The sequence below is a fragment of the Cryptomeria japonica genome, chromosome 10 (genome assembly GCF_030272615.1).
Source record: "Cryptomeria japonica chromosome 10, Sugi_1.0, whole genome shotgun sequence".
Lineage (NCBI taxonomy): Eukaryota > Viridiplantae > Streptophyta > Pinopsida > Cupressales > Cupressaceae > Cryptomeria > Cryptomeria japonica.
In genome coordinates, this window is record NC_081414.1 from 481847812 (window position 1) to 481919900 (window position 72089).

Here is a 72089-nt window from a genome sequence, read left to right on the forward strand (position 1 = left end):
AAGATGAAAGCAATTTTTTTTTATCTTTCCTTGGAACCCAACTTATGGATGGATATGTTTTTCTATAGGATTCCCAAGGATAAAATCTTCATTGTTTGAATAAGTGGGTTGAAGCTGGAGCATGTGAGAGTTAAGGTTTTCCAAATTTTTTCCATTGTGAAGATTGTGGATGCTTTTTTGGTGTCTAGCTTGTAAACCATTTCATACTTGTTATATAATTCATTGTTACATGACAAATTGAATATTTTTGTGCTACCATTATGCTACTAAAGTAATTCCAAGTTCTAAAGACTCCTAAAGAGTATAAGCTTTGATAAATTGTATTTTAATCCATTTTACTGAATAATACAATTGAGCTAGGTGTTTTGGAGTGTGGATTTTTTCCCAAAAGTATTTTCCCAAGTAAATTATTATGTTATGGTTTGCTGATTTTAATTGTTTAAATCTAAAAAAGCAGTCACTAGTGAGGAAGGACCTCAAAGAGATCAATCTAGACTGGAAAGCAAGAGTAAACACAATGGAAACACAAATATATGATGGAGGTAATGCATAATAGATTGTTTTATTCTATGAAAATTGATTACATCCAACTGGTAGCAACCAGATTACAACATACCGACTCACAAGCTTGGTAGAACATACAAAATAGGTCACAATCGGAACCTTGAATCTTAATATCTATCTTCTACGCACAATCTAGCTACTTGGTTCTTCTGCCAGGCCTATGAGTTGGTATGTTGTAATTTGATTGCTACCGGTTGGATGTAATAAATTTTCATGGAATAAAGCAATCTGTTCTGCATTGCCTCCATCATATCTTTGTGTTTCTGTTGTGTTTACTCTTTCTGATTGGCCTGGATTGATCTCTTTAAGGTCCCTCCTCACCGATGACTTCTTCAAGTCTAATGCAGGAGCATCCTTGGTTCATAGTGATCTTGCATCAACCAAAAACATTTTCCTTTATGTTTGCTTTCTGTTTGCATATTCAATTTTTCTTTCTATGTGTCGCGGTTTTGGCTCACCGGATCCTATGGAGTTGGATTCTACTTGAAGACTTGATCATATTTCTTGTTTCCAGACCGCATTGCATTTGGATCATTTTCTGACAAGATATCACTATCGGTTTCCTTGATAGTTTCCTGTTACCGGTTAACAGTTCTTGTTATCGATTGCTTGGACCTATTTTGGTGATCTATCAAAACCCCTTTTGAAGCTTGCGGAGCCTTGGGTGTTGATTCCGATGTTCCTTGGCATGTGGTCGACCTTTTCCCATGATCTACGTTTCATCCTTTGGATATTTCAGAAGAATCTCTTGGTAGAGGCCGACCTTGTTTATTTTACACGTTAGGTCTCGTTCTTCGGGTTTTGATCCCTTTTTGGGCTGACTGGATCCTTTGGATAGATATATATAATTATAATTGCACATTAGAATGTAATAAAAAGAAGAATCAAGTAGCTAGATTGTGCGTAGAAGATAGATCTCACGATTTAAGGTCTCAGTTCTGACTTATTCTATATGTTCTGTCAGGCCTGTGAGTCGGTATGCTATAATCCAATTGCTACCGATTGGATGTAATCAATTTTCATGGAATAAAATAATCTGTTTTGCATTGCCTCCATCATATCTTTTTGTTTCTATTGTGTTTACTCTTTCTCATCGGTCCGGATTGATCTCTTTGAGGTCCCTCCTCACCGATGATTGCTTCAATAACCTAGTGATTAAGGCTTCATATTCAACAATTTTGTTAGTACAGGAAAAGTTCAGCCTGCAAGATTTAGGAATGGTATCACCCCAGGGTGTGAAGAGAAATATAGAAACTCCAACACCATGTTGAGTGTGAGATCCACAAAATATAATTTTCATTGTGTTGTGCACATGGTGAAGAGGGATTCATCTAGAAAATATGTTAGGATGGATGATTTGTGAGGATTGGGACATCTACAAACTGGTTTGCTATAATTTATCCTTGTATGGCCTTTCGATCAACATATTCAATGTCCAATTCACTTAATATCATCACCCATTTATCTAGGTGTCTGGTGAGAGCCACCTTCTTTAGAAGGTACTTCAGAGAATCTATCTTTACAATGAGCATTGTTTTATGACTGAACATGTAATGTCTTAGTTTTTGTGAGGCAAACACAACTTCTATACATGTTCATTCAATATATGTATAATGTAGCTCATATCTAACTAGTGTCTGATTAATGTAGTACATCACTCTTTCTTTTCCTTTTGTATCATGTTGATCTAGCAATGCACCTAAGGATGATGTTGTTGCTGAAATATATAAAATAAAAGGATTCCCATGGATAGGAGGCATTAGGACTAGTTGAGATAACAAGTAATATTTTAGTTCTTGAAAGGATTTCTAGCATAATTCGGTCCACCTAAAAGGGACTCCCTTATTTAATAGGTGCTAAAAAATGTGACATTTATCAGTCAGATGAGCTATGAATGTTCTGATAGATTGGAGTTTACCTATTAGACTATGGAGCTGACTATATTTCAACAATTACTTTAACCTTCACCATAGATACCTCAATTTCTCTTTTCATGACTATGAATCCTAGAAGCTTCTCAGAAGTGACTCAAAAGACACATTCCTTTGGGTTCAATCTAACCTTGTATTACTCTAACCTATCAAAAATATTAGCCGATACATCCATATGAGCATCCCTTGTTGATTTGGTGAGCAATTGATCCACATAATATTCAATTTATTTGTGCATCATATCATGAAATATCATTGTCATTGCTCGTTGGTAAGTTTCTCTTACATTTTTAAGATCGAAGGACATCATGTTCCAACAATAATTTTCCCAAGCACAAGTGAAAGTTATCTTGTGTTAGTCTTCAGGGGCTATCTTTTTCTAGATTGTATCCAAAAAAATCATCCATTAATGATAACATTTGATACCCAACTATAAGATCAACGACCATGTCAATGTTTGGGAGTGGGAAATCATCATTAGGGAATGCTTTATTCAGGTCTCTAAAGTTTATGCAGATTCTAATGCTTCCATTCAACTTACAACCAAGTACCAAGGTAGAGATCCATTCATAGTCTATTGTTCTAATGAGCCCCATATCAAGTAACTTTTTAAGCTCCACTTTGTCTAGTAAGGCAATGTGAGGATGCATTTTGTGTAGCTTTTGTTTGACAAGTTTTTCTCTAGGAGATAGAGGTTATAGCATCGTAAATTGTACACCTTTATTAGTGTGTCCAATTTCACACACTCCTAGAACCTATTTTAGTATTTCCCTTTCCTCTATGCATTATAGGATGGACTTGGGCATTTACTTAGTAATTTAACTAAACCTAAGTCCTCTCTCATCAACTCACATTTCATAAAATTCGGCCCTTGATCCTAAGTGAGCCCCTTCTTTAATTATTTCATCCTAATTTAATCTTAATCTTACCTTAATCTTAACATTCAAAGCACATCCCGCATATCTATACATTATAGTTTAAGAAACAAAGCTTGAATTGGCATTAGAGCCATGTTATCTCTCATTCCCTAAAAGTTGGAAAAATATTGTTGGGACCAAGGCGTCCTACCACCATGGTCCCACACTTTTTTTCTCAAATTTCGAAAGGATAATTTGGTGGTCTTATCTAATTCAAATCCTACTCCATGTGAAAATATATCAAATATAAGCTAGCCTAAAGGTGAATGCAATTATGAAATCCCTATATAAGGCATCACTCTCAATTCATTTCCATCATCTTATCTTATACTAACTTTATCATCCAATTCAAGAGCAAGTCTTCTTTCTCAAGAGTGGATCTAATTCAAGGTGAAACAAAATACATCAAAGCATCTTCATATTATGTTTCAATTATGATTTCATGATGTATTTAATGTGAATTATCATGTTATTGTAGCAACACATGGAGGACTTATCCTAAGAACATTGCATCACCTATTGCAGGCATAATCACTTACTTTTTTCAAATCTATCCTTGCCCTCAAAAGGAAAGATTTACCAATTCAATTCAATTTCAACTTCTATTTCAATCAGGATTAATTCCAAGCCTGAGTTTTGAACTAAGGTAAACCCCTATCCATAACCCCCTTTCTTTCTTCTTGTGTGCAGCTACATGTACTCAACAGAGCCAAAATACTTTGAACAACATCAGGAGCCCAATACAATCTTGTTCCCTGAATTTGGACCTACTTTTCAAGGACAAGGGTGATAGGGCACCCCTATCCTAGGACTAGGATGTTGGAGCACCCTATTCCTCAAGATTATACACCAATTTTCAAGGGTGGACTCTAGATAGGCTCAAGTTCCATATTTTATGATAGTAGCTCATACTCAGAAGACCAAGGCGTTTTCATGCCCTAGTCATACTAGATTAGCATTATATTTAAGTCACAGGTACACAGTTTAATTTCATGCTTAGTTTTATGTCTATTACAACATTTTTGGTTATCTATCAGTCATTTACAACAACTTAATTGTTTTCTTTCTTCATACCTTAGCCATAGTTCTGCATTACTTCAACATAACTCCACAGTTCGTACATTTTACATAGCAGCGAAAGAATAGAAACCCTATAAGTGTTATTTGTCTCTCTTTCACAAGAGTTTGTCAAGTAAGATCACTCCTCTAGGTGATTTTGTATTCCAATGTTGGTATGAAAGTGGATCTTGGTCTAATGTTCTACCCGGATCTATTTTTTTACTATACATTTTGGTGAACTTGACATATCTTATGCTTATTTCTGATTTGCATATAGTTTATGCACTCATAGTTACATTCATTCCATAGTTTCATTTAAAAGAAAAATACAAAAAGATCTTTTTTTATGCATTTTGTGTGTTTACATGTTTTATTACATTAGATCATTTCATTGCAATAGTTAGCATTTCTTTTCAGAAATGTTGGACTACTCTTTACAAGGCTTTCATGCATTTTATAATCCATTTTCTTATGATGACTATCCTTTTTAAGAAGTGTGCATAGTAGAGAAGAACTTGAGTAGGCTCTTGATGGTTTCCTTTATCCTAAGCCCTCATCTTCTAGACCATCCTTTTGCCAAATTTTAATCAACATAATGTGTATTCCATTTAGTAGTGATGACCCTAATATGTTGGATGAAACTCTTGATGACTTCACCCTTACCTCTAAATCTCCACAACCTCACAAGGATATTATCATACATGACAATCTAATTTATGAAACTTTACCTTCTATCAATCCTATTTATGAAGAAGCTTTTGTGATAAAATAAGTTGATGTGTTTGATAATCCTCTTTGTCAAGCTTTACCTTATAGAGATGAGGCCCTAATGAACCATGATAATTCCTTTCCTAAATATTTTATTTTTCATGAGGATAATTTGGTGCAAGAAGATATTATTAACACTTCTCTTACAACTCTTCATCTTAAGGATGAGGTTTTAAAAATTGATTTTTATCTTTCTCCTAAAATGTGTCCCTCCCATAAGGATATGTTAGAGGAAGAGGATGATATCATAAACACCTTCCTTAATGTTACTCTACCTTTCATACATGGTACCTCTCCTCTAGAAGAAGTGTTGAGGGACATTTCTAATCCTTCTCCCTGAGTATGTCCTACCCATAAAGATACCTTAGAGTAAGAAGATGAAGTTAGTAGCACCTTCCTTGATGCTCTCCCTCCTAAAGGGGAATCCTTGGAGAACAAAGAGCTTAACCAGTTCAATATAATTCATGTTTCTAGTTATGATAATTCTACATCAAGACACCTCCCAATATCCTAAAAGATGCAAAATACATATGTGAAAGAGGTGACATGGAAAGGCAACTAGAACAAAAATATAATTCTGAAATAAATCACACATTTAATGCTTGTGTCAAATAGAAAGATCTCAATGTTCTTCTCACTTCCATTCCTTTTAAACTTCACCTTCATACAATAAGTTGATTCAATAAGCCTTACAAGATGTAGTTACTCATCCTTCTTCTAGACCGCATGATATTACATTCTCACAAGACGAATTTCCTTCTACAAAGGTTAAAAATAGAGATGATCCCCTTATGATTGCTCCTCACATTTATGAACAACACATAAGAGGTACTTTAATTTATAATGGGTTGACACTTAGCATTTATGGTGTTGACTTATTTGATAAGATAAATTGGAATTATTCTTCTATTCAACATGATCCTCTTTGCGTTCATGGCTTTGATAATGTTCCTAGAGAGTCACTTGGTTTAGTCATATTACCTATAAAAGTAGGACCCATGAATTTACCTACTCGTATTCATGTCATGCCCAGCCATATTAATTATAACCTTTTTCTAGGTAGACTATGGATTCATGCTATGAAAGCAATCCCTGCTACTCTTCATCGCACAATCAAATTAATATATAACAATGAACTTCACATAACAAGGTTGATACTAATCCTTATGATTTTCATTCATGATAAAGTAAGATGCATTTCTCCCTTTAATACTATGATTCCTTCAACAAAACAATCTCTTATAAATGATGCTTCCTTAGCAAGGAGTTGGGGTACATTATAATTTACACCTTCCTTCAAAGAGTATAATATCCCTCAATCTACGAATGAAGCTTCAAAGGAGACTTGTGCGTCATTTATTCAATCTTATTCTAAATAAATTTCCACCTCTCCTTCCAACAAATTTCTTGATGAGGATGGGGCTCTTTTGACTTTTACACTAAGAGTGAACCCTCTCCTCTAGACATTTCAACACATATCTAATTTTACACATTGTTACTATGGAAATAGTTTAGTGTGTGTACAAAAAAGATTTGACGGTCATGAGAAATCTACATCACATTTTTCCAAAGAAGGTCTAGGTTTCCAAAGTCCTCCTTTGTCAGCATCTCCACCCCCATTATCTAATACATATATGTCTTCTTACAACTTCTCATTTCAACAAGAGAGTATTTTGTATGAGCTTCTTAAAGATGACTTTATTACTCCCCCTTTAAAAAATCAAAGAAATAATCATAAGAAAAATAAACACAATCCTTATTTTTATTAATATCATCAAATCCATCTTATTCCTTTCACATAACATTTAAGTTCCTGTTATGTTGCTCATCACTATGTGGCATTGCTAGCTTATTTATTGAGGGCTATTTTCATTCATGGTGGTATAATTTAAGGTGGAATCATACTTAGGCAACAACATAATAGCATTGTTATTCCTATCTCCATGCTTTGGGGTCAAGAATAGACTTTCAATCATTGTTTATTTCTAAGGATTCACTTTTCCTTTGTTGAGTTGCATATTTTCATAATTTGATGTCATTTATTGCATATAATTATCCTTCATGTGAGTACATTCCACTTTTTCATAAAAATTGCAAAAGGTGTGTATTCTTAGTCCTCTTCTCCTTTCCAAGATGTCATATTTATTAAGAATCTTCTCTACTCTTGGAGAGGTATATTTATGCAAATATCTCTTCCTCCTTTGTCAATAATGCATCCCTTAAAGGGATCCCTCTACATTTATTGAAATATCTCTTTTATAATTATCTTTTTCTTCCTTAAATAAATGAAGCCTATCTAGGCATCTTTCTTCCTATTTCGCAATGCATGCATTTTTTCTTAATGGATATCTCCTTGGTGATGAAGGTTTGTATCCTTGTTTCTCTCTTCCTTAAGACATAAACATAGTGTAATGTTGACATCTTAAGCTAGGTCATACATCACACCCTCTTCATTCCATATATTTAATTCAAGTTGTCGATATCCTTGCATATTGCCTTGCTTGGTTTTCCTTACTGCATATATTATATAGGGTGTATATTCTCAAAACTAGACCTAACTCTTATATGAGATGCTTCATTTTCAAAAGTAGGATTAGTCCTTTTGTATGTCTTATATAAATTGTTGCACACTCAAAACCATACCAAAGTCTCAAGCAAGATGCTTAACTACTAATACTAGATGACATTTTAGAAACATGAGTGGAACTAACATAACACAACTTGCTAGAATATTCCAACTCTTCCTTCCTGTTGTGCCTCCACAATCACACCCCATCTCTCACTTCAATAAATGGGGACCCCCTTCCTTTTTCTTTTGTGGTTTCCTTTGTTCTTTCCTTTTTGCTTCCCCTTGTTTTTTCTTTTTGTTTCCTTCTTGTTTTTTTTTCCTTTCTCTTTTTTGCTTTTTCAGGGATTGATGGTCGGGATTTCCTTTCCCTTTATCCCTTTTCAGGGATTGGGGGAGGTTTGGTCCCTGACACCCCCCCCCCTTTTTTGTTGCCTTCCTATTTTTTTTCAAGGATTGGGGATGTCTCTTTCCCCAACCCTTAATGCCCTTTTTGAGGATCTTTGATCCCCAACCCTCGATGGGCCCCACCTTTGTACTAGCATTAAATGTCTCCCTTGGTCATATAAGTGGGTGTTTTACCTTACTTTTTCTCACCAGTTCTTTTATATCTTAGCTTCCCCCTAGGAATGTTGTTCTCTCCTATGCGTGATTTCATGTTTGTGCAAAGGGATTATGTGGTGAATTTGGTGTTGCCCTTTTGAGTCCTATATGTTTGAGGTAGGTCTATCTCATTTTGCTTTTGTTTCTCTTCCTTGCATTATTTTTTGTTTTGTGATTCTCTTTGTCCTCTATTTTCCTTTTATTTCTCCCCCTCTTTTTCAGTTTTCATGATTTGTTTTATTTTTATGTTATGCCCTTCACTTTAGGGTTTCGAATTTTTGCCTATTGGCCTTCCTCTTTGTTGTGTACCACTTCAAAACCTAGTTTAGGATTATCAAAAGTCGATCCCTGAACTAGGGTTTCTTTTTTTTTTTCCTTGTTTTTTTTTTGTTTTCTATTTGTTGGTCCCTTTTTGGGGATCTAGGATCCTCAATCCCCCAATATCACTATAGAGATCGTGGGGATTGATTTTTCCTAACCTATGACATGCCTCCCCCTTTAGTATTTAGAGATTAAGGATTTTTTTTTCCATCCTTGACCCCTAATACCTTTGGGAATGGGATTAGGGATGGAAATATCCTCAACCCCCACCAATTTGTGTCAATTCTTTGGGGATCAAGGATTCCAAAATCCCCAACCCCTAATCTTCAGTAGAACTCTACTTTGCGTAGTGAGGATAATAAGTTTTTTTTGCATTAGTTCGTTTAGTAATTTGTGTTCTTAATTTTAATAATAAGACACCTAATACCACTTTTTTGGTGCAAATTCACAAATGTCTGGATTGAGGGTAGTCATCATGAAGTACAAATTTGACTCCTACCTTTCACTTATGAAGATACATTATTCATTCAAAGATATCACTGACATTGACATCAGTAAGGTAGACTTGAATGAATTCCTACAGAGGATGGCCAAGCTAGATGGGAGAACCACTTGAGACACTTCTTTGGTGTACTCAAGAATTGTTCAAGCAGAAGGATTCCCAATGGTTCTGCAATCTCCAGACCTTATAATGGCTTGCACTTACAAGTATGAACTGGATGAAAAGAAGGGTCTATATCCCACTTGATAACATGATCCTGGATATCTCTCTTGATGCCATTGAAGATGTCTTCCACATCCGCAAGTATGATTCATATGCACATGTCATATTTACTCACAAAGAGTGGTACTACTAGGAAGAGAGAGATCCTATGGGTTATATCAATGATAATTCAATGGAAAAGACCAAGAAACCTAGCCAACTAGAATAGATAAAGATCTTTCATAGGGCTTATTTCCACATGGATGTCAAGGACTACATCACCCTCCTCAGCAAGGTGGCAGGGTTATCGAATGCAAAATAATTTTGCCTCTAGATGTTGTTTCTTATCAAAACTATCTTGGAAATAAAGGAATACATTGATTTGGGTAAGATGATAAGTGACACTATGGATGAGCAGCTCAAGCAAGTTGAGATAGACCCAAAATTTTACAAGACCTCATATGTGGTTTACTTACTTGCAACCTAGGTCACCTACCCCAGGATAAGAAGAGAAAGTTATCTCCTGAATACTCCTATATATCACCATTATCCTTAGCTGCAACTAGATAGGAGTAGGAAGGATCATCACATTGTCAATGATTTGTTCATATTGCAGTCATCAGGTCAATTGAGGGAGACTTCAGCAAGATATTATCCCCTGAAGTTGACTAGGAGATCCAATGATTTGGCAGTTATTTCACCTAGTTTTGAACACTCACATATATAAGGGTTGTTGGCCTCACTATGCCTCCTTACAAACTGCCCAAATATCCTTTTGATCGACTAATTGTGTTAGAAATTTGCAGAAAAATGGCAGATGCCTATAACTTAATAAAAAGAAAACATAAGCCATGCTTTCAACTTCTGATCGGTGTAGGATCACATTTGTGCTCAAACATGAAGGTGGCTAAAAGTATTGAAGTTGAATTGATTGAACTCTTTAGACCTACTTAAAATTGATCAACACAAATTTGACCCAGTTGGCCAATTCAATAGGTTTATGAGTTCTCATTTCACTCATGTGTCACATCTTGAAGATCATTGGGCTAATTGCATAAATGAACATGAAGTCCGAACTAGGGTCTATTGCAGATTGAGCTTAGACTTGGCATCTGATGTAGAAAATTTATGGGTTTTAGAACAACTTAGGGCCTTAGATAATGGGAATGCACTACATACCATTAATGAAAAGAAGAAAATTTATGATATCCCCATTCATAATGTTGATTTTCATTTGGCTGAACAAGAGGATATTGAGTTAAGGGCTAATGATGTGTTGTTTTGAACTAAATAGTGGATAGGAAACACCTATGATATGCATCAAGTTCCTTTAGTAGAAACCCCATCCTAAGAGTAGATGTTTGTAGTTGATAAAGGGAAGAAAAATATTGGTGCCTCATCTTCAAAGAAATACTCTCCTCCCAGGATCCCAACATGTCATGTTAGACCATATGTGGAGAAACTCCCTTCAAAGGTGCATAAACAAATGAAATAAAAATCATAGAACCAGATGCACCTTCCTCTTCCAATCCCCCTTATCTGGTAAGACAAAAGAGAAACCTAGTACTCCTTTGGGACCTACCACTTCCTCAATTAATCAAAGGACCAGGTCAGTAATAGTGAAATTAAGAGAAAAGAAAGACGATAGGGCTCCCTTAGCTGAAGTTACAAAATTATTTAAGAGATTAAGAAAGCACAAAGGAGTGCCTCCCATAAATACCATAAGGGTAGGTCTGAAGAAGAAGAAGAAGAGGATTGGGCCCCACAACTCATCAAAAGAAAGAGATTAAGGGTAGAGCCTTCATATCAACAAACTAAATACCCTTCTTCTCATACTCCTGATGTTTCATAGACTCTATCTCTCCAAGGAGAACCTCATTAGCTTCTTCCACAGAGCCCTCTTCCCAAGTTCCACATCATGATAAAATTCATATATAAATAGACATGGAGGCAGAGCCTGAAAAGGAGAAGGATTCACAACAACCACCCCATCGATAAAATGAGATGTAAAATATTGATATTGAGGAACCAGACCTCAATGTGTAACAAGAGAATATAGAGATCCCTTCAGCCCAAGAGAAATAGGCACCCCATGATGCTCCTCTCAATATCGAAGTTTTTGATAAGGCTACTGAGGATGCACTACTTTCAATGCTAGGAAAAGATTTGGGAGAAGTAAAAGGAGAGAATCAAGATACACTTCCTCCCAACTCTCAATAGTAGATGGACCAAGCCCAAATACTAGGTAATAATAGCATTATAAATGAACCCACACAAGAGAACATATCAAGAGAATCAGTGCAACAACACATCCATACTAAAGAGCTAGCTAACAATGATGAAGAGAAACAATTTGTTAGGCCCAATATAGAAAGCTAATGTATTGAGAGGGGAGGGGTGAATCAATACTCCAAAACTTTTCTCTGATAATAACCTTACTGTTATGCATAGACATAATAGTGCAGTAACATAAAATAAAACTATAATCAACAGATAACAATCATACATGATTCACTCCATAACACATATATTTTGCTCACGCAGAAACTCTTGGTTAGAGAGAAAAACTACGGTGGGGATGGCACCCACAACTTCACTACTGCAATAATAAAGAATGCTCGGTTAGAGCTACATTTAGCTATTTCTGATAGCTTACCCTGTTAGGAGTATCAAGATTAGTTAGATCTACCTTACAAAAGGATTTTTACAACACTATATAAGTGTAACACCTGGTTAAAGGATTTACAATTTATAGACTTGGTTAGAGTCTTTTACCCTATTAAAGGTTTCTCTTACAACTTCAAAATATTACAATAAAATCATTACAAATATCTGCAACTTTACATCTGAAATGCTAAAGCAGATTCTATGTGCTCTGAATAAGATTACCTAGCTTATAGCATACCTCGGTAACCCATAATGAAACTCGGTAAACCCTTCTATTTACTCTATTCTTTGACTGTTCACTGATAACCTTCTCGGTGACCTCTCTATGTCTCTGTAACATTCTTTCTTTATGCATACATATTGTTATCTCGTTGCATCTCATATCATATTTCTAACCCTAGAATCATGTTGTATATATAGATCTCTTACAACAGTGATCTGATTCATTGCTTTGATCTTACAAAAATATTCTTCGAATGAATAACTAAACAAAATATCTCATTGGTTAGATTGACCTTGTAATCATACACAATCTCCTAATGCAATTCCCAATGCAAAAATGGTTAGATGTGCCTTGATGTTGTAACATGTTTTCATGTGCATGACCAGGTTCAATGTATCTGGTAAAATGTTTCACTCAATGAATATCAACTCGGTGAGTTAACTTTACCACTCGGTAGCCATGAAACTTTACTCGGTAAATAGATTGGTGAATACTGCGTTCTGTGACTGCTTTCTTCAGTAACCGACTAAACTGTTCATACCGACTTCTCTGTGTGTACCGACTGCATGATTCGGTAATACTAACCGACTAGAATATAGTATGAGTTTGGATATGAAACTAATGGCAATTTGATAAGTAGTAACAATCTCCCCTTTTGACATTAGTTGAGATGTTTGACAAAAACTACTTACAAAGTCATAACTCATAACTCAAAAACTATATACTTGACAAAATGACTATAGTTGACAATATGTACAATAGTCAATAAAATAATATATGCAGATATACTCCCCTTATCATTATCTTGTACATAACTCTGAATGTTGCATGTTTGGTTCTGTACTATACTTGTGTGCTCTGAATGCTCTGTATATTCTACTCGGTATACTCCCCTTGTATACAATACTCAAAATTGTTATCAAAATTGTACTACTCTCCAAGTGTAGAATTACTCCCCCTTTGTTGGGCTTTCCTCTATGTAGTAACATAATATTACTCCCCCTTTTTGACAAATATTAAAAACTTAATTCCCATCTGGAGGCGGTAATTGATTGAAAATAGTCTTATACTTGGTCCGGGCGTCAGTGAGGGCAACTGAGAGTGAGTCCTTGAGACTTTCCATAAGGGAGTTTTGTGCTTGAATATCAGATAAGAGTGATATCAAGCCATCAAGAGTGCTTCCCTCTTGTGTAGTTGATAAGCTCGTAGCTTAGTTGAGCTGCTCCTGTACTGATGAGAGATGAGGAAGGAATAATGTTTGAAGGGTCATTATATCCATCCTAATTTTATGCTCTTCATTCCTTAGTTCTAACTGTTGAGCCATGAGTTGTTGTATCTTTTTGTAAAAATTCTGAACTGAATTAGGCTTAGTGGCCAACTTAGATGAGAGATTGGTGATCTCTTTCTCAATGGCATCAGTTTTATTTTTGATGTCTTTAATAAATAAAGAGAATGTACACAATTTCTGGAATAAATAAAGAATGTGCTTGAGTTGAGGGGACAACTCAGCAATGAATTTGACAAGTTTTACCTTGCCAACAGCTATTGATTTTTGGACTTCCTCTATCATTTTTGTTGTGAGCTCTTTATCCTTGAGCTTGCTTAGGTACTCAAAGGCATCAACTCCAGATGTTTCAATTTGATTAAGGAGTTCATCCAACTGAATATGGATGGCTGCATCGGTTGACACTATTGTTGATGGTAGCATTTCTGTGAGTAGTGTCCTAACCTTCTGAAGTAATTTGTTTTTTTTTTGTATGGCCAGTTGCTTCTCTTGTTCGGCCTTTGCTTTGCATAGTTCACTGAATTCAGTGAGTGCTCGCCCTTTTAATTTGGAAATGTCAACATTGGGCAACACGATCGGTTTAGATAAGTCAAATTTAAAACCATGCTTTCTCACCTTCTTCTCTTTTCCTTTGGTCTATGGCACTAAGACAAGTGCTTGTGAGGCTTTCTAACCTTCAGTAGGTTGCTCGGTAGATGCAATACTTTGGTTTATACCTGTAGCAGTTGCAGTGTCTTTGGGTGGTTTAGTGCTAGGGGTCTCGGCTGTAATATTTGCAGTGCTTGTCTGTGCTTGAGACGTTTGATCTTGTGTCACCTGTAGCTTCAGATTTGTTGCCTTTGGTAGCTTGCTCGATGTCCTTGGGAGCTTTGGTTGTGACTAGTGGCTTCACCAGCGGATAAGGCTAAACTTGTTCTAAGACAAATTCACTAGAGACAAGTTTTGCATAAGTGGTGCCTTCAATCATTTCCAACTCTGGTGCTGCTTCATCCATTACATCTTCATCAATTTGTATAGTGTCAATTGGGTCTGGACCTTGTTCGGTGACATCTGGATCTTGCTCGGTGACATCAACAATTTCAATTTGAGATTGTTCACTGACATCCTTTTGTTTGAAGATCTCCTACCACTTGGCTTTAGTCTCATTTTCCACATCAATATATAGCCCATTCATCAATTTTAAGGCTCTTTGTTTCACAAGAAATTTTGAATTGTATGTGGACAAATGCTCCTTGATTTCAGCTATGGACATGTCAGGAAATAGATGGACTAGACTTCTTTCTCTTATTTGTCTCTCTCTGAATCCATTGCATATTTCCATTTGTTGTCAATATGTGAGTAGAGTTCACTCGGAAGTGACTTTGCTAGTTCTAATGGTGCTAACCAAAACTTCAGAAGTGTACATATGACAGCTTCTTTAATCTGTCATTTCTCATCATTATTCCTAGACTCATACTTAACATATCTGAATCCTGCAAATCCACCGTATTCTTTGAGATTGGCACAAAAGTTTTCAACACTGTGAATGTTTACCTTTTTGCTTTTCACAACCTGGAATTTGTTTGCATCATCAGACTCTGTATCACTCGACTCTTTTGCCAAAATGAGTCTCTGAGTAGATTTCTTGTAAGTCTTAGTTACCTTAGGAACGGCAACAGTCTTTTGTTTCTTGCTCGGTGATGCAGCTGATGCTCTGGTGTTGGGTCTCTTTGTTGGTGGAGTCGGTAGGGCCTTTGTCATGTCCTGTTTCTTTCTTTTTAGAACTTTTCCCTTGGGCAACTCTGTGCTCAATGTTATTGCAGCCTCCTGTGCTTCTGAATCTTCCTCGGTTATGGCAAGATTGCCTTTGACAGGTGTAGAGGATGATTCTTCTTTGAATTTCTCAGATAAAGCCTTTATCATCTTTGTAGCTTTTCTTGTAGCCTTAGGATCTACAGTGCTCATTTTTACTTTCTCCTTCACCTCTTCATAGGTTCCATACCTTAGTTCAATTGCATGCCTTGGCAATGATAGGTAGGCATCAATTTGTTGCTATGTGATATCATAATCAATTTCATAACCCATTGGTTGCAACAATTGAATCCTTGGTTCAACAGCATTTACATAGCAATAATCAGTGTCGACTTCAAAACATATATTGTCCTTGTATTTTTCGACCAACTATGGTAGGATCCTATACCCATTGTGCATTTTCTCTTGGAATTTGCTAAAGTAATCATCCATGATATCATTGAAGTTATCTCCTAACTTCTTGATGTAATCATTGATCTGATGGGTGATAGGTCGGTGTAGCTCCCATACTACTTTACTGACTGAGGGAAAGAACTTCTCAAAATAGAAAAACATACAGACAAGTAGTGAACCGAACTTTAGTGTGTTTGTCGAGTTGTTCTTCTTCGGCTTCCTTATTGTATTCAGGTTCTCAAATAAATTCTTTAGTAGCACTTCACATAAGTCTACTTTCATTCCCTTCTTTACTATTTTGTAGGCCAGGTCCATTGTAGCACATGGTACACTGTTTTCCCTTGCAGATTGGAAGAAACAATAACCAATAACTCTGATTGCAAATTTTAGTTCAGCATCAGTGACATTATTCAATTTTAGTCCTCGGTAATCGGATTCCACTCCGGTTAGACTGATTAGCTCCTTTTGTGATATCATTTTCTGTGCACGAGCATGATCGTAGATGGGATGTCCGGTGATCAGGTGAATGACTTCCTTCATGAGCTTGAACAGTTGCTCTTGTAGCCACATGAAATCATCATGTACTCTGCTCAATACAAACTTAACCCATTGGGGTTTGAACACACGAGGATAGACTAGGGCTTTAGTTAATCCCTTGATTTTGATATGCTCAAATTTATTACCCAGTTCGCCATCAGTGCACAGTTCATCATATGTGTCACTAATCTCTACATGACCGAGCTCCTCAACACGGCATTTGGTAAAGAATCTGACATCTTCTACCAACAAGACTCGATCCGGGATGAATGAAAATGCAATTTTATCATCTGGTTCTGAGGCAACTTTAGGAGTTAGGGAATATTTCAACGAGGGCTTCCCCACATTTTGGACAACTACAGGGTCTTGGATCTTGGGCGCCATGGTAGATTTTGGGTAAGATTCGACAAGTTATCCTTTAGGGTTTACAAGTGACTGACTCTTCACACTCGGTAGACACTAGCAATTTGACTAGATCGGAAACCAGCTAAACACTGTGAATAGATTGATGTAAAAACCTCAAAATTCGCTCTAAATGAAGTTTGATCACTTTGATTCACTCTGCTCTGCTTCTCGAAAACTTGGGTGAATGAAAATGACCGCGAAAACACTTTTAAGTACTAAAAAATACCTTATCGGGCTTCGTGCAAGTTAGGTCAAGATATTAAATGCACTCGGTTCACCTTTTGCCAATTTACTCCATTTTCTGTTTTCACTGAGTACCCAACTTTGCTTTATTAACCGACTTGACAAGTTTCCTATATACACCAACTTGACAAGTTTCCTGTATAGTATATAAACAGACTAATTGCATCTAAACTATGCAGATTTTGAATTTTGTACATAATAGAATAGGAACTGTTATGATTCAACTTTTAAAGAATGCAGTCCCTTCATAACTTTTCTTGACTAATTTGAAATAGGTGCACCTAACTCGGTAGGTAAGGTGCTTTCTTCATTAGACATAATTTCTTTCTTTTTCCAAATCATCTTGAATTTTTCTTTTATCTCTTCAGTGTCTCTTCTCGGTTGATCTCTACAATCTCTAGCTAAATGTCCAGCTTTGTGACAATGAAAACATGCCATACCGGGATTTCTCCATGATCTCCGGTTGTTCATTCCAAATCTTATAAAACAGTTGGCACTTATATGTCCATATCTTCCACAACATTCGCACCATATCCTTGTATTGAAATCCCATGGTACTGCTGCATATTGTCGGTAAGGATCTATGTGAGTTCGGTAACCTCCAGTGTTTGCTCGGTGTGGATACTTCATGTAGTTCTTTTGCTTAAACTAGCACTTCTCGGTACTATGTCCATATCTATTGCAGTTTTTACAAAACCCTTTGAATTTTGCCTTCTGATAGTTGTTAATAGACTTTGTCCTACATTGATTAGGTGTGTGACCATATTTATTGCAATTATAACAATATCCATTGGACTTAGAGATATTCTGTTGCTTACCTTTTCTGATCTGGCATATGTTGGCAGTATGACCTTGATTTCCATAGTAGTAGCAAATAGGCTTCTTCCTTTTGATGTTATTCCTTTCTCGGTAGAGTCTTTTCCTTTGTAATCAAGTCCTCTATTTTTGTCGAGTCTTCTTGTATTCAGTTGCTCATCCAATATCTTTGATGCTTCATAACTTTTCTCCAATGATTCTTTGGATTTATTTTCTATTTCAAGTTCACCAGTCAATCTTGATACTTCAAGTTTCAATGATTGATTTTCATCATTCTTCAGAATTGCTTCATAATGTGCATAACCTAGTTGATCTATCATATTTTCTTGAATACCAATTAACCTTATGATTTCATCATCCTTATCAGATACTAGAGCTTCAAGTTGTTGTTTCTCTCTTTGTAGATTTCTTGCTTTATCCTCAGCTATCCTCAATGCATCTAGATTTTCAGTCATTTGTGTACTGAAATGTTCATGTTCTCTTTTCATTAATTTTAGTTGATCAACCAATTCTTTGTTCTTTTCTTTCAACATTCCAATCATTTCTTTAGTTTCTTCAGATATACTATTCTCAAATGATGTCTCAATTTGTTCCACTAGCTCTTCAGAATCCTGTAAGTCATCAGATAATCTTCTCCTTACTTTCAAAGATTTTTACATTTGCCTCTGCATCTCTGCAATCACTTGATTTGCATTATCTATCCCTTCTTGAAGATGCACAGTCTTCTGAGATTGTTTGTAGCCTTCCATTGCTAAGATCTTTCTCTTTAGGTAGTTAAACCCTTTTCCAAGATTCAAGCTCTGATACCAATTGTTAGGCCCAATATAGAAAGCTAATGTACTGAGAGGGGAGGGGTGAATCAGTACTCCAAAACTTTTCTCTAATAATAACCTTACTATTATGCATAGACAGAATAGTGCAGTAACATAAAATAAAACTATAATCAATAGATAACAATCATACATGATTCACTCCATAACACATATATTTTGCTCACGCAGAAACTCTTGGTTAGAGAGAAAAACTGTGATGGGGATGGCACCCACAACTTCACTACTACAATAATAAAGAATGCTCGGTTAGAGCTACATTTAGCTATTTCTAATAGCTTACCCTATAGGAGTATCAAGATCAGTTAGGTCTACCTGACAAAAGGATTTTTACAACACTATATAAGTGTACCACCTGGTTAAAGGATTTACAATTTATAGACTTGGTTAGAGTCTTTTACCCTGTTAAAGGTTTCTCTTACAACTTCAAAATATTACAATAAAATCATTACAAATATCTGCAACTTTACATCTGAAATGCTAAAGCAGATTCTATGTGCTCTGAATAAGATTACCTAGCTTATAGCATACCTCGGTAACCCATAATGAAACTCGGTAAACCCTTCTGTTTACTCTGTTCTTTGATTGTTCACTGATAACCTTCTTAGTGACTTCTCTATGTCTCTGTAACATTCTTCCTTTATGCATACATACTATTATCTCATTGCATCTCATATCATATTTCTAACCCTAGAATCATGTTGTATATATAGATCTCTTACAGCGGTGATCTGATTCATTGCTTCGATCTTACAAAAAGATTCTTCGAATGAATAACTAAACAAAATATCTCATTGGTTAGATTGACCTTGTAATCATACACAATCTCCTAATGCAATTCCCAATGCAAAAACGATTAGATGTGCCTTGATGTTGTAACATGTTTTCATGTGCATGACCAGGTTCAATGTATCTGGTAAAATGTTTCACTCAGTGAATATCAACTCGGTGAGTTAACTTTACCACTCGGTAGCCATGAAACTTTACTCGGTAAATAGCTCGGTGAATACTGCGTTATGTGACTGCTTTCTTTAGTAACTGACTAAAATGTTCATATCAACTTCTCTGTGTGTACCGACTGCATGATTCGGTAATACTAACCGACTAGAATATAGTATGACTCTGGATATGAAACTAATGGCAATTTGATAAGTAGTAACACAGTTATCCACTGGACTATAGTTGAGGAAGTCAAACTATAGAAAAATTAGCTTCCTCTATTTTCACTTTGGTTGGTGTATCATTGTGACGTGCTCTCACCTCGCCCCACACGATAGTGAGAACTTTAGCAACCAAAGGCGGGCGGTGCTGATAGTAGCAAGAGGAGGAGAAAGAACAACAACATCAAGAAATAAGGAATGATTTACAGATTGCAAATGCTGGTACTAGCTCTACCCTCACTTGGCTCACATTCTCTATTGCTCTCAAATAAAGATCCTACAAGGAGGTAAAGAGGCATATTTCTCCATATTGGAGAAAACATTCAAAAATCCTAAGAGCAAGAAGCAAGCTTGAATGTATCAGTTGATGAATCTAGGCATCAAAAGGCCCAAATTTCCATCTCATAGACAAATAAACTAGAAGCAGAAATGACAAGTGGATTACCGAATTCAAGAAGTGGATTTGGGTAAAAAAATTAAGAGGGCGAGAGGTGTTCTTTAGGAAAGCAATAGATAAAATATTTCAGAGGATGGATAAGGAAGAGCAAACAAAAGAAGAGTTGAAGGCACAAAATGTCGAGCTGAAGAAGTATATTAGCCAACTCTTGGGGCCAATTGATCCAGCTGCTCCTTCTTCAAGTATTCAGGCCACCCTCACACAAGGTTTTTCTGGGGCTAGTACAATTAGAGATTGTTTCATTCCTGCAACATTGAGTTGGAGGGCATAGATTGAGAAATTAGGGGAGAATGTGATCTGTCAAGTTTTGATTAACTATGATCAGTTACAAGCCTAAATAATTGCATTAAATGATATCCTACAAGAGAGTGAAAAATAATAAATAAATATTTAGGATTCTATTCTTTTATGGGAAGATTATCTCCCAATACTAAGACAATTAAAGAAAATTGATTTAAATTTGTTGCATGAAAAAGTAGTTTTGGAAGAGGATGTTGATAGGGTTATGACAGTAGAATGGATAAGGACCACTAAAATGGTAATAAAGGAATATACTAAAGCCTAAGATAAATTTATTGAACAAATAAATTCAATTCATTCTTTGTTGTTTCATATTGAGGAATCCATTGAGAATATGCATGGAAGAGTCCCACATGAGAAGTTGGCAAGGAAGTTGTTGTGACTGTAATTTAGTCCTTCAAGAAAAAATCTATCATAATTATTCTCCACAGGTGATAGAAGAAATGATGTCTACAAAGAAATGCCTAGAAACAATGCACACAAAGCTTCCTCAGTTGGCAGATGCAAACAAGAAGTCCAGATCTTTTGTAAAAAAATTAATAATAAAAATAGAATATACAAAGACCCTAGATGTGGATGAGTTACAAACAGTATTGAGGAGTTTTAACAAAATTTTCCCACTAGTGTTTAAATTTAAATAGCAACAAAATAAAACTTCTAAAAATAGAAGTCAAAAGTCATTCAAAAGGGATATAAAATTCAAACTTTAGTTTTTCAACAAAGAACTCCCAGTCTTGGTGGAGTCAAATGTTGACGATAAGGGTATTTTCATTCTTTGTTTTTTACGTCCAAGGAACCTAATTATCTCTTTGATGATCATACAAAGTTGATAGAAGAAAAAGAGAATTGTTTATGTGCATTTTCATGGGTAGAATACAACTAGCCAGTGACAGTTCAAAATGGTGGATCTAGTTGTTCTTTTGCATGGATTTGGCTTCCCAAATTAGTTTTTTAGCTTTTGGTTAGAGTTTAGGGGAGTCAAGCTTTAGTTTAGAATTATTTTTCTATATTTTTTCAATCAATTTTATTTAGTTTCAAGTTGTAATTTCACTCAAAAACCCTAGTTTTGGGTTTGATTATTTTTAGTTTCAGAATCTATATAAACCCCTCTCTTGTTTGTAATAAGGAGGTTAGATATTCTACATAGACATTTATTAAGATATTAATGCAATTTCGACGTGATATTTCTGCCAAAATTTTGTGGAGTGTGAATGAAGTTTGTTCATATTTTGATATTTTAATTTGTGCTTAATGATCCAAATGGCTTACGTAGATGGAATTTTTAATCATTGAGTGATTTACAAGCAATGGATAAATTAGCTACAACAAATATTGGAGAAGTATATTAGGAATTGTGTCTTGCATATGTGCATTTAAGTTCATTGTGCAATGTGATGGGTTCTAAAAATGATTACAATATTAATTGTCCTTTGGACAATTGCATTGTATTCTCGTAAATTGTGTTAATTTAATTTGTGTGTATATGGTTTATTGCTGTATTTTTACCTTCCATACTTTTTAATTGTTCTTTTTTTAACATTGTCCATTAGATTTTGTTTTATGAAATTAATGATCTCTTAACTCTAAATATTTTGCAATTTTTTTACAATCTCCAATACTATAGGATAATTAGCATAGATTATAGTTTTTAGATTTTCATTTCATCCAAATATTTTCAAAATACAAAATTTTTATTTCATGCATGAGAAATATTATTGTATTTTCAATGATAAAAGGCCCCCTTGTCTACAACACATTCAATCCCATTGATCTATCCTATGTGTCTAAGACCTACCCTTTTGAAACCTTGGGGCATACTTCATGTGCTTTTCAAAAGAGGAGTTTTGTTTTGGATCTTTCGTTGCTAGTCATGCTAACACCACAATCAACACTTCCTACATGGATCACCTAGCATAATACAACTTGCTATCCCATGGAATCCATGTTCCTTCTTTCTCTCCCATGAACCCATAGCATAACACACTTTGCTAACATTGGATCATGGTCTTTGATCATTTCAATTGGTGTAAGTCCTTATTCTTCATTATGTTGAAAGGTGTTCCTATACAGTCTCAACATGATGTGTACATAAAAAGGAAAGTTGTGGCAGTTACATACAACAAAGCGGTGAAGACTAATGGATGGTATGGAAGACAGTAAGACATAACTGAAATGCCAAAGGAGTGATAGGAGATTAAAGGACATCATTCATTTTTAAATACATATCCATTTCTATTACTTTCTGCTAAGAATATCAATTTTGTCTTTGCTAACAAGTTGTAGTTTCTCCATTATTCACATTACCAATCTCTACCAATTCTAGTGGGAGAAAAAATTCTCATGTAATATTTAAGTGATTGATAATCTACATCTCTCATTTACAGTCTAACAAGTTTTCCAAGTTTGAAAAGTTATATAACTTCAAGCTTTACAATTTTGGTGTCATTTCATTACATTACAGGTTCCTAAAAGCTTTGGTGAACTCTCAAACTTTGGGGAGTCTTCAGAGAAAAATAAATCAAATTTTACCAAGATCACTCGTATAGGGACTCTACTACTATTCTAAGCATGGGAGGCCCGACACTAGAAGGCGTGAATTTTGAAGGTGTTCTACCTATGGCTCTTACTCTATTATAGTTTCACTTTACATTTTTACTCCCATTGGCAAAAGTATAATACACTGATACACCAGATGCCACAATGTAATTGTCATCACAGTACTAATAGGCTAACAACCATGAAACACTTTTTGGGGGGGAGTTTTCTTGGAAATGGAAAATGTTGGCTTCCTTGAAACTTTAACAAGGCACTGTGGCATTCTCAATTTGGCGAGGCTTAAATGCTTTGCTTTGCGTTTCCTTGTTTGGGTGCTTTTTGAACACTTATATTTTTCTTTTATTGTGGAGACCGACATAGACATGATTTGTCTTTTCTTGTCCACCAAAAAAATGAATGTATTAGTTCACAAGATTACTAAATTTTTAAATCTTTATCATGGTAAATAGTTTATTAAGCAAATGCAATCAATTGAGTCATTTACTATATAAAAATGATTATAAAATACAAAAAATAGGAGAGAATATATGTTAGGGTTTGATTTTTCTCGTTACAAAAGGTCAATCTTCAAAATAAGATGTAAATACAAGCATCTTCTATTATGACTGACTATGAGATGCAAATATACATCTTCTATTGCAGCCCTTGTGTTGTCAAATCAATAAATATAATGGTTGCAACAATCTTCTCCATGCATAAAAATCATGCAATTATTTAATAGCAAAGAACAACAACCTTCATAGTTATTTTTTAATGTATGCATATCACCAAATTGATAGAGGTTGTTGTGTGTGTGAAAAAGTGGAATAAGTCTGTAAGCTGCAAGACACAACACTTCAATTAAGTCATTACATGTATGGTTAGACTGATATAAGCATGAATATGAAAATCATAACAAATCGACTAATTGCCTTCTAAAAGATGCAAGTATAATATTGCTCTCAGATTTGTATAAGCAATACCAGTGATTAGACTACACTGAGATGAAGGATTTAGTCTATATGATCATGATACTAAGCTAAATGGATGCAAGATGAATGAAAGATTCAAGCAATATGGATTCAAGCAATCATGAAATATGGATTCAAGCAATATGGAGTAAAATAAATATGGAAAAAGCTAAACTAAGATGCAATAATATCAAAAAGCAAGCACAATATATTCAATGACTCCAGAGAAAAAAGTGTATAATAATAAATCTCCAAGGTGTTTTGAATGAGAGATGAAGGCTGAATTTATAGAGAATCACAAGAGAGATCAAGAAAAAGTACAATTTAGGATAATTGAAATAATTGAGAAATCAGATTTAGTTAATCTTGAGATAGATTCCAATTATAGTTTAATTAAAATGCATTCAAATTATAAGTTCGAGTTTGCATTAGAGATATAATTCAATTAATTCCATGCACTTGAGATAAAAATAGATAATTCTTTGATTTATTCAAGAAAAGAGTTTTTTTAATGCAAGTGAACTTCTTTTCTCAAAAGATTTGAGTTCCAATTTTAGAGAATTATTAAATTCCCTTTAATTGCTTTTCTGATTTCAAGTTCTCAATTTAGAAGAAGAAATAATATCTCAAGTTTGATTTCTCTTTCAATTCAATTCTTTTATTTTATTTTCAATTTAAATCTTGTTTTGCATATTGATTCCTCTTTTATAATAAATTAATTCATTTTTTAATGATTAATGGCAAATTTATTAATTAATTAAATATGCTAGGATATTTAATAAATTAAATAGGATAATTGATCAAAATAATTTTCTTGGAATGATTTAATTAATTAAATAAATATTTAATTAATATAGAATAATTCACCTGCCATGTAATATTTGATGATTGAAGAATTAATTAATTGCTCAAGATTGATTTAATTGTCTTTGGTTAGGACCTTGGTGATGTTGTTGAGATTAGGGGCCCATGGTTTAGATGACCATTTTTAGGGTATTACATTTGCCCCTCTTTGAATTAATGTACGAGCAGCGCATTGGTTCAAAGAATATGTTGATGTCTAAGAGATACCAATTCTGAACTTGATTGATCACGAACCAGATGAAGAGCGAGGTGTTTAGCTTGATTTGAAGTGATGAAGCTGAACAAAGTTGATTAAAGTGATATCAATCCCGAACTTGATTGAACTAGGAACGATAGAGAGCAAAGATACCGAACTTGAACTTGATTGATCAAGAAGCGGATCTTACTGATCTAGAACTTTATTGAACTAGACACAGTGAGCGAAGATAAAATTGATCTTGAACTTGATGGGTCAAGACACGATAAGAAAAGATAAACTATCTAGCTTGATTTGATGTGATGAAACTGAACACCTGCTTAGATTGAGCGTGTGATCAAAGATACTCTTCAAAATTTTGATTGAGTTTAAATGAATAATCAGCTTGATGAAAAGTGATGAAACTGATTAACATTAAGAGACTAATTCAGATGAAGACAAATATCAGCTTGATTTGAAGCGATGAAACTGATATGCCCCTAGCGATTGATTCGATTCAGATGATCGAGAGATCTCAACTTGATATGAAGCGATGAAGCTGAGATGCCCCTTAGCAATAAGAATTTGATTTTCTTTAGTTGAAAAAATTTTTTGCTCTACTTTTGATGAAGATTTGAAAACATTTCTCAACATTGAAGATGTGAGGTCATGAGGTCATGAGTATGCCCCCTCGGGAGCGAAATCAAAAAAGAGAGAGGGTACATGGTTTTAGGCAATATTTGGTGATGATAATGATTTGAGAAAAAATGATTCAGAGGAATTTTTGTGAAGATTTAGCGTTGATTGATGAGAAATTGAGAGCTAAGTTGATTTGTAGAATAAAATTGAGATTTAGCATTGATTCATTAGAAAATGAGCTCAATTTGAAGAAAGAATGTTTTTAATGAAAAGCGCTAAGTGGTCCAATTGTATTGAAATTGACTAGGATAACGATCTCAGATTTCTCTTTCGATCCCAAAAATGGAATCAAGACAGGCAAATTAGCAAAGGGTACAATTTTCATGTCCATCGGAGCAAGTTGAAAAATTAGGGTTTTGGCTATATAAGGGGTGGAAGTGTCATTTTCAATTCATTTTAACCCTCCAAGTTTGAAAATTCAAAAAGCCGTTTGTGAAGAAAAATGGTGGTTCCCACACAGGAGCATCGATTCGAGCACCAAAGATGACATAATCGACCTTGAGACTATGAGCCAGTGGTAAGTGTTCAATCTTAAGCCTCTTAATCATTTCATTTTTGAATTTTTTTGTCATTTTTTTGAATTTTTAGGCATGTAAAAGTCAGGTTTTGTTGATTTGTTGTAATGCCCCGCCAAGAAACCCCGAAGGGATAAGCCAAAAATACAAGAATAGAGTGCAAATTTTTTTTTTTTAAGTTACAACACATAAGATGCAACAAGATATCAAAGATTCAGATTACATAGCGGAAGACATCAACTAACACCTAAAGGGTTTCCCAACGAGATTACTTAAATTTCACAACTCACTTAACTCACACAATTAATCCAATAAGCTAACTATCTTAATAACGAGATAATTCATAATCAGGATAATTCCTTTCAAAAGAGGGAAATATAATTCACAACAAGGATTCATCCATTAAGACCTATTCTTAATCTTCTTTCAAGCTTTTCCTTAAAAATTACAAGCCATACATCTAACATTCTAATACACTAGGATTTCATCAAAACATAAGAGATCCTTTCAAGCATATTTAAATTCCTTAACAACAACTGAGTATAATTCATTACTCTAAGATACATTCTTTCATATTCCAACATATTGCATTTTAAAAGACGATTACATACAAGCATCAACGATAAATCACATCTAAACCACTTATGCATTCGATCAACATGGCATTCAAGAAAGAACTAAATATAAGCATTTAAAGTTAATTCCAATTATCCACTTAACCATTCTAACATAAGTTAATCATACATGATAAAGCTGAATAAAGGAAACATAAGAGAATACATCACATAACACCATAATGATCTCGGAATTCACCCCTAAAGGGCTACATCTCCGGGTCTGCTCAACTGCAAGACCCCCTCTGATAAATAATAAAGTTAAGAATACAAGAGGTTACACTATTCAATCCAGCCATCAAGGCGATACATAAACAATATACAAATGACCGCATCGGTCAATTAATACATAAACGATCCTTGAAAAGAACAGGATCCAGCTGAACATAATCAAAGCTAATACAAAGGTCCAGAAGAGCATCCATAAAATTGAGCCATCACCACCCAAGGTCTAACATGAAACTGACACTCATAAGGGCAGAGACAAAAGGATGACTCACAAAGGTACTCTTAACAGGACAAAACGACAACACACTAGCAAACGTAGGGACAAGTGTCATCACACAACCTGGTATGGATACCATGGCAAGTCTTCATAGGTCCCGGCCCCATACACTGGGTTACCCTGGCAACCTAATCCGAGCTTCCGGCCCATCCAAGCCTCATGTGGACCCACACATCCTCTCGTGAAGACAAGGAAGATGGTTTGCCATTTCAGGCCTTCTCACAGCATGTCGAGTCTATGATAGCACTCGTCCCATGTGTGAGGCACATTATCTTATTTAGAGATTACATTCTAATCTACTTAAGGTTATCACTTATTAGACTCACTTTCGACGGGTTACCCAGCAGCCACTTTGGGCGCGGCCCCCAATCGAAAGCCACTTTCCCATACGACACTAGACTATACTCGGACGAACTCAAAACCAAGGAATACATATGGTCAGACGAACGAAGTTCAAGAAGAGAGACACAATCATCAGGTCAAACACAACTCAAGGGTAATCACTTACTGACGGTACTCTAACTAGAGACCTGACAACTAAGGTTAACCACGAATCATTATTTGACTCACGCACAAGGAGGATATGATCAAAACGACACTACCACAATACAACAGTCAACTCGGAATCGAGGACTAAAACAGGTACCCCAATTCATTTCATACGACAGGGACCTACTAAACAAAGTAAAACATGCCATTTCATAATTAAAGGCGAATACAGAAATTAAACTCGCAAGGCAATAATCAGAAAAGACAATATTTCCTCAAATTGATTTAAACATTAAAATCGATCAAGTTTTCTACAAGATCTCAGTCAGCTTACAGTTATCTACCTCATCTAGGATAGGTTGTTCTTGGTTTTCTAACTCCTAAGGTTCAAAGCATCGAACAGGCATATAAAGCCGTAATGAGTTTTTAACCAATTCATATTAATAAATCTCAGACAACCATTAATCAACTAAAATAAGATATTTAATCTCCAACAAACATCATTAACATACTGGTTCGAAATCAATCTCTACAGATTCATAATTTCAATCCCAGATGCATAATACGGATCACGGAATATAAAAATATAGAAAGAGAATTCAAATGGAGATAATCATTTCCAAAGCATATCAATTAAATTCGAACACCCACGATAAATATTTCACTTACTTTTCAATTACTCAACTGATATGTTCTACAATAGCATTTAACATCATCAATAGTAATTCCATCGTATTATAACGATTTTCCAATAACATATTATCTCCTATTGTGCTTTTAAACAATACTACCTTAATTAGCCAAATTCCCTAATCAGCTAAAAGGTAAGATATTAATTTATTAATCCAAGATTGGTCCAAAGAATAGCCAATTAATATTCGATGACGAAATTATCAATTTTAGAACTTAATCAGACAAGTGCATAAGCCACAAAATGGAATTGAAAAATAATTAACTTATAAACTCCATCATAAAATTAATTAATACCCAACTCGACATTTATCAAAATTAAGAAACTAAAACTCACATCAAAAAAACCACTTACATTTAAATGATATAAAATATCCTAAGCATTTTTTTTTTGAATGATAAAAAAATACATTAAAAAAAAACCATGATAAACAAACTATGTTTTCATTTAACAAAAAAATGCATTTTAAAAAAAATTAGGGCGAGGCGAGCTGGGAAGGGCCGTGCCCTAACCCTAGCCGAGGGAAAAGGGGCGGCGGCGCTCGCGGTGGTGCCCGCAGGTGCCGCGGCGCCCTGCGGCCACCGCCGTGAGCCGCAGGCACCACGGTCTGCGAGAAGGGAAAGGGAATAGGGGGGAGCGGCAAGGGGGATGTGCAGGGGAGAGGGGAGGAGGAGCGGGTGGAGATCCGCTCCCCGCCCTCCAACCCCAAAACACAGTCCAAACAAAACACGCGCCCAGTCCGGTCCAAATAAAAATAACAACACACAATTTGTAAAACATAAAATACGTTTAAAATTTCGTTGAACACACAGTTCGATGATAAAATTAAATGTATATTTCCCTTTCCCTCATTTCCAAACACCACTGGGTTTTCAAACACCCACAAACAGGGTAAAAAAAACTAAGGAATAACAAAACCCCAACGATTTGAAGATTATCAATGAACATTTCTTCAACAAAACCCATACTTGGGTAAAATGGATAATAAACTAAATAACTCAAACATTATTCTCAATAACATCTAAATTCTAACAAAGAGTTCAAATTGAGAGCACCCAAGGGAGATTTACACCAAAAATTCATCAAGAACAACCATTTCCAATTCATATCCAAAAATTAAATCTGAAAACAATCAAAGATTGGATTTTGGCAACAAGCAACCACTTTCATAAGAACGAGGAAGAACAGATACGGTAAATCCTACCTTCATACGCATTCCTGGAGTAGCTGAAGGAGAGCCCACCTGTCAGATCCAGCCAAATTCCTTCCCAAACCTCCAAAAATCTTTCCAACAAAAATCTTCTCCAAAAATGTCCATTTTTCCATTTTTCCCCAAATTTGGGTTATATGGAAGAGTTGACCCAAAAATTCCATTTTTGGAATAAAAATTTTTATTTAAAAATAATTCTCAAAATTAATCGTTTTCTCACTATACAACAAATTAAACTTGCCTTTCAATTCAAAAAAATCGATTTCTCATTTAATCAAATTAAATCTTCCAAATTTTAAAAGCCAACAAAATGCAATAGAATCTATTGAAATTCAAATACAAAACTTTATTTCAACAGCATATCCTAAATGCATACATATATAAAATTTAATGACAGCGTTAGCCCAATATTAATACCACGAGATAGGTACACTAACAACTTGCATACAACTAGAGTGAAACCACATCAATAGCTATGCATTAAATCAAACATCTGACTATAACATAATATTACGATAAACTAATCAAGATTAAACCAAGGTTAGAGATTGATTACGGTAGGGGTACTACATTTGTCGTGCGAGACAACATCCTGTGTTGTACGACAAACTGCTTTGTATTGCTTTATCATTTTAGTCCATTAGATTTGTCATTTCATACCTACCCTTATATCGTACAAGCTTGTTCAAAAGAGACCATTTTGTCGTTTGAGGGCTTGTTTTGTGTCATTTTAGAGTATTATGTCATCCTATACCCAGTCTTGACTCGCATGAGTTTCTGCCTCTACTGTGTTATGTCATTTGAAAAACAGTGAGCATTTTTAAGGGTGAAAACTTGAAAAATTGATTTTGCAATTAATTGTTTTGGATTTGTGTGATGTTATACTTGTCTTATAGCATAATTTGAAATGTTTTCTGATGATCTTTTGTTTGATTCTCACAGGTTTGACTACCTCATGTTCTTTTCATATGTGTTTATCCACCGACTATGAGACTAGTTCGCGAGTTATCTAATGTGGACAGGGCACATTGATTTATACGGGTTTAGTCATCTTCTTTACATGCCTGATATCCATGTAAATAAGGGGATGCTCACTGCGCTTGTAGAGAGATTCCATTCTGAGTATAAGGCATTTCATTTTCCAGTTGGGGAGATGAATATCACTCCCAAGGATGTATATAAGATTCTCCAAATTCCATTCACTGGGGATAAGGTGGATTATGATTCAGCACAACGTCCTGGCTTACTAGCTTTGAGGCAGGTATTTCATGATGCAGGCATTCTGACATGGTCTATCAGCTGGGATGACATGATGGCCAGGTACAGTGATCAATTTCTACTGACATGCATCCTAGCAAGATTCATCGGTTGTTTCCTTATGTTGGATAGGGGACAATAGGGTTTCTTATGCGGCTAGGGTAGAATGCTAGAGAGGCTTGTGGAGCACCCTCAGAGATTAAGATGGGGTTCTTATATTCTGGCGCACATGTATCGTGAGATGCATGAGGTGGTTTACTAGGAGGGGAAGAGTATGGTTGTAGGGGTTTTGATATTATAGGTATGGGTATGGGAGTAGCTCTTAGTTTGCAGATCGATTGTGAATGATGCCAGAGATCTGCATCAGCCCATCGTATACAGATACTCCAGATATGTTACTTAGCCCCATCTAGGTAAGACAAAGTACTAGAGATGGAAACTAGATGATCTTATAGTTGTCATATGGAGACCTTATAGGGGTCTTAAGCCTTGGGATGACTGGAGAGCTATGTGCAGAGACCTATTTATGACTCGGCCTCTCATTGGCAGATCAGTGACAATGGTTGAGCATTTTGTGGTTACTCGAGTGATGAGGTAGTATGGTAGACCTCAGGAGATCTCGTAGGAGTTTACTGCATATGCGCATTATGCAGAGGAGGAGAGATGGGGGTGGGGACCTAGGTTATCATACACCCTTGGCATGCAGGAGTTGACTGGGTTGCAGTGGCTTAGGTGGGACTATTTAGAGGATATTGCAGATGCGAGAGTATTGCCCTAGTACAAGGATTGGTTCCAGCAGCATCCATTCCCTAGATTCAAAGATCTGGTGGAGCAGGCACCTCTGATAGAGGAGATTGAGGATGATGCCCCTGTACAGGCACGGGGACAGGGATAGAGGTAGGGACAGAGAGTTGAGGCTCTGAGGTGAGCAGGTGGTGATCCTAGTGCTAGCAGCAGTAGGGTACCAACTGGTGGTAGGCAGAAGCAGAGAGGAGAGGGTGGATCCCTAGGGGCTATTGGTGTTAGATGGAGTGGAGCTAGGCTAGCAGAGGGTGGAGGTGAGGAGGAGAGAGTAGCTCCCAAGCCAGTGAGACAGAGGAGAGATGAGAAGGGGGGAGCCAAAGGTGGATATGGAGGCGGTGATGGAGGCGGAGAGCCTACGAGGGAGCAGGGGGTGGATGTAGCGTGGTCGATGAGAGCATGTTTGGCAAGTCTACAATCACAGTTGACAGTGGCACAGACACAATTGGCAGAGTGAGACCAATAGCAAGTGGACCTTAGAGAAGAGAGAGATCATCAGTGGGCTGAGGTTAGAGCTGAGCATGATCGTAATCTGGTGGAGCTCAGAGCAGAGCGCGATTGTCAGGTCATAGAGATGAGAGCAAAGCGAAACTCTCTTCAGCAAGAGGTTTTGTATCAAACCAGTCAGGCGGCTTATTACATTGTAGCTTATAGTGTAGCAGTTCCATTAGCGCATTAGGTTGTACCATACTCGTAGTACATGGCATGGTCTAAGGGAGCTCGGGCACCTCATCAAGATGTCGGTCTGCAAGCTCCACCTCCTCCACCACCTGGGAATGAGAGAGAGGCAGAGAGCTAGATTTTTTTGTGTAGCTCTTAGATTTTTTGTATCCCTTATGATTCCTACTCCAATGTTAGTTTGTATATGTCAGTTGACATTATTATGTACCCTAAGACTTTATCATTATATATACAAGATCTTGATTTGACTTCAGTGTACTTGTTTCGATTAATTTATGAGATGATTTTATATATGCTTTACTCTATATATATGCATATCTTTTCAGCATAGATGTATTTAATGCAAATGAATATGAATGTTTGTTTTTTTTTCTTTTCATATGCAAATAAATGATGAAAATGAGTAATGAGTAATGCGATTTCATTTTTTTTCTATGCAATAATATAAATGCAAATGAATGTATGAATCTATATAAGATGCTTATGTATGCAGCTAACATCTCAATACACAAGTACTCGACTGAAGAAATGACGAAAAAGAGAGACCACTTAGCTTAGAAATGATGATACTTCAAACTCTCATTCAAAAGATAAAGAGACTATTGTTATCATGTAGAAATCACTCTAAATTCACAAAATACAGAATGAAATGCAAAATGAGATGCAACCTAAACCTAGTCACTGGATATGAAATGCTTAAGTTTCACCACTGAGCGTTAACAAATATAGCAGGCAGATTAGAGTTCCTTTCTTTTCATGTGCAATATTAATTATCTTGTCCGCAATGACCCTTTTTTCATTCATATCCTTGGACATGTTATGTATGGACCCGGATTGCACATTTAAAGAAATTCGCTCAAAATAGACAAAGAAATGATGAGAACCTACCTATACCATACAAATAAGCAGAGTCGAGGTATGTGTGGCGATTTCACCTTGATGTGAAGGCTCTTATCATAGACACCTAGCTGATTATATGTTTCCAGATCATCGAAATCATTCCTACAAGCAGAAAACAAAGAAAATATTATGCCCCCAATCCTTGCTCCTCTTAGTCAAGATAGACTTCCTTTAGTTACTCAGAGGGATAATAATAGAAAACCAATATAAAAGACACAACACAAAGAAAATTTCATGCATATCTCAAACTGTTTAGTGATTGTTTTCAGTAATGTTGTTTTGCTTGTGTACTTAGTGATAAAACTCTTCAGTAGTCAGGAGATAGGTGACTGATTTGGAGTGGATGATCGGGTATCACTGATAGAAAGATGACTTGGTTGATACTTCTTAGGACATGTAATGTGCTCTGTTGATTAACCTAAGACTAGGACATTAATCAGTTTCAAGCCATGAGGGTTCCAATGAACCAGGATGTCACAAAAGTGACTATAAGATATGTACAAGTGAAAGCGAAGATTAATGAAAGTGGAAATGCCAACGCTGCATTGATAGATGGAGCGCTTGAGTACAAGAGGCATATGTTTGCTAGGTTTTCACCTGTTTGGAAAAGATCTTCTATTTTTTTACCAAGGTACCTCTTTACCAGGTTTTCACCAAGGCATTTTCTCTCTTTTTACTTTTTTTTTTTTTTTATTATCTTTTTTTCTTCAGGACTTTTTTCAATTTTTGTTTAGGACTTTTTTCAGCTGTACAGGTTGCTGGAGCAAAGAATACTAAGTGAAGAAATTTTTCAAGTGGGTGGTATTAATTGGTTCATGGAGCTGTTCTCCTTTTGATGTTGAGAGTTGATAGGCACTAGAGCCAAAGACTATAGTAACGATGTAGGGACCCAGCCAGTTAGGTTCAAACTTCCCTTTCTTGTCTCGAAACTGTTGATTTTTAGGATTTTCTCTCAGAACAAGGTCACCAACTTGAAATTCTCTTTGTCAAACCTTCTTGTTATATCCTTTAGACATTCTCTTTTGATACACTCTCAAATGATCAAACTCCACTTGCCGATATTCATCTAGCAACTCAAGTTCTTGCAATCTAGATATTCTATAGTCTCCATTAGTAACAAGACCTTGCAAAGAAACTCTTAAAGATGGTATTTCCACTTCAATAGGTAATACTGCTTCGGATCCATACACCAAAGAAAAAGGTGTAGCCCCAGTAGGTGTTCTGATACTTGTTCTATAAGCCCATAATGCAGGATTGAGGTGCAGATGTCAATCCTTCCCAGATTTGTTTATTGTTATATGTAAGAGAGTCAATAGGTTTTTGTTAGATGCCTCAACTTGTCCATTACCTTGAGGGTAATATATGGATGACCAATGTTGTTTTATTTTGAATTTTTCACATGGCTCATCTAGATCTTTATTCTTGAATTGTCCTCCATTGTCATTCACGATGGATGAAGGTATCCCATACCTGCAAATGATATGGTTTAGGATGAACAGAGCTACTCGTTTACCAGTTGCTTTGATGAGTGGAACCACTTCTACCCACTTAGTGAAGTACTCAGTGGCAGTTATGATAAACTTGTGTCTGTTAGATGATGTAGGATATATTTGACCAATGAGGTCAAAGGCCCATTGCTGAAAAGGCCAATGTGTAATGAAGGGTATGAGATCCCTTGCTAGAGCATGTATGAGATTCCCATGTAGTTGACACTTCTCACAAGTTTTAGAAAACTTGATAGCATCTTTCTCCATGTCTAGCCAATAGTAGCCAGCCCGTAGTAGTTTCCGAGCTAAAGGAAGACCATTCAAATGAGATCCACAAATACCTTCATGGACTTTTGATAATGCACGTTGGGACTCTTCAGTTTCTAGGCACCTAAGAAAAGTACTATCCAACCCTCACCTAAATAGATAATTAGCAATGATGATGTACCATGAAGCATTTCAGGTTAGGTTCCTTTTCTCATTATCGGTAATATTTTCAAGGATAATCTAGTCACGTAGATAAGAGTAAATATGGCTGTAGCGAGATGAGTCGTGTCCAATAATAAAATAGACCATCTAGGACTCAGGAGAATCATAGGCAGGGTAATGTAACTCTTCCACCAGGAATTCAAAGTGAAAATTAGATTCTTGTAACTCTGGTATGGATGCCAAGGTGACCATAGCATCTTCTCCTCTGTTTGCGGATCTGAGAATCTGTTGAAATGACACAAAAGTAAAATTCTTGAGATCATCCACCATTTCTTATAAGGCATCAGTTTCTCATCTCGAGTCTGATATGTATCATTGATTTGATTGATGATTAGCTAAGAATCTCCATAGATGTGTAATTCTAGAACCTTCCATTCGATAGCCAGCTTGATCCCGTTTACCAAAGCTTCATACTCTGCAATGTTGTTTGTGCAAGGGAAAAGAATCTTGTAATCCTTTGGGATTGAATACTTTTGAGGAGTAATAAAAAGTATTCCAGCACCGAAACCATGTTGAGTGAAAGACCCATCAAAGAACATCTTCCATGATTGTTGAGTAAGGTGCATTATTGATTCATCTGGAAATTCTATATGCAGCGATTGAGTATCTTCAAGAGAAGCATCAACAAGTTGATCTGCAATTACATGTCCTTTGATGGCTCTACGGTCTACATATTCAATATCAAACTATGTAAGAACCATGACCCATTTAGCCAATCTTCCTTTAAGTGTTGCTTTGTTGAGAAGATATTTGAGCGGATCAATCTTAGCTACTAGCTTGATGGAATGTGCTAACCTTTAGTGTCTCAATTTTTGTGATGCAAAGACCAATGCCAAGCATGCTTTTTCTATTATAGTATAGTTCATTTCATAAGACACCAATGTTCTGCTGATGTAATATATAGCTCTCTCTTTTTTATTTTCATCCTGTTGTGCTAGAAGTGCCCCCAAAGATGAATCAGTAGCTGATATGTATAAGATCAGTGGTTTACCCTGAATTGGTGGCATCAATATTGGTGGATTGGATAGGTATTCTTTGATTTTTTGAAGGTGTTGTTCGCATTCTCGATCCCAGTTGTATATTACTCCTTTCCTCAATACTTTTGTGAAAGGTTGAGATTTGTCTGCCAGCTGAGAAATAAAGCATCTGATTGATTGGAGATGTCCTTGTAAACTTCTCATTTGACTGATGTTCTTTGGAGGCGGCATTTCCATTACAGCTTGGACCTTCTCAGGATCAAACTCGATTCCCTTCTTTGAAATTATGTAGCCAAGTAATTTCCTTGATGTTACCCTGAATGCACACTTTTTTGGATTTAGCTGAAGCTTGAATTTTTCCATTCTATCTAGTACAGGGCCTAGCTCTTGAATATGTGTGGATCTCTTTATAGTCTTCACTAAAGTGTCATCAACATAGTCTTCCATATTCTTATGCATCATATCATGAAAGATAGTAGTTACCGCTCTTTGGTAAGTGGCTCTTGCATTCTTTAGCCCAAATGGCATGATGTGCCAACAGAAGGATCCCCATGAATAGGTGAAAGATGTCTTTTCTTGATCCCCAAGAGCTATTTTGATCTAATTATAACCGGAGAATCCATCCATTAGTGAGTATATCTCATATCCAATAGTAATATCCACTATCATATCAATGTTAGGTAATGGAAAGTCATCCTTCAGACAAGATTTATTGAGATCTTAGAAGTCTATGCAAACTCTAATAGATTTGTCTGCCTTTGACACAGGTACTATGTTTGAAATCCGTTTTGCATAGTATATAGCTCTGATAAATCCAACTTTTAGCAATTTTTTTAGCTCGGCCTTGACTAGCAGTTCCACATGAGGGTGCATCTTACGGAGTTTTTGCTTGATTGGTTTAACTCTTGGTGTGATAGAAAGATGGTGCATGATAAGATCAGGATCCAGGCCTGGCTTAGCAGAGTACGTCCATACAAAATTGATCTTCTTTTCTAAAAAGAGATGAGTGAAATCTTTCAATTCTTCTGCTGATAGTGATTGAGCTAAGTGAATGATGTGTGGTGTCTCTTGACTCCCAATGTTCACTGCCTAAGTTGGCTCAATCAATATAGAAGACCTTTCCTGAAAATGACTTGGCAGTATATCAAGTATCTCACCTTCAGGCACCTCAGAGAGGTTTTCACCCTTAGGTACGTCCTTTATTTTCTCTTTTTTAGATTCTAATACCACCACAATGTTGTTTTCACCATCACATATTTTATTTTATTTTTTTGAATTTTGCGACTAAGATACTTGATATCTATTTCAGTCATGTTCTCACTTTGTTCACTGGTGGAAGAGTCCATGGGTTCAACTGTGTTGAGGTAATAGGCTGGCGTGTAGTAATTGGGAAAAGTAGGTACATTCATGGGTTGTTCATGTAGACTATAGTCAATTAATTCAGGATGTACTAAGGATAGAGTGTGGACAAGTTCAAGGGAGTTCACAGTATTGTCATCACAACTATGAATCAAAAAGTCAAGTTCTAGAAGAGTACCTTGCACAAATATCTCGAGACCAGGAAGAGTCAGAACATGATTATTAAAGTGCATGTTAATCTTTAGTTGACCTAATCCAATAGACCTACTTGTAGCATCATTTTCTATGCCAGACTGGACTTCATATCGTGGTTTGAGAGTAACAAGATCAGTAGACAGATTCTCATCATTTGCATCAGAGGATTCAGAGTTTGATGTTGAGTAGATATTGTCATAAATAGGACTATTGTCAAAGTCATCAGAGTCATCGAATGAAGTTTCTGAGTCTTCTTCAAGTGATTGAGTGAATGTATGTATGGTATTAACACCAATATATTTAATGCTACAAGTTCCCTCAAGATTTGGTTCATTTATCATTTGTAGTTGACATACCTGCTGACATAACCTTGATGGTTCTGTGAGTCCCTGTTGTCTACTCCATTAAACTTCCTCTGGACTAATGACTGGTTCTGCTTCTATAGCTTCCAATTCTTCTTGTGTATTCCCATACCTGATTTGTTCTGTCTTATTAGAGGGGCATATAATAGATAAAATATTTTCTAGTATTCTTCCTTCTTTCAGCCTTTGTTCATAGTCTTCTTGTCTTTTTAGTCTGATTTCCTGTATCTCCTTTTCTATCTTTAAGCGCATCAGTTCTTGAGTGTCATTTGTGATATCACTGGACTCTTTTGGAGTTTTTGTAATGGATGTATCAGAGAGGTGGTCTGGACCCTATTCATACTCGTTGGAGTTAGTTTCTGAATCATCTACTTGTTGCCTACCAGTCTATGTGACTGGAACTTTCAGTGGTGCAAACAATTCTTTGATTCTTTCTATTTTGTCTCTCATATCTTTTGGAACTTCAACTCATTGTATTGTTGTGGCTAACACCATCGGAACTTGAGTACTAACTGTTTCTTCTCTCTTCATTGCTAGTTCCTCTTTTTCTTTTCCACATCTGCTTGAGTTTGTTGGGTGTTGACTTCCTGTGATGTTGAAACCGATATCCTTTTCTTCCACTTAGACTTAGAAGCATGTTTTTGGTCTGATGTCTTTTTTGGATTGTATCCTAGTCTAGCCAAATCATTTGTAGATTTTGTTTGCAGCTAAGTCAGTTCAATAATACCATCTTGATGTTTTCCCAAGGGACCAGTAGCTGAATATCCCATGTGCTAGATCATTTTGTAGCCGGGACCATGTTGGGTTGGGGAAATCTCACAATGTCGTACTTCCTTGTTTTGACTATCTTCCTTGAAAATCACTTAAGAACAACATCCTCTTATATTTCATCTACCAAGGAAGTAGAAGACTGTACAAAAAGACCATCATATATGATATTCAGAGTTAAAGTCTGTGTTCTCATAACCTCTGATGGTTTTCCCAACTATTTTGGTGATGGAGGGAGAGAGACTAATGAAAGTACTGGTTCTATCTTGTAGCCATCCATGCCAGTATTTGTAATCTTCAATTTTTTTTCTAAGTCCTTCATCAGAGCTTCTAGACTTTCATTTGTAGAGGCTTCTCTTTTATGAGGCACAAAGGTATCAACACCTTTTGTCAATGCATTACAGGGGAGATTTATATCAGCGAGAATACTGACTTCAACTCCGTTATAAGGAAATTTTAAGCATTGATGGTATGTAGATGGAATTGCCTTCATTTCATGAATCCACAGCCTGCCTAGTAAGATATTGTATGATAGAGGAAGATCAAGTACCTAGAAAATGACATCTCTTTCTACAAGTTTCACCCTGATTGGTAATAATACCAGACCTTTAGAGGTCCTTTCTTCTTCATCATAGGCTTTAATTATTTTCTTGGCTGGATCAATGACATTTTTCAGAAAATCCTAGTTGTGTAAGAAGACTGTAAGTACAAATATTAACAGATAATTGACTTTATTAATAGTATACCAAAAACAATACAATAAAGTCCAGTCTGCAGACTTCCTTCACTCTGTCATACAACCATTCTAGATTAACATACAACACTCAGATCATACAATCGTTACAGAACGCTCAATATCTATCATACCTTGTAACATGTATTCAGTTCACATTTTGGCTTCAAATACCAAACTGGTCGACGATTCATCTGAGAAACTGCACCAATGGCTTGAAGTCTAACCGTCTGCTTGTGTCAGTCTGCATTCATGGAAAATCAATTATCCCACATGCAGAAAGGAGACGGGTCGGTTTGTATTCAAATATACCGACAGTCGCATCCTTAGTGTCTAAGAGTTAACCTTTTTGGATCCCAATTTGATCTCGCTCTTGCAATTGGTCTCCGCTCCATCGGCCATTGGTATAGCTTTCAAATAGTAAAGTCGATTGCTCGATGATACCCGATCACCGAAAGTGACTCCATCGGGTCATCGGTAAGACATGTAAGATGTTATCCCAATCTCTGATAGACAAGAGAAGACCTCATTGGGACATCGACATAGTCTTCATCATGTCGACCCGATATCTAATCGCCAAAGGCGACTTCATCGGGTATCGACCTAACTCCAGACCGATACCTCCGATAGCCGATGTCAACTCGGACCTCCTAAGATAGCTCCATCAGGTCATCAGGACAATGCTGATGCAGTCTTCCCGAAAAACCCCGAAGTTATCTTGATGACCAAAGTTGACTTCGTTAGGTCATCGAGAACATCATACCTTCTACTCCGAGCTTTGATGGAAGAGGATAAATCGACAAGAGTCATGCCGATAGAGCTCACAGATTTCCTTCATACTATTTCATCAACAAGAGTTAACCCAATCAATATAGACAATGGTCAAGTGAATTAGAGGCACATTTCCAATAGTGTTATGACCTTTGTTTCAATGGTAGTCGCAGTATTCATTTTCTCTCCACCATTTGGGTTTGACTTCGAGATCATATGGCCTAGAATTATCTGGTAAGGTTATCAGATAATTTCTCAATAAAGTTTTGAAATCGGATTCGTATGATTCTTCCGAAGGAGTGAATTCGTGTCTAGGTTTTGAAAGCTAAGGTTTCTCTTTGAACCACTCTTTTACTTTCTTCAGAGGATTTTCTGCTATGATTTTAGCTACTTTTAGTGCTTGCGTGCCACTAGCCAAGTTAAATATCGTGGATTTTATTTTTACTTTAATAGTGTCTACTACTCCATCATTAACAACATTTTTGTTGTTGTCTTTGCCATATTTCCAATACTTGTTCTTTTCTTTGGAATTAGATCTCGGTTGTGTTTCTTTCCAAAGTGAGATATCTCCCTTCTTTATAAGCACATCTTCCATCCCGAGGGAATTATCTACCATTTTTTTGAATGAAGGATGCACTTGCATCTGGATACTGTATTTCAATTCAAGGATTAAGTTGTTGATGAAGATATCCATCTTCTCAGAATATGGAATAGGCTGTGAATATCTGGAGAACATCTTTCTCCATCATTGGAGAAAAGTGAGAAAGGATTCTCTTGTTTTCTATTTGGTATTGCAAAGTTCTATCATAGTGACTAGGTGACGAATGTTATAGGAGTATTGTTGTAGAAACAGTTTGATTAGTTCTTCAAAACAAATTATTCCCATAGGTAGGCTTGAGAACTATTCCATAGCTTTCCCTTCTAAACTTCTCAGGAAAAGGAGCATGAGATACATTTTGTCATGCATGAACTCCATACATAAAGCAAAAAATTCTCTGATATGGTCTTGGGGATCTGAGTTACCATCATATTTGTCAAATTTTTGGATCTCCACTCATGAAGGAAATGGAGGCATGTAAATATTTTTGTCAAATGGAAATGGGCATATTATGTCCAGAGAATATTGTTTTGGTGATTTATCCTTGTTTTTCAGTTCTGTGATCTTGTTTCATAATGCTTGTAATTGTCTGAATACCATTTCTAAGGGTGTCTCTTCCTCTTTAGTGATGAGGGTCTCAACGTTATAACCAGTAGGAAGTTTAGCACCTTGTTTTGCTAGTTCTAGAAAATAGTCTTCTTTTTTGTTGAACACAGAATACCACTGAGAGGGGGGTGAATCAGTGGTTACTAATTTTTTGTCTATACCAATCTAATTTCAGACAATCAACTATTTACTTAACCACTAAACAGTCATACTGGTAAAGATAGAGAGAAAAACAAAGAGATCAATCACACACAAGATATTAACAACACCAGAATTATGATGAAAACCCAATATGGGAAAAAATTAGGTGAGAAGAGCTATTGGAGACTACTGCTCCAATCCAACCTCACAGGTAAAACACCAACTTACAAAGATTTTAAGCACCAACCCAAGGAACACCAACCCCTGCACTTTTTAGGGCACCAACCCCTACACCAAGCTTCAACTTGGCGATGTATATTGAGATACTATTCTAATACAATTAAGGCTTCTTGTTGCAAATGAATTCTACAACTTTTGAATCAAATAGCTCTCTGTTATCTTTCTCTCCCTTTCACACACAGTCTCTCTCAACACACTGTATCACACTAGGATGTTGACTGCTCTTCCATGCCTTGCTAGTTAGGTTCAATTGCCTGACTATGATACTGTCAGTAGAATCCTCTCACCGGTTTACTTGCTCTCTCACATTGCAACTTGCTCAGATCACCTTCTGAAGTTTTCTCCTTGCTCCCTCTCTCTTCTCTTCACCCCACTATCTTCACAACATCAACCCATTTTTGTTTGAAGCTCTCATCGCTTATCAGGTGATTTCCTACCAAAATGCAATTCAAAATTTTGATGGTTAGGGTTTCCTCACCATCTACAAGGCAAACCAAATCCAATCAGATCCTGCACAAGCTGATCACCTTTATGTCCATCTATTCATCTTCACCATTTTCGCGCCTTTTAAAACACATTTTCCAAATAAGGGAAGCACAATCCATTATTTCGATCTACATCTGTCAAACTACTATTAATATCTCTGTTGTTTCCTTCTCGAGGTATTCTTTCAATTTGATCTTCTTGCTTTGATCCAGGCACCAACTACTCCCTAATCTTCCTCTATCATTCCTTCTTCCTTGAGCTACAATCAGTCTGATACAATCTTGTGATTTGTGGCTCGTTCATTAATAGTGATTATATGTTTCATCAATCCTATTGATGAAGCTTCACCAACCACAACACACTTGCCACCTTAGCTCCACATGGCATTACACCGATCAAGACATGGCCTACCAATGCAGTCGGTTTGGCAAGCACATATCGGTAAGACCCTTGGCTAGTAGAGAGTTCTCCTTTTGTTAACTGGTAGAGAATCTAGTACCGGTTGCACATCTTCACCTCTGGTGGTGTGAGACAACTTTTAACATTCTGCCTCTTCATCATAAACAAGCAACCATCCTTCAGACAGGTTTGTACTTTTATTCTTTATGCTCAATCTCCATCGGTTGACATCAATGACAACTTAGTGCCAAAATGCCAACAATCTCCCCCTTTGGCATTGATGTCAACTTCTCATAGTCCACTCCATACTAGTACATTTCTCCCCCTTTGACATAATGACAAAGGGTACTTGCGCACTCCCCCTTTGACCCATACCAAACTCCCCCTGAGTCACATAAAATCTTCCTCGGTAGAAGACATAACTCCCAACTTGTGTCATAGGTATTCAAACATGCTTACCGGTAGTGGTTTGGTGAAAAAGTCTGCCACTTATTCACCAGTAGGAACATAGTCCATCCTTACCTCTTGCCCTTCAACCTTCTCTCGGAGAAAGTGATATTTGATAGCAATATGTTTTGTTCTGGAATGCATGACCGGATTCTTTTCTATGTTGATTGCACTCAAATTATTACATCAGATGAGAATAGGTTAAGTGATGTCCACCTATATATATTTGAGAGCTCTTCATCCAAAGCACCTGAGAGCAACATGTAGTAGTAGCAATGTACTTAGCTTCAGCAGTAGATAAAGAGACTGAGTCCTGCTTCTTACTATGCCAAGAGACCAACCGGTCACCTAGAAAGAATGCACCACCGCTTGTGCTCTTTCTATTATCAATGCATCATGCCCAATCAGCATCAATGTATGCTTCCAAGATAAAATCTCCCTTTAGGATACCACAAACCATAGGTGAGCATTCCTTGTAAGTACCTAAAAATTTTGCTAACAGCATTCATGTGTGACTGCTTTGGTACAACTTGGAATCTGGCTACCATGCATACTGCCTGAACTATATCCGATCTTGAAGCAGGCAGATATAGTAGACTGTCTATCATGGATCTGTATAGAGTCTGATCCACTACTGGTGATTCATCATTCTTACTCAATTTTCTACCGGTCACCATGGGAGTACTTGCCGGTTTGCAATCCTCCAGTTGGAATTTCTTCAGCATCTCCTTTGCATACTTGACTTGTGAGATAAAGATTCCTTTATCTTTTTATAGTATCTACAAGCCAAGGAAGTAAGTCAATTTACCAAGCATTGACATCTCAAATTCTGATTGCATCTAATCAGCAAACTCTTTGCAGAGAGTATCCTTGTTGCCACCAAATATGATGTCATCTACATACACAACCACAATAATCATATGATTCCCATCTTTCCTTATGTACAAATTGATGTTAGCACTTCCCTTTTTGAATCCTTCCTCCTTCAGATACTGATCAAATCTTGAGTACCATGCTCTAGGAGCTTGCTTCAAACCATACAGAGCCTTCTTTAACCGACACACAAATATCTCATCATCATGCAGCAAAAATCCTTCCGGTTGCTCCATGTATACTTCTTCTTCTTCTAAATTTCCATTTAGAAAAGAAGATTTTACATCAATTTGGTATACTTTATAGCCCTTGTAAGAAGAGTAAGCTAGAAACATCCTAATTTCTTCTAATCTAGCCAGTGGTGCAAATGTTTCTTCAAAGTCAATCCCCTCTACTTGAGAGTGTCCTTTGCACACTAGTCTAGTTTTATTCCTTACAATATTTCCTTCTTCATTCATTTTTTTCAGGTAGACCCACTTTGTACCAATGATATTTTTGTCTTCCGGTCTAGGGACTAACTCCCAAGTCTTGTTCTTCTCAATCTGGTGCAGTTCTTCTTCCATGGCATCCATCCATTGTTATCTCTTGCTAGCCTCAAATAAAGTTTTGGGTTCAACTTCAGTCATGAGACATAGGTTGACCTATTCATCATTTCAGGCAAGCCTTCTTCTAGTCTGCACACCATCATTCTTATTCCTGAGAATTTGCTATTCTGGGTGATTCATATGTATATACCAATTGGGAACCTTCTGGGATGTTACCTCTAGTTCAGTTTCTGTCTAAGCTTCATAACATTCATCACCAGAGTCATCATACTAGTTAACCTATGGTTGAGATCCTTTGTGCATATCTTCATCAACTCTTACATGAACACTTTCAACAACTCTTCTCAGTCTTTTATTGTAACATTTGTAGGCTTTGTTGTTGGATGAGTAACCAAGGAAGATCCTTTCATCACTCCTAGAGTCAAAACTTCCCAAACCATCCATATCTTCCTTAATGAAGAACTTGCTTCCAAATATTTTGAAATATTTGACTGATGGCTTCCGGTCATACCATAACTCATAAGGTGTCATCTTGTTGTGTGTTCTTAATTGAACCCAGTTCAAAGTGTATGTAGCAGTATGCACAGCTTCTTTCCAATAAGTATCCAGTAGACTAGCCTCATTCAACATGGTTCTAGCCATCTCCTTGACTGTCTTGTTCTTTCTTTCTACCACTCCTTTTGTTGTGGTGTTCTAGGAGCAGAGTATTGCCTTCTAATTCCATGTTTTTCACAATAATCTTCAAATTCATTTGATGTAAACTCTCCACCCCTGTCTGATCTTAGGCATTTTAATTTGTACCCACTTTCCTTTTCCACCATCTTTCGAAAGATCTTGAATCTTTCAAATGCTTGTGATTTATCTTGCAAAAAGGTGACCCATGTCATCCTTGAGTAGTCATCAATGAAGAGCATGAAGTATCTTTCACTGGCAAGGGCTCTTGTCCTACTTGGACCACACAGATCTGTATGCACAATTTCAAGTGGATTTGAGGTGTTGTGCTCCTTTGTCCTAAAACTCACTTTTGTTTGCTTACCTTTTACACATTCATCACAAAATATGTTTACCGGTTTGATGATGAGTGGAATATTCCTCACACACTCCTTTTTGCTTACTGCAACTAAGTTATCAAAGTTTATGTGGCCTAATCTTCTGTGCCATAGACAACTTTCATCTACTTGTCCTAACATACATTGGGACTCATAGCATTCCTTCAGATTATAAACATTTCCATAAGTTCTATTTCCTTCTGCCACAACTTTATCAATATTGTCTTTCTTTATCTAGCAACCGGTTGAGTCAAAGGTAAATTTGTAACCTTTGTCACACATCTAACTCACACTCAATAGATTATGTTTGAGGCCTTCCACATAATATACATCATGTGCCTTCAGTTTTCCATCAAGGCTTAGTGTTCCTTTTCCCTTTATTTTGATGGAGGAATTGTCTCCAAACCTTACCAATCCACCATTCCAATCTTCAAGTTTAATGAATTTCCTTTTGTCACCAGTCATATGGTTTGACCAACCACTATCTACCACCCATAGATTTTTCCTTTCAGCACTATGAGACTCAATTCTGCCTTTTCCTTTTCTTTCTCAACCCAAACTAGTTTGATTTCCTTCTTCTTGTCAGCTGCTACATTCAGCTTAGGTTCAGTTACCAGTTCATGATCTAGATTTTTCTTCATTTTCTTGATCTTCTTTTTTTTGCATAACTTTGCTATGTGTCCAAATTCTTGACAGTTATAGAATTTTATATTTTCATTAAAGGGAACATCCTTAAAATTATTGTAGGGTACCGATTTGTTCTTCCTACAATCAAAACTCTTATGTCCATATCCATTGCACTGATAGCAAACAACATTCATATCCCAGAGTGTATTAAATGAATTTCTACTTTCATAATTCATAGAAGGCTTATTGTTTAACCTACAGTCAGCTTTTATGTGCCCAAATTTATTACACCGATAATAATAACCATGAAAGTCTAATACATATCGGTTGGTTTATCTTGGTCCTGAATGGAACCACCTCATTGGGTGTCTTCCATTCATGTTGTTGAATCTGGTGAATCCTTCTTGATTGATTCTGGCATTCCTCCTTGGGTCTGCATATTTATGCATGAAATGTGGCCTCTGGTTCATTTTTGCATACCGGTTTGGATGTTTTTTTCCAACAACATTTGCATATGTCTTTTTGCCAGTATCCTTGCCTATAGTGAATGTCTTCTTTTCTTCACCTTCAATTGAAGATGTGAACATTATCTCTTTGTCGGATTTACCTTTATGGGTTGAACCTTGACCAACTTCAAAGCCTAAACCTCTGGTGTCTTTGGACTGCTTTTCTTTGCTCAACATCTTATCCAAAGCCTCAGTGTTGCCTTCATACTTACTTCTTGTTTTTATTTCTTCCTTGCTTTCTTCAAGCTCCTTTCTGAGCTTCATTATTTCTTCTTCCAGCTCTTGATTCTCCTTTTCTTTCTTTGTTAGATCAAGGGTTGTAGCTTCACCGATCCTCTTAGTTTCTTCTAGCTGCAATTTTAAGTCAGATATGATTTGACCAGACTCTTCCAGAGACTGCTTCAAGAGATCTTGTTCATCTACTGCAACAAGCTTAACCCTCTTGAGTTCTCTTCTTGTTTTACTCAATTCTTTAAGTGCATTAATAAGTTCACTTTCCAAATCCACTTTAACCTCAATATCCTCTTCTTCCTCATCTTCATCAGCAAGTCTGTCGAGTGCCATGAAAAGATTTACTTTTCTGTCGTTCTCATGGTCATCATCTTCTGATGGATCTTCATCATCTGTTGTGTCATCTTCAATGGTATATAAGTTGTTTTGGTTTTGGTAGCCTCTTCTTCCCTATCTGTAGTCATTCCTATCTCTATCTTTTCCAGCAAGTCTTCTAAACTCTCTTGACTCATCTCCATTGGCTTCTTTGTGAGGACAACTTGCAGCGAAGTGTCCTACTTTCCCACAGTTGAAGAATTTAAGTGGTGTCTTTCGCTTGTACTAGTTAGATCCTCTTTTGAGCTTCCTGACAAAGTTTTCTACTTCAGCATCAGAGTCCTCACTAGATTCTTTATGAGTAATAGTTTCTTTGCCCTTTTTGGTGATGTTGAATGCTACTTCTTTCCTTGTGGAAGTCTCACCGGTTGTTCTCATCTCATAGGTTGTCAGGGAGCCAAATAGTTCATCCATTGTAAAAGTCTTTAGATCCTTGGCTTCTTCTATGGCTGACACCTTAGTATCATATTTGGGAGTGAGGGATCTAAGTATCTTTTTGACAAGAATCTCATCTACGATCTCTTCTCCAAGTCCTCTAATTGTATTCACAGTTTCATCAAAGCTGTGAAGATAGTCTACAATCTTTTCATCATCTTTCATCTTGATGCTTTCAAGTTGGCTCCTCAGCATTTGCAGCTTGGATTCCTTGACCTTTGCATCTCCCTCAAACAACCTCTACAATTTTTCCCATGTCTACTTTGCTGAAACATAGTGCATGACTTTGACAAATTCATTATCGGTTAGTCCACTCAAGATGGCATGTTTTACCTTTGCATTATTCTCATACTCCATTTTTGCATCCGGATCAGTGGGAGGAGTATTGGGAATGACATACCCATTCCTGACCGACATCCACAAATCAAAACCAAGAGATGAAATATAGGTCTGCATTCTTCTGCTCCAAAAGGCATAGTTGGATCCATCAAACATGGGGGCTTTTGAGGAAGCAGACTCACTTCTTTCCATTATGCTCAAAGTCTAGAATTAACCCAAGGTTTAAAGGTAACTGGGAAATTGGCTCTGATACCAGTTGTTGAACACAGAATACCACTGAGAGGGGGGATGAATCAGTGGTTACTAACTTTTTGTCTTTATTGATCTAATTTCAAACAATCAACTATTTACTTAACCACTAAACAATCATACCGGTAAAGCAAGAGAGAAAAACAAAGAGATCATTCACACACAAGATATTCACAACACCAAATTTATGAGGAAAACCCAATATGGGAAAAACCTTGGTGAGAAGAGCTGTTGGAGACTACTACTCCAATCCAGCCTCACAGGTAAAACACCAACTTACAAATATTTTGGGCACCAACCCAAGGAGCACCAACCCCTGCACCAAGCTTCAACTTGGCGATGTATATTGAAATACTATTCTAATACAATTAAGGCTTCTTCTTGCAAATGAATTTTGAAACTTTTGAATCAAATAACTCTCTGTTATCTTTCTCTCCCTTTCACACACAATCTCTCTCAACACATTGTATCACACTAGGATGTTGCCTGCTCTTCCATGCCTTGTTGGTTAGGTTCAACTGCCTGACTATGATACTGCCGGTAGAATCCTCTCACCAGTTTACTTTCTCTCTCACACTGCAAATTTCTCAGATCACCTTTTGAAGTTTTCTCCTTGCTCCCTCTCTCTTCTCTTCACCCCACTATCTTCATAGCATCAACCCATTTCTATCCGGAGCTCTCATCTCTTATCAGGTGATTTCCTGCCAAAATAAAATTCAAAATTTTGATAGTTAGGGTTTCCTCACCATCTACGAGGCAAACCAAATCCAATCAGATCTTGTACAATCTGATCACCTTTATGTCCATCTATTCATCTTCGCCATTTCTGCGCCTTTTAAAACACATTTTCTAGATAAGGGAAACACGATCCATTTTTTTGATCTACATATATCAAACTGCTATTAATATCTCTGCTATTTCCTTCTTGAGGTATTCTTTCAATCTGATCTTCTTGCTTCGATCAAAGCACCAACTACTCCCTGATCTTCCTCTGTCATTCCTTCTTCCTCGAGCCACCATCAGTTTGATGCAATCCCGTGATTTATGGCTCCTTCATTAATGGCGATTATCTATTTCATCAATCCTGTCGATGAAACTTCACCAACCACAACACACTTGCCACCTCAACTCCACATGGCATTACACAGATCAACACATGGCCTACCAACATGTAGTCAGTTTGGCAAACACATATTGGTAAGACCCTTGGCTAGTAGAGAGTTCTCCTTCTGTTAACTGGTAGAGCATTTGATATTGGTTGCACATCTTCACCTCTGGTGGTGTGAGACAACTTTTAACATTCTGCCTCTTCATCATAAACAAGCGACCATTCTTCAGATTGGTTTGTACTTTTATTCTTTATGCTCAATCTCCACTGATTGACATCAATGACAACTTAGTGCCAAAATGCCAACATTTTTCTCTAGCCATGATAGCCTTCATCATTTTTTGGAAATATTTATCCTTTTGACATTTATGAATATCAATTTCTAGAGGTTAAGAGGATTCAGATTCACTTGATGAGGATGTTGGTATTTTGATATGGTTTTGTCATTGATGTCGACACCTACTAAACACTCATCAACTTTGGCACTTTGGAGTATCAGCAACATTCATCGGCAAGCAAGTGACTTATGCACAGTCACTGGTATTTGGTACACTGGCATGATATAATGATCACCGGCACTTGGAATGATATGGAAAACACTTGGTTATGTCAAAGACATCATGTGGACACCTTGTCTTGGAGTTTTGTTAATTGGAATATTTGTATTTACATATTTGTTGTTATCGGCAAATAGGTCCAGGTTACACCAGCAGGTTTATCTTTTCTAGATCAGCATGGCATGCTATGGAGATGACTTATTATTGTTGTAAATGCATTAAGCCGACATGGTAAATCGGTTATTGCATCGGGTATTAATTAATTTGTAAATTAATTTTATTGTATTATCCTTTAGAGCTAACCTACTAAAATTGGCCTTAGGGTATGATATAAATGTAAGATCGTGTGTGGAATGCGAAAAAGGATTGTGTGAAGGTATATGCGAGAATAAGCAGAGCTATACACACAGACATCATTTAAAGATTGAAGGAGGGTTTTTGTGAAGACAATCAAAACTACACGTGTACTGAATCCAGCATATGAAGATGCTATTTTGAGCAGTACATTCTTATTGGATTTAACCATCCAATTGTAGTCAGTGTGACTCCCATTTTGTGTTTGAGCAGTGAGCTCTAGGCGCTTGGCCTTTCTGCATGTGCAGACCCCATTTGTATACACATACTATTTGTAGTAGTATCATCTGATTGTGGGTAAGGTTTCCCACCATGGTTTTTCCCCTTACAGGGTTTCCACGTACAAACTTTGGTGTTATGTGTTGTGGTTGACTTTGTCTTTTTGTTTCATGCATTAATCTTTACTAGTATTGCAATTATCTGATAAAACTATCCACCGGTATAATAGACTGTTTCATTGGTATTAAGTAGAAAGTTGATTAAGTTGTTTTTGGTTTAAATTCATTTGACAACTGATTCACCCCCCCCCCCCTCTCAGTTGTCTCCGAGACCTAACAAAGGAATCACTATCGATATCATGGATACCAATATCATCGTGGGTAGCGTGTTTAGCAGCTTGTCTTTCTTGTCTTGTTCCCGATATGGTGGGAGATAAGGGTTGATAAAAAACTGGCATATCTGATGATGAAGGTTTATTATTGAGTGGGTCCTTTACGTAAAATGGGTTATCTTGATATGAAAAGGATTCTCCTTTTCCTTTGGCATCTTTCTTACGAGAACTTCTAGTTTGAATAGGCATTTTTATTGACTGATGTGACCTAAAGTTGTTTGTGATGTAGAAGTCAAGATCAAATTTGGAGTTATTTGTTTGTTTAACATATCGATTGAGAGAAGTAACTAAGATTTAGTCTGGTTTCAAGAAAGATCTATCTCGTGCAAGACATTTATCTAAGTTACCTAGTTTGATTTAAGAGAAGTGACTAAGACTCAGTCTAGTTTCAGGAATGATCTATCCTGTATAAGACATTATCTAAGTGACTTAAGTTTGATAAGTAGTTGATTGAACTAGCTGAAAGATGATGGACAAAATCATGCAACACAAATGGCAGAGGTACATTGTTTTGATCTATTTATGCTCAAGATTATGATAACCAGTTTTATGCTCATTGTACACTATTTTAGGAAGGTTTGATTGTTCTAGACTGACAAAATTAGAGATTCGTACGACAGGTTTTAAAGGTCCAGACGATAGTTTAATAGCTTCAAGACAATGACAATAGTGTTTCGTATGAGTTGCTCCCTAAGACCGTACGATAGATGGGTAAGTCTAAAATGACAAACTGATCCATGCAATTGTTTATCGTACGACATAGGATGCAGGCTCAAATGACAGTTTCCTAAACAGGATGATAGTTAATAAGGTCTCATACAATACAGAATGCAGGCTCAAACAATAGACTGTTAGGATTGATGGAATTTTGTACGACACAGATATGTAACAGGACGATAAATCAGAAGATTTGTATGACTGTTTACGGGACAAAGGCAAAATTCTGAGTTTTCAATGATTGAGTATGACCAGTTTTGAGGTGGACTGAGTTTCGACTAGGATAGACTAGTTTTTGACACAGACAGAGTTTTGACTAGGACAGACTAGTTTTGACACGGACAGAGTTTCAACTAGGATAGACTAGTTTTAACATGGACAAAGTTTCGACTAGGATAGACTAGTTTTTGACATGGGCAGAGTTTCAACTAGGATAGACTAGTTTTGACATGGACAAAGTTTCGACTAGGATAGACTAGTTTTGACAAGGACAGAGTTTTGACTAGGATAGACTAGTTTTGACACGGACAGAGTTTCGACTAGGATAGACTAGTTTTGACATAGACAGAGTTTTGATCACTGAGTTTGTTTCTTGTTTTCTCCAATTTTGGTATTCTAGATTTAGTTTTAGGGATGAAAACATAGAAAACACGTAATATGAATAATAACTCCAATCACAACATGTAAACCCTATGGAAATTGGTGAGAGAAGAAAACCTTTGCTTGTAGACTCAGGTACACACCCAATAGCTAATCAAAATATGACCACTGAGTCTCATGCAATGGATTCTCAATGTCGTATTAACTAACTCCAAATGCTAATGGGGGCACGAAATGACAAGTATCTTGGGAGAGTTACTATCTCTCTTGCACAAAGATTATCCCCCCTTTTGGAGGTGAACTGGGTAGCTTCTAATTTTAATTGGAACTAGTAAGGGATCTGTTCGATGCATCGAGGTATAAACTCAATTAAGAGGTCTCCCAACCTTGAAAACCAAGCTTTAATATACCCGAAGGTATAAAGGAGAGCTATTCCCGAGCATTGTCATTGACTTGATTTTCATCAAATCACATTTGTTTTATAGTGGGTCTGGATTTCTGATTGGCTATAAATACAAGAGCATACTCTCCTACCTCTCAGAATTTTCTTAAAACACAAAATACAGATTTTTTCTTTAACCAGATAGCAATTTAGGTGCTTAAAAATGAATTTAAAGAATACACAATGTTTGGTCAATTCTCCTCAAGCAACCTGCAAAGACAACGAATCAGTAATCATATTGTCTTTGTGTGACAAGCATATTCTTCGACAGGCATTCTGCAAAAATTGATTAGGCTGTAAAAATTCATCAGATAGACAAATAACAAGCCAGGGTCAACGTCAGTATAATCAAAATTCAATAGAGAGCTTGAAGAATGAAATCCTCTTTTTTTACCAAAAAATACAGATCCGTATGACAATTTTCACCGACTCGTACAATAATTCGTACGAGATCGTATGATAATTGCATTTTCTCATCCAGCACTGTGGGAAAACTCATACGATAATTCACAGTAATTGTACGAACGAAAATCCAAAAAACTAAAAATCTGAAAAATAAGAAAAAAAAAAGCTAGTCTCTGAGGCCGAAAAATGTAGTCTTCTACCCCATGGTGGGCACCAAAAATGTGTGTGTGAAAAAGTGGAATAAGTCTATAAGCTGCAAGACACAACACTTCAATTAAGTCATTACATGTATGGTTAGACAGATATAAGCATGAATATGAAAACCATAACAAATCGACTAATTGCCTTCTAAAAGATGCGAGTATAAGATTGCTCTCAGATTTGTATAAGCAATACCAGTGACTAGACTACACCAAGATGAAGGATTTAATCTATATGAGCATGATATTAAGCTAAATGGATGCAAGATGGATGAAAGATTCAAGCAATATGGATTCAATCAATCATGACATATGGATTCAAGCAATATGGAGTAAACTAAATATGGAAAAAGCTAAACTAAGATGCAATAATCTCAAAAAGCAAGCACAATATATTCAATGACTCCAGAGCAAAAAGTGTATATTAATAAATCTCCAAGGTGTTTTGAATGAGAGATGAAGGCTGAATTTATAGAGAATCGCAGGAGAGATCAAGAAAAAGCACAATTTAGGATAATTGAAATAATTGAGAAATCAGATTCAGTTAACCTTGAGATAGATTCCAATTATAGTTTAATTGAAATGCATTCAGATTATAAGTTCAAGTTTTCATTAGAGATATAATTCAATTAATTCCATTCACTTGAGATAAAAATGGGCAATTCTTTGATTTATTCAAGAAAAGAGTCTTTTTAATGCAACTGAACTTCTTTTCTCAAAAGCTTTGAGTTCCAATTTTAGAGAATGATTAAATTCCTTTTAATTGTTTTTCTGATTTCAAGTTCTCAATTTAGAAGAATAAATAACATCTCAAGTTTGATTTCTCTTTCAATTCAATTCTTTTATTTTATTTTGAATTTAACTCTTGCTTTGCATATTGAATCCTCTTTTATAATAAATTAATTCCTTTTTAATGATTAATTAATTAATTAAATATGCTAGGATATTTAATAAATTAAATAGGATAATTGATCAAAATGATTTTCTTAGAATGATTTAATTAATTAAATAAATATTTAATTAATATAGAATAATTCACTTGCCATGTAATATTTGATGATTGAAGAATTAATTAATTGCTCAAGATTGATTTAATTGCCTTTGGTTAGGACCTTGGTGATGTTGTCGAGATTAGGGGCCCATGGTTTAGATGACCATTTTTAGGGTATTACTATTGTAGATCATGATTTTTTCTTTTTTCTCCTATTTAAGATGAGGATACAAAATTATCTCTTAATAAAAGAGTATTTCAAATCAGATTACTTAGTTTTTTAAGTTTTGTAATAGTTAATATATCTTCCAAATGCTAAGTTGAGAGTGATGAAATAAAAAAATCCAATACTGTAACTGCATTTTAATATAATGGTTGGGGTTTATTTATTTATTTTAATATTAAATATTTTTAAAATTGATTAACATAGATTTCTTTAACATATCTCTAGAGTTCTCTACTTAAATGTTTCTCAAATATAATTATAAATAGATAAATATAAGATATGAAACTATAAAGAATAATAAAAATAAAAGAAATCTCAAAGGAAACAATCTTAATTTTTAGTTCCTTCCTAGAACTATAGCAATCATGTTGTTCTTAACATGTTATTAATGTGTATGTTTTTCACCAATCACGTTACAATGAATTTTCATATGCAAAAAAAATATTAACTTTTCCTAAAGTTTTGGTGCAAAATTTTTAAATAAATATGTTTAAAAAAAATTATTTTTAATTTCATTGGTTGAAAGCTTTTGAGTCAATATGGGTGATTAATGTGCTAAATGGAACTTTTTAGATAACTATTTCTTGAATATGATAATTGAATATCATTTTCAAGTCTAGCTTTATACTAATAAAAAGAAAAACCAATTATTAATTCTTGAACAATTCAACTATTTTCATATTTATTTTATTAGATGATTTTCTTTTATGCATATCTTTTCTGGAACTAAAGGCACAAATAAGTTCTTGAGTGATGCTTTGCACATTGATTTGTAGATTGCAAGTACAATCTTTTTTGATATTTTATGCATTTCTTTTTTTCAATTTGTTTGTTGTTGGTTACACATGCACTTGAAATTTGTTGCAAATTCTCATGGGTTGCTTACATGTTGTTTTTTTATTTTTTTTCCAATTGATTTAGTAATTTTGCTAAAAAACTCGCTCCTACCATGGTGGATACAACATGAGGCATATTGGATTTTATCCCATTGTAGCAAACATTGAGGATTTCAAGTGAGAAGAGGCATAGTAATTGTTCAACGCCTCCTTGAATGGTACTACACAAGATAGAAGGTTGTGACATTAGCAAGATTTGGAGAAAATGACTTCAAAATTGGAGAAAACAACTTTAGAGTCATTGCCTAGAAGTTGATTCCTGATCAAATTTGATTAAGATTTATTTTTCTTAAACAAGTTTTCTATGAAATGATGGTAGACTAGATTTCTCAATTATGGGGAAATCTTATTTTAGCTCAATCACATTCAAAATTTATCACCTATTTATATGAGGCGTTAATGAATTTGAATATTTTATTTGCAGGTGTAAGTAAAGTGATAAGTTTAAGGGGATGGCATTGAAGAAATCGCCCTACTATTTGTTTTCTCGGACCTTCCCACTACCACTCCCAACACTGCATTCACTGCATCCTTGTCTTACTCATGCCATGTATTCAACAATAACTCCTCCCTAAATATAGCTCCATAAAATATTAATTACTCAGAAAAAGAATAAATTTAATGAAAATAGGGTTTCATTTCACAACTTGTTTGTAGAGAAGGCTAAATTTTAGCAACATGAGGTTTGTCTCTAAAGTGTTTGTAGAAACGACCAAAGTCCATCAGCATATGGTTTTGTTACATAGAGTATTTGTCTAAAAATACCTCAATTTCAGCCATATGAGGGGCTCGTGAATAATTCCACGACATGCTTGAAAGCGGCCCATAAATGAAGGCCCCAACGTCTCATTTTAAAGTTGTTGAAGCATGGTTTATGGTAAAATTTGTGTTTGATGACTTAATGACAGTTAATCCATTTTACTTTATGTTTATGCAAAGTTGCATCTACTCTAGGGTCTATGATTGCATTACTCTTAGATTTTAAAAATTAAGTCAATAAGTAGTGGCTAGGATTTAGTACTATTGTCTATCAAAATCAATGATGTTTTTTTGGCCATGTAGCATTGCATGGAATCACAATATATTTTTGTATAGTACATCTAGTCATGTAAATCCATAATAGGCTTTAGTAAATCTAGAGATCCTCAAAATTAGTTATTAGTCATGATTTTTTATTTATGTAGGTAAAAATATTAGATCTGATAATGTATAGTCTGGTGTAGGAGCACCTATGGAACACCTATGACGCACCTATGAAGACCTAGGGAGGCAAGGTGCACTATGGTCACTAATAGGCCCTCATGGAGAATCAAGTGGAAATGAAGTATAAAAGGCCTTTAAGATCTGAAAACAATGTAATCATGGCCATTAGAGCCAATAAATGCAATGAAATGTAATGAAAAGGTCAAAAAGTGTAAAATTGTCAAAATTGGCAATTGGGCCTAGAAAGGGCTAAAATTGGGTTTTGAAGGGTAAAATAGGTTTATGAAGAATAAAACATGTTTGAAATGTTTGTAAGGTCATATTAAGACCATTTTTATGTTTTGGTAGAGTTAGGGGTCAAGTTTGGTCATGTTGAAAACTTTGTTTGTCAAATGACAACTTTTTGAGCAACTTTTATTGTCAAAAATGTAAAAATGACAAAAATAGTTGGTTAGAGGTAGATGGGTGGTTATGATTCAGTCTTGAAGGCCACAAATACTACAAAATGTTTTTAAAAAATGACATGGAGACATATTGTAATTTTTTGGTCGAAAACAATCAATTGGAGCAATAAAAACCATATTTTCATGTGCATTTTCTGAGTTTTCAACGTGGCAGTCAGATTCTTTATTGGTTTTAATGCATTGGATGTTTATATTTTGAAATTTTATTGGTTTGGGATGAAATAGGAATGATTTAAATTTACTTTGGAGGTGGTGGCATTCATTTTCATTGTGTTTAAGCAACGTTCTTTGCATTTTTGTGAAAACTGCTAGAACCCTGGCTTAGGGTAACCAGTGGCTTTATAAATGTGATATATTTTATTTTATTGATTGACCAATCCTAATTTTTGGAAGGTATGAGTTCAAGGGTGTATAATACCTATCCAATGTGTTCAGGGTTCCATGAAGGAGTTGGCACATGCATGCAAGAGGTTTTTATGACTATTATTGTCACAGGGGCAGATTGACTGTTACAGTTAAATGGTGGAGGCTTTGTTTGTTATGGCAGAGAATGTTAAGGCCGGTAGGGATTAGGGGAGTTTTGGTTGGTGTGTTTAAAACTTTACTAAGGTGCTGGAGCAAGTGGATTTCCCAAGGAAGGGCTTAAACCAGTGGGTTTCCAAAGATAGCAATAGACTGTCATAGTGTGACAGAATGAGTCACAGAAAATGTATCCTGATGCGGGGGCCATATCTCGGAGTTGAACCGTTAGATTTGTCTAAATTTTGGATATGTTGTTCCAAATAAATTTCTTCAAAATCTCACTAGATATATTGAGGATTTTTGAACCGGGTCAAAAGATATATACCTCTGTGTATAGGTATATCTAAGAGGACAGCAAGAAGGTAACTTTAGTTTTATTTAATCAAAGTGTTAAGCATTTTTGTCTTGTGAACCTAGATTGGAGTCTAGTGGATTGTAGGGATTTCAAATGCAATGTGGGAAGAGTATAACTTGGAGCTAGGGTATGGAGAGGCTTAATATTCAAGCATTGATCCTTGAGTAGGGTCCAAGGGGTGAGTAGGTTACCAAAATATTGAAAGTGCGGTCTTAGTCATATTGATGAGATGATCAATCATGATCAATGGGAGTTGGAAGGGAGAGTGTGTTTCACATAGAATGTAGAAGGATCCTCTAGAGTGTCACCTGGAGTGATTGAACTCTTAAGAGGTCTATAGTAGGGGATCCCTCTGCATCATAGTCATTAATCAAAAATTTATTTTTCTTCAAATGTTAGCCTGCTTTGTTTCATGAAACTGAAAATATTCACATACTATTGATGTTGCAAAATAATCCATTCATCAATATTTTCCCTCTTTTGCAAATGAGAAATACAACTTGTATTTTATTTTAGTTATTAGACTACATTTCTAGTATGGAAGTACAATAGTAATTCACATAGGTAATGCTTCTCCTAACTCTTTGGTTTATTCATGTTAGACATTTGTATGCCTTGCATACAAGTTCTCTTTCATTTCATCTTGATAAATGTGCATCCCCCTTCATTTTCTTTTGTTTTTGTTCTCTTTCCTTCCTTTTGTTTTTCCGCTTCAGAGTCTTGAGCTTTCGAAACCTGAGAGTCTTTTGTTTTCTTTCTCACTCCGAAACCCCAGGTTCCCAGGATCTCGAAGTGTGTTGTTCTCCTTTTTTTCTTCATTTGCATTGGGATTCTGGAACCCCGAAACATCAAAGTCTACCTTCATTTCCTATTAAGGGTTACAAGACTCCACACTCCCAAAATCCTGAAGGCCTTCTTTTGTGCCCATTTTTTATTTCAGGACTCTGGAGTTCCAGAGTCTTGAAATCCTTCTACCTATTGTGTCTTAATTTCAAAACTCCAGAGTTTTGGGGTCCCAAAATATCCTTCCTCATGGTTTTGTCCTGATTCAGAACTCGAGAACCCCAAAACCCTAGAATCCTAGAGCATCTTTCATTCTCAGTGCACGAGAGGGCTATAAATATCCCTTCAATGTGGATTTTGGCTCATTTTCACAATCTTGCTTCTGCGTTTCTCATTGATTTCCCTCCTCCAATGATTTAGTAATCCTGCGACGTTCTTTGTCCTCTTCTCTCTTTCTTCCAAGTTGGTTGTTTGCCCTACTGTTTTATTTTCTTTCTCATTTTGCTTGCTCATTCCTCTCTTTCATTAATTAGGGTTAGGTTTTTTTAATCACTTTCAATAAAGTCAATTTCGCATCAATGCCTAGGGTTTTTGTTTTTGACCTTGCTTTTCATCGCTCCAGGATTTTGGGTTTTCAAAATATCGAAGCTCCTCCTTTATTGCCCCACTAATTTGGAGTTTTGGAACCCCAAAATTGTAAAGTTTCCTTTTGAGCCCTTCCTTAAGACTAGGATTTTGAAACCCCAGAACCCCGAAGTCTTCCTCGCTAGTTATTTGGACTCCTTCGAGACCCCAATCCCCCAAAATCCCAAAGGCTATCCTGAGGCCTTTTATGATTGAATTTGGAACTCTGAGTTTTTGAATTCCTGAACTCAACTTTTTGAGGAGCTTTTCCTGATTTTGGAGCTCCGAAACCCTAAATTTTTGGAGTGTCTCCTTTGTTACCTTATTCACCTCAGATTTTTGGAACTCAAAAACCTCGAAGTACATTCATGTTTCTATCTTTTGAGATTTCAAGCTCTGGAACCTCGAGATCCTGGAATCATGCATATTGGGCTCGTATTGACCCTGGGACTCTGGAGCTCTGGGATCCTGAAGTATCCTATTTTATTTAATCTTTTGAGGTACTGATTATGAGTATTATTTGTTGCAAGTTAAGTCAATCTTATGAAACCATCCACATCATCTCGAAAGAATACCAGGAGTGAAATCAAATTAGAAAAGAACCCACCAACCATGAAGTATCAATATCAAGGTTAGACCTTGGTGTCAAAACTAGAAAGTGAAGTACAATGGGTAACAGATACAGATATTGGTCACATAGAAATTGAGGAAATCAGAACAGAGGTCGCTCAATCAAATATTAAAGCCCCATACCAGAGAATAAAAATATCAAGACTAGTCGAAGCAACTATCTTCCCGCAAGCGATGCAATCACCTGAGTTAATCCTCGCAACAACTCAGCATTAAAACAAAGACACAAGGAAATGTATGGATGCAGTAGTGAAAGTGGTGGTGGATATTTCCTCAGAGATGATTGGAATGAAATTTGGGATCCCTCAGTTTGAAAAGGTCCTCCAGACCATCGAAGCAGAGACAATTTCCATTTTCAATGAAAATGCCTCAAACTATAAACGTCACATAAATGAAGCTTGGCTAGAGGAACAAAGGAAGTCAAGTCTTAAGGCCACAAACAATATCCTCATAGCTGATTTCAAGGTGGCACCTATGGACTTAATCATCATTCTTAGTTGTGTGTTCAGGAAGCCAGATTATCTCAAATAACATTCATGAGCAGCTATCCAATGTTATCCAAACAAATAAATTATTCATGACTTATGTCATATGGGTAGTAGCAAGGAGTGGTAGGTACCTGGGACTTATTATGAAAGGGAGGCTAGGAGAAGAGCTCGGGAAGAAAAGAGTATGGGAATACTATAATCAATTGTCAATCAAAGAAGACAAATTCCATTTCAAGAGAATAAATGATGCATTTGTGTATTTTGTTAAATGCAAACTAATAGGTGACGTGGGCTACCATATCTCTGTGGAAGCAATGAAAATGGTAAGCGGGTGGGGTCCTTGGTTCCTTCTAAACCAACGCTACACCAACATTCGAGTAAGTCGATTCACTGATAGACCCTTCCTCATTCCCCAATACTGCAGCAATAGAATAATCATTCTAGAATACACAAAGTAGATCATGGGGCTGCAGTCACTCCTAACCCTCAAGCACAAGACTAGGGTCACATTCCCAATTTCACTATAATACTACACATGCCCAAACATACAAGCTATCAAATCAGCCATTCATGAAATACAAGACCTGAGCTCAAAGGAATTTGTTTATGCCAAAGACATGTATGATCCGCTAGGAAAATTGAAACAAATGATGCCTATCTTATTTTTGGGTCACCTACCGGCTTTGGAAGAATTTTGGGCAGACATGCAAGATAGATTTGAATCGTGAGAGAGGAGATATTAAAGGTTGGTAATACCTCAGATTAGGAACTTCAAGATAGAAACTAACCTCCCCAATGACCTTCAAGATGATGGCAAGCTACTGGATCTGGTCTACAAAGAAACAAGTATTGACAAGAAGCCACTCTCGCCTATCAAATGGTCAGACCAAGAGAAAGAGAAAGTACCTCTAAGGACAAAAAGAAAGGAAAAGCTTTCAACAATCATCAATCTAAAACCACTAAGGAATATGCTAGGAGAACCAGGTCCGAATCAAGGAAGAACACTCCTATAGATCTAGAAACTACCACTCAAACCACTAATAAGGGAAGAACTAATGAAACAAATTAATGCAAAAATGAAGGAGTCCCAAGTCCTTAAGACAACAGCTAAATACAGGATCACAACCAGATTGCAAGAAATGTCATAGGCCTCCATTCATCCCACTAGACCCGCTATTGGAACCATCCCGGGAGAGGATACAACACAAGCACCAGGTGTGGAACAATTGACTCCTCCTATAACTTAGCTGCTTGTTACTCAGACACCTGCACCAACCCCACACCATCTCATGAACAAGTAACTATCCATAATATTGAATTTGACTAAGATGAAGATGATGAACCTATCTTAGTAATTGCACGTAAGGAAAAAAGTGAGACAAGGTTAAGATAGCTCACCACCCAGCAAGTTCAATAAGAAATAGTTTTACAACAAATAGAACCTATGGAGGAAGTAGAGATTGAAGAAAAATATGAACGTTTGTTTCTAACCCCTCGAGATCAAGAATTGTTGCTCAAATAGTTGGAGGGAGACAAGCAACAACCAAAGATTGAAAAGGAAGCCTTTGAACAAGAGGTTGGTGAAAATTTAGAAGAATTTTCTCAATAACAAAATATTGAACAAGTCCTCTTAACAAATCTCGCCCAACAAGTCTCTCTGTTGTGTACACAACAAGAGGATCCTACATCTCAGCAAGTATATGAGAAACTTTGTCACAAGGAACAACGAAAGGATGATGGGCAGGAATAGTGTGTTAAATCACACATGGTAACAACTGAGGAGACAACCCAAGGTGAAGGTCAAGATGAAAGCATGACACAGTGGTTAACCTTCAACTTTCAAAAGAAGAAAGTTGTCCTCCCGAGCATCACCTTTCAAGATACAATAACCGAGTCACCAATATGGGTAAAAAGGGCCAAAACTCTTCATCAATTGTCAAGGAGTGATTTGGGGGATATCATAGCTAGTGTCGCAACCTCAAAACAAGGAGAACAGGAAGGTGCTCAAGTACCCTCGTGTCATGCCCAACTTTTGGGCACGAACGGAAATTTTTTTTTTTTTAAATACTTAACTAATTAATGACCTACTTAACTAATATAATCAACTAAGTGCGATTAACTTAAATAAATAATGCATTTTGGGTTGAGTCCAAACTATATTTGTTTAAAACGGGTAATTAAACTCAATTGGGAAACATGGTTTACTAAGTTATCAACGAGCTAATATTTCTCCCAAAAGGATTAACACTAATCTTCATTAATAAATAATTAGAATCCCAAGTATAACATTTACTTCCGAATTTAAACTTTCTTTATGAAATTTGTTTTATCATTCCTATCCTTCTAGGATTTCTAAATTTATTTATCCTTGTAATTTAAAACACCTTATTTAAATGAAGCCCCCATAATCTAAATTCACTTTATAATCCTATACTTAATTTGGCCCCTCTTGGCCCTTCATGAACTCAGTGTTTACACCCCTTATGTTTTAATCTAACCCACCTAATATTAAAATCCTTCTATAAAGTCTCTTCTACTTATGCCCAATATTTAACAAAAGTTTTCATAACTTAACTTTACATCTAACAATTTTAATACAAAATAAATATCAATTTTTTTCCTACTTATATATATATATATATATATATATATATATATATATATATATATATATATATATATATATTTTTGCATAATTATCTATATGTTCTCATATAACTTTATATGAATGAGTTTATAATTATATGTCTTAAGGGAGGGGGAAGAAGTGATACTTATCCTTTTTTTTTGAAAATAATTTCCCCCTTTTTAAAATAAACTTCCCTCCCACCACCATACACACTCATATTTTAAACTTAAGTGGGTGTTTGCCCTAACCTGAACTAGGGTTAGGGCGATTTAGGATAACATCTTTTTATCTTTTGCTGTGAGTGTGTGTGGGTGAAATGGGCGGCGGCCCTGAGAGGCATCGTGCAGGGTGAGGGAGCCGAGCGGTGCTACCAACCAACCCGGGCGCCCCCTTTTTTTTTTTGTTTCATTGCGAAGCCAAGCGGATTGCGAAGGGGGAAGACGCGGGGTTTAAACGCGGCGAAACAAGTATTAACTGTGGGCGGAGAAGGGTTTACCGGACGCAGCGCGGGGAAAACAAGAGAAGGCGGAGCGGGGGAAAGCTGGCAGCGCCGAGGCACCGCCGGCTGCGGACGGCGCCGCCCGCAGGCTGCGGCCCCCGCAGTCTGCGGACGTCGCCGCCCGCAGTCTGCGGGTGCCGCAGGCTGCGCCTTCGTTTTAAACAACACGTTGTTTCATTTTCTTTGCTTCGGGTTGGGTAATATGTTAATACGGTGTTTAATAAGATTTTTCCGGGTGGATAATCTAACATGGTATGTATATATATATATATATATATATATATATATATATCATTAGATTGTTTCTCTCTTTTTTTTTGTCTAACAGTTTAATAGACAATAAATTTCTTTAAAGGGTCTGAACCAGTTTATTAGTTTTTTTATATACATATATATATATATATATATATGTGTGTGTGTGTGTGTGTGTGTGGAAGATAGATTTAGTATAACACACATTTTTTTTGTTTTTCTTTATCTGTTTTATAACAGAATATCAGAATATAATACAAGAAGGTAAAATGTATATATATTTTTTTTTGCTACTCTTTTAAAAACAAAAATATAACTAGATTTATTTTCCACATTTACAAAATGGAAAGGCAAGCAGAATTTAGTTTTATTACAGCTGCAACTAATGTTGCCTAAAATTCATTTAAACAATAACAGATATGATGTATTTTCAGAATCACTCTTAAAATACCCCTTTATGCTTTCTTGGGGGTTTGAATGGTAATGAAGATCAATATTTCACTTCTTATTCCAAGAAACTACTATATTATCTTTTAGATTTACACTAATTTTTTTTGCACTACACTATTAGCTTTTAACAATTTTCATTTCTTTTCAAAAGCTTAATAAGACATAAACAAATTTTCTGTCATAATACAGTCCAGCAAGTAAACATAAACTTTATCTTAATATCTATAAGGAAATATTTCTATTTCTTCATTCCTTTGTAACACTAACTAGAGTGAGAATAGCATACATTTTTTTTTTTTGCAATCAAAATTCAAGTAAATATGAACACAAAGATTTGGCAATAAAACATTTACATTTTTCCTTTCCATGGAATAGGAATGCATAGCTTTCTTTTTGGAAAAATAAATACAATCATTGACTATCTCTTTCTTTTACAAGCTAACATTAAGTACATAATCCTCTTTCCTTATAAATAACACAATCTAGCTCTTTTTTTTTTCTTTTCATTTACAACTCCAAAAGAGAATACATTGTCATATTAACTTTTTTTTTTTTCTGCAACATAAAACAGCCACATAACTCTTTAATCCATCTTTTCCCATTCCCATGCAACCTGCAATAAAACACATTTTTGACCATGGAGAGCTCACCTCCCAGCCTAGGCTTACTAGAAGCCACCCCCGAGCTTGGAGAACCAAGCACTAGACGGGTTACAAACAAGCAAACCCCACAACAAACATAGGAAGACACTTACATTCAAATTTCCCTTCCCAAGCTACACATTCACCACATTCATGGTGACTCTTCCATGGGTGGAAGTGGACCAAGTACCAATGGGGAGAATGCATGCAAAAAAAAAAAAACACAAGCCACCTCATGGCAATACAAATGCAACAAATGCTTCCACAACCCTTATGCCCCCCAAAAGGCTCAAGGCCATATTTACTCCCCTTATGACCCCCAAATGCATACACAAGGCTATGCAACAAGGGTCACAAAGGACAACCTTGAGATCACTCTCCATAAGGAGAGCCTCTCACCCATGGCTGTCATACTCCTTCCACCCCCAAGGTCTTCCTACCCTCCCTAGAGTAGGAGATCTTGGACACTCCCAAAACAACAAGAACACAAAACAAAACACATAGAAAAGAAAACTACACATTTTTAACTTCAACAAGAACTTCATAAAACACATTCTTACAAACAACTCTTTTCTTTTACAAAACAACATAAACTAACACTTACAACATAACAAGAGGGGATAAGAAGAAACCAACCTTATTCTGCCAATAGGTATGCTAAAATTAGTTGGGGATGAGCTGCCCAATTCCACACTAACTTTCTCCAAATTCCGCCAAAAGTGCTAAACTCCTACTAACTTTTTCAAAACAAGCATAATCTCTAAGAAAGGAGAGTGGGTGATTACTCACTAAGTCTCCAAATTCTTGCCTAAGAAGGCCTCTCACACACTTCCCAACCCCTTAGGTGAGGTGTGAGTTCCCATTGGTTGCCCTTCCCAAACTCTTACACATTACCAAAATTGGAAAGGGAAAAGGTGGAAGAAGATGGGGAAGAGAGTTTGACATCTAAAAGGAAGGTTCTCTATCCTAGGAAGAACTTTCTAAGTTGAATTTTCGTTCATCTTGGAAACACCACTTTTTGAAGTGACTAAATAGTCACATGGGAGAAGCCACATGTTGCAAAATACCCCTAACCCATGGGTATACCCTTTGGACCTTTGGAAAAGCCCTAAAACTAACCCTAGGAGTCCATTAAACCCTTTGGAAACCCAACTGAAGTTTACCTACGGGTTAAACTTGAGTTGACCACTCCCAAGACTCCCTACCCAAGGCAAATTTGGGACCACACTCATGTTTTTGAATGGCTTTGGTAGAAACAAAACTCCCTCCAAGAGACAAGTCAAAATCAATGACACTAATCAGCACATGTGTCAAGTGACACAATAAAAATACAATATAAAAATCACACATGGAATTTGTCTCTTGTAGGATTACACATATACATATAAATTAATTTTAACACTCAAGCATTATACACTTCACAAATAAAATACATTACAATGGGGTGTTGTCTCTCCAAATAGACAACTCCCGGCTTAACAAACGCACATAGGTCTAGGCTTGGTTCTCCGTATAAATTCCATGGTCACATGGATAATTTTCCTGCGCATCTCAATCAACACATTAGTAATTCCAAATCATCACAATTATACGTAATCAAATACATGGATTTCATTGCACATCAAACACTCATACATTTGGCAACAATTATATCTCATTTGTTCCAAATTCAATTTCACAAAAGCAATTAACATAATTTTTCCAAAATTGAACCATTCATAGATAAGCATCATTTTTCTATCATCAAAATGAAATCCTGCAAATTTCCAATAATGACATTCACCATCATAATGTAATTCTATTCTAGTAATATATCTAAAGTTTCATAATCATCATGCATGAAATAAAGTATCAACATATGTCAGTGTGATCCAAATCATGGAATCATATAAGTTCTAAGTCCATAAAACATAAAATAAAGCATCCATAATAGTCTCAATATGCAAATAACTGAAAATGTCAAACTGAGTCGGGGTAGGGCCTCACACCTCGAAATACCATATCTCACAAGTTATCCTAGGCAAACAAACAAAATAGGAAGAAATAGCCTCTCTCGATGCAGCAATGGCTTCAATCAAAACAAGGATAGAAAAAAAAAAGAAGTCAAAGAGCAAGGTCAAAGCACAATTACAACAATATAGGCAGCTCCTCATCGAGTTGTCTAAGCCATTGGATTAAAGATCCAAGGATGTTCTAACTTCCACTTCATGACTCCTGCAAGAGGAAGTAAAGGCAATATATGAAATGAGAAGGGTCATGTCAACTCTCAAGACTTGGACCACTCATCAACTCAGCAAAGTGAGAATGTTCCTTCAAGATACCATGGAAATATATGAAGACGCTCACCTCCTTGAGCACGGTCTCATCCTATGTAGCCAACAGTGGAAGACCCAATTAGATGGATTCTCAAAGGCAGCCAAATTGTCAAAAGAGGTCAAGAGATTGGGCAAAGATGTGATAAAAGGAGAAGACATATTGGGAGGAGAAGACCCTAGTAACCTACAAAGGTGCATTGATATCTTGGAAATGAAAATGGACACAATAGATCAATGTCAGGAAAATGTACTAAAGGAGCATCCACCTTTCTAGACCTTCTGGAACATTATGAGTACTATGTTGTTGAGCTATTGGGAAAATATGGCATAGGTTTGCTACAAGCCAAAGCGCTCAACTATGAGGATGTCATTAAGCAATGTGAAGCATATGTTGCTGAATACTTTTCCTCAACAAGTGAGTTCGACACAACAGTCATGGATAGCTACATGTACATAGTCTTCCAGTATTACCAAGCAACCCAGTTGATTGATAACTTGGTTGACAAAGTGGATGAAGTAAAAGAAGCACTAAGGGTGGCCAAGTTCTACATTGAATACATACCAGACCTACCATTCACTTCCATAGACTGCTACATAAGTAACTACCATAGCTATAGGAAGAGTAAGAAACAAATAAGTAGTTAACATCCAGAGGCACATGCAAGAAGGCGCCACCTGAGGCAGTCACTGTAGTTCACCAACAATATTCCTATTAAACCTCTCATGTACCAACACTGCCATATAATGATACTATACATGTGGGGATTACAGGGCAACAATGCCTGGAAGGCAACTCATTGATGACACTAGCTTAGTAACAATTGAGTGGAGTTCAAAAAGTAACAACTTGCATGTTGACTGCAACTCCCATCATTTTGTAATTAGGTCATAGGCATATGTTGTTCCTAGGAAGCAAGAGGTGGAAAGATATATATATATCATGAATTAGGCCATTTGAAGGGTCCAAAAATTGAAGATTTGAGGCCCTAGCTTAGGATTTCTTTTCATTTCCAACATTTAATATTAAAATTTGTTGAGCTTCCAGAGTACCAGTGCTCATTGTTACATTTATTCTTTCATAAATGATCAATACAAGTTGTTGTTGTGGATCGCATGTTCCATAATATGTGTTGAGTTGAGTTAGTATTCCTATAATTTGATATATTCTCTCAATTTGGATGGCATGAATTTTATAGATGTTATGAATTTCATTGTTATGTATTTGAGCTTGTTTAACTATCTCTACCTGTATGTGAGATCATAGACTTCATATGTGGATAAAGATTTCATATGATGCTATTTGATCCGCTATTGATAATATCTGGTCATTGGAATTATTTTCTCCAAATTCAACTAGCTTGTGTGGTTATTTTTTTTCTCGTTTGCCCTTATATCTTTTGCATTTTATTTTAAGCAACCCGAGTGAGTGTCTTTTGTAGCCAACAATACCACCTTGATGAACACATTGCATAGAATCTACATTACCTAAGCATCATTGTGACCCAACAAATAGGACCTTGGAGTGCACAAATTTCACAATCCCAAGTCTTTTTAGGAGAGGTTCTACATCCATAAAACCTGCATGTAGGTGAGTATAAAAGGCCCATCAGCAAAAATTAGTACTAGAAGGAGGGCCTCAATGAAAGACTATGAGTAGTTGCAGACCATCCCAATATGATTTAATATGGTACTTGTAGGAGATGGTCTCTTCTCATTCACACAACTAAATTTGGGATACGAGAAACAAGAGATCATCTTGGAATTGTACCCCCTTGCCTGGAATAGTAAGAGGATCTACGTTGATTGGTTGTGTATGCATGAGGTGTTAGACAAATAAAGACAGAAAGGTAGATGCGTAGAAGCTGAATTCCAAAGGCAACTCACTGCACAGTGAGTCCAAGCACAACAACCTCAAACGCATCAAGCACCGCAAGCACCCCATCATCGACTACATCAGAATTGACAAGGATCGAGCTGGAGTAGATTTCTTCCTTCTCACCTAAGAAGTTTTAGAGAGTTTTGAGGAGTTATACAATCCCGAAGAAGTTCATTGAGATAGGACCATCCACTAGGAAGCGGAGAGATAAAGGGAAGGAAAAACCTCCAAAGACACCTCCTTCACCTCACACGAACTATGCCCCAACTCAACTTATTCCAAGCCCTCAACCAGATGCAATCCCTTTTTTAGACCAAGCTCCACCACCTCCTCCACTAATGGAATTTTTCAATCAAGCTGTAGTACCCCTACCCTAATCAATCTCTAATCTTGGTTTAATCTTGGTTAGTTTATCTTAATATAATGTTATAGTCAGATGTTGGATTTAACGCATAGCTGTTGATGTGGTTTTCACACTAGTTGTATTCAAGTTGTTTAGTGTACCTATTTCATGGTATTAATATTGAGCTAACGCGTTCATTAAGTTTATATATGTATGCATGTATGACTCTTGGTTGCAGGAGATTTCAGGTACAACGCCGCATGAGTGCGAGGTTCATCTTCACCTGGAATTGCAGGTTTGAGTGTACCTCTTTAATCCTTAGAGTTGGATTAGGTGGTCGTAGGACCCTAGTTGACCTTAGTCGTGCTCAAGTGAGCGTCGTCAGTTGTCGTCGGTATCCCTTTTTGTTTGGGTTTGCGAGTCGTCTGTTTGGTTGACCTTCTCGGTTTGCGTGCTTGGTGTGCATGGTTAAATTGATTAATTAATCCTTAGTAATTATTTTGATTAAATATGTATTTGTGCATTAGAGATTAATGGACTAAATTAATCGGGAATTCGTTATACGATTTTTGTTGATATTGGATTGCTCGTTTTAAATTGGGAGTAAGTTCGATTAAATGACTAATTTTGAATATTAAATGCATTTTGTATATGCTGTTGAAAAGAAAGTTTTGTATTTAATTGCGATAGATTTAATTTTATTCTGTTGGCTTTTGAAATTAGAAAGGTTAAATTGAATTAAATGAGAAAATCGATTTTGAATTGAAAAGCAAGTCAATTTGTTGTGATAGTTAGAAAGGAATTAATTTTGAGAATTATTTTTAAATAAAAATTTTAATTCCAAAAAATGGAATTTTGGTCAACTCTTCCATATAACCTAAAATTTGGGGGAAATTTTGGGGATGGATATTTTTGGAAAATTTTTGGATGGAAAGAGATTTTGGGATGAAATTTGGGGGTTTTTGGAGAGGAGGGAGTTATGCTGGATCTGACAGGTGGGCTCTCCTTCAGCTATTCCAGGATTGCGTATGAAGGTAGGATTCTGAATTGTTTTCTTGTTGCCAAAAGAATTTACTTTTTTGGTTGAAAGAAATGCATTTGTTATTGAAAAAATCAGTTTGATTGATTAATAGAGTAGAATGGAAATAAGATCTTGAATTATCCCTCCTTGATTTCATTCTTTGTTTTCAAATCAATTTCTGGTTTGCTAAGAATGATTTAAAATAAATAAAATTGAAATTTATTTGGGGGGTTTGGCAGATTAGATGTTAAATTTGTGAAGAACAATCTTGTTTGACCATTGTGCTGATTGGTTTTGGAGAAATTTTTCCCCTTTCCTGATCTAGGTTTTTTTTTCAATTGCTTATGAAGAATTAGAACCAAGAAAATATTTGTTTATTCCAGTCTCTGTGAGACTGTGTTCTTTTTTCCCTTGCTGTGTATGAAAATTTTAACAGCAAATTTAAAAAAATATATATATTATTTTAAGCGAAATTATAAAGTGTGGTGTGTTTTGGTTTATGGCGGATTTGGCGGTTTACGGTTGGTGCCAAGGCCCTCGACCCAAGTTTGGGGAGAGCCAAGGCTTCCCTAAGCTTGGGGAGAGGCCTGCGGAGGCCATGTCGTGCTCTCCACGCAGCCTAGGCTGGGTGGAGACCACGTCATGGTCTCCCCAGCCCTTCTGCGGGGAAAGGGGAAAACCGCGTGGGAGAAGCCCACGTGGCCCCCACGTGGTTTGCTTTGAAGTTTTTTTTTTAAATATTGTATTTCATGCTTTTTTTATTATTTTTTTTTAAATGAAAAAAAAAAAAACAAATAAATGAGTTTGTTGAATTAAAAGTATTTTTTTAAAATAAAGTTTTCAGTTAATTATTAATTATTTTATATATATATGATTAATGGAAATTAATAAATGTATATAAACTAATCGATATTTAATTCGAAACTTGTGCAAATGCATTAATTATTAGTAAGATATATTTTATTAATAAAGATTAATAATTATATATTAACTAATAATTAACTGGGTTATTGTGCACTATTAGTCGTTAATTGTGTATATTTTATTTATCGTGGAATAGTAAATATACTCTTTAATTAACAGTTAATTTTGGATTCTTCTATACGTGCGTAGGGAAGTAAGATTTGGATTTTGGAAATGATTATCTTCATTTGG